The 66,000-nt window shown below is 36.0% G+C and overlaps 2 protein-coding genes across 2 annotated transcripts; one reads left to right on the forward strand and one right to left on the reverse strand.

Moving 5' to 3' along the window:
• Positions 1-10,692: 10,692 nt before the first annotated feature.
• Positions 10,693-40,481, reverse strand: Adk2 (Adenosine kinase 2). The gene is made up of 11 exons (XM_089242160.1): positions 40,067-40,481; positions 39,004-39,078; positions 37,731-37,784; positions 35,147-35,225; positions 29,683-29,858; positions 22,241-22,346; positions 21,965-22,135; positions 20,037-20,072; positions 18,900-19,014; positions 18,598-18,684; positions 10,693-11,273 (listed from the first exon to the last, which is right to left on the reverse strand). Exons 1-11 carry the CDS (start codon positions 40,084-40,086, stop codon positions 11,149-11,151), a joined length of 1,044 nt encoding a protein of 347 aa, XP_089098286.1. The 5' UTR covers positions 40,087-40,481; the 3' UTR covers positions 10,693-11,148.
• A 575-nt stretch (positions 40,482-41,056) lies between these two features.
• On the forward strand, positions 41,057-58,253 carry LOC149087867 (pre-mRNA-splicing factor RBM22). Its single transcript, XM_089242168.1, has 8 exons — positions 41,057-41,381; positions 44,383-44,599; positions 45,923-46,023; positions 53,617-53,789; positions 54,588-54,788; positions 56,071-56,312; positions 56,887-57,018; positions 57,995-58,253. Exons 1-8 carry the CDS (start codon positions 41,328-41,330, stop codon positions 58,201-58,203), a joined length of 1,329 nt encoding a protein of 442 aa, XP_089098294.1. The 5' UTR covers positions 41,057-41,327; the 3' UTR covers positions 58,204-58,253.
• The last annotated feature ends 7,747 nt before the right edge of the window (positions 58,254-66,000 follow it).

A 66,000-nucleotide genomic window follows, 5' to 3' on the forward strand; every position in this document is an offset into this window, starting at 1 on the left:
GGATCATGCCCAGAGGTCTCATGTTCATACGTGACCCTCACCTTATATTTTGTATAGAACAATAAATTTTGAAAATAGGTAGGAAATATATAGGATGTTTATTTCCAGCTAATTATGGGACTACCATAGCCTCACTTTGCCTAGGGTGCCCATGATATTGAGACGGCCCTGACTAAAACTCGGACTAGCGGGAAGCTCAAATTCTAGGCCAGTGGTCTGGAGGCTAATCATATTTGCAAAATTTTCGTTCAGTAGTTATACATTCACTAAAAAAATCAATGCAATACGAATAAAAGATCTTGCTTTTAGATGAGAGTTGAAGACTCTGGGTAAAACAGGGGAGCCACGAGAAAAAAATATGGTTCAAAGGGAGCCACGGGCAAAAAAAGGTTAAGAAACACTGATCTGGACCATAGGCGGAGATAGACTTGGAAGTCTGAGGGGGGGGGGGGCACGGTCATTATTGTTGGGGGAGGCAAGATGATGATGATGTTGATTCATCTATACATATATGCATTAGATCAGTCGACTTCACCTTTGATGCTGGGGGGGGGGGGCGTATCTCCGCCCATGATCTGGACATGTGATACGGACTGCTTGACATGTGATCTGGGATTTGCGCCGCGGGCTGCTGTTACTACTACTACTACGTCGACACATGCACGTCGTCCATATTCCTCTGCGGAACTTCTAACGAATTGGTACATGTTGCAATGTGCGTGTCCGAGGTTGTCAAGCTTGTTTCCGTGTAATGCTTGTTATAGTGCTGCCATCTGCTACCTATTTTTCGACGTATGAGTGAAGTGTCATGATTGAAGATTTGCCGTCCACAGTTGGAGCAATGCGCCGCGGGCTGCTTAATGATCTGGAACTGTGTCATAATTGAAATGAGAGTGAGCCGCGGCGGGCCGACAAAGTGATCTCGAACAGAGCTCCAGGTTACTCAACTGACCTTTAATTATACCGAGGGCCACTGAAAAGATCTGGAAATGTACCGCGTTTCACTTAATTCAAGTAAGAATGCGCCACGGGTCACTTCAGGGATCTCGAATAGTGCCTCAGGTCACTTGAGTGACTAGCGGCACATTTCTAGAGCACTTAAGCGGCCCGCGGCCAATTTACAGAACCGCGGAAAGTTCAACATTCAAGGATCGGACACATCTCGAAGAGACATCGAAGTGTTTCTGAAGGACTGGTGCATCCAGAAATTTTAAACGGTGCTTTAGAAAAGCGGCGCAGCTTCAGAGCACTTTAGTGACCCGCGGCACATCCACAGATCCCATAAGTAATCTGCATCCCAGTTCCAGATCATTCAAGTTACCCGCAACACATTTACATATCTCATTAAAAGGACCTGTGGCACAGTTCCAGATCACTTAAAAGACCTGTGGCACAGCTCCAGATCACTTAAAAGACCTGTGGCACAGCTCCAAATCACTTAAAAGACCTGTGGGACAGCTCCAAATCACTCCGGTCCGTGACACAATATCGCATTTTATTTTTCGAGCAATGCCCTAGCACATAAATGCTTAACCCAAGGGCGTAGAGAGGGAGGGGGGGACTTGGGGGTCTGCCCCCCCCCGAAATGTGAGAAAATGACCGAAAAAAGGGAAAAAGATGGCCAAATCTATTGTTCTGTCACTTTGGTCTCTCCCCCCCCCCCCAGAAATGAAAGTGGTTCCCCCACCCCCGAACGAAATTTCTGGCTACGTCCCTGGCTTAAAAACCCGTGGGCCAAAGGTGGACTTCAAAGTCATCTGATGTGGCCCGTGACCTCAAATCCAGTTTTGTAAAAATGAATTGAGTTGAACAATTCCAGATCATTCAAAAGGAACACGAAATTCAGAGAAAGCCAAGGAAGGGTTACGAAATTCAGGCAAAAGTAAGGAATGGGAAGAGCCAAAGCCTCCTAGATACTACTCTCTAGGAGGCTTTGGCAAAGCCCGTCTTTTATATGAAGGGAGGTCCTCTGCTATTTGAATGGGGCAAAAATTCATAAAAAGACAAAGAATGTGAGGGAGGCGTAAATTTAGAAGGGCAGAAATTTAGAAAATGCAAGGAATGGGGGCAAGAAATGTATAACAGGCAGAAACTATGAAAAATGAAATGGAGGAAAGTACGAAAAATGCCTGCAATGGGTCAGACATTGAAAAAATGATAGGCGGTGGAGGGGAGAAATGCAAAAGCGACAGAAACGCTGAAAAACACAAATAAGTGGGCGTACTGTCATAATTTTTCCACCAGGGCACTTGAATATACGTGAAATACTATTATATCGAAACAACCCGGGGGCATATTGATTAGGTGTCACCTAGATCGTAGAAGTAGACCATAGTTTCGCAAACTTTTTGTTTTCCATCACCCTCCTTCCTCAGAGAAAGTTTTTCTCTCATCGCCCCCCCCCCCAACTCAAGCGTACCCATAGGATACTATGTTACACCCGTTGCTTTTATCGTCCCGCTGCCCGCTGGATCTTTCCATCGCCCACCAGGGGACAATATTGCCCACTTTTGGAAACACTAAAGTAGACCAAAGTTTCTCAAGCTTTTGGTTATATATATATCTCGCTCCCTTCTTCAGAATTTTTTTTTTCTTATCGCCCCCAACTCAAACCAACTCACAGGACCGGAAAAATAACCGAAATAAAAACGATTTGCAGGGTTAGTATCACTAGGTCACGGGATTTTTTTTTTAAGACAGGAAAGAAACCAACCGATAGGTGGCGATGGTACGAGCGACTTCGGTGAAAATATGCAAATGAGACGGTTATCAGAACTTGCGCTCCTAATCCACAACTACTTCACTGTTGTAGACCGAGTATGTGGACCTGCTGCACTCTGCCATTGCTGGATTTGTGACTCACCTGCACATAGGCGGAGATACATGGGGGAGCGAGCGTCAAAGGTGGAGTCGACAGATGTAATGTATATGCGTATATACGAATTGACATCATCATCGTGCCCCCTAGACTTCCAAGTCTATCTCCGCCTTTGCGCCTGCAATGTGTTATACCCTGTGGTGGTGGTCATGTGAAACATATACTGCTGTAACAAACGATTGAAGGCATTCTGTTCGTTATTTGCGTACCTTTTCTTTGACTTGTGTAGGTCAGGGCCGAGTTTGTGTTTTTCGAATTTATTATTTTTCCCGTGACCTAGTGACGCTAACCCTGCAAACCGTTCTTTTTTAAGATCTGTTATTTTTCCAGTTTTTATCCATTTTTGAAGTTTCTACGGACTTTCTGTCCAACCTGTATTATATTGTACCAGTAACGTCTAACCGTCACCCTTGACAATTACATCCTCCCGTGAGGTAATACTGCCATTTTGGGAAACACTGGTGTAGACAGACAAAAAAAAAAAAAAATCACCAAGATCCGATCCCTTACCCCCTTTCCCTGTCCAATTGGCGGCCCTATGTGGAAGTGAATACATAATGGGCCCTTAAAAAACATTGAATATGCTTCTGCGAATACGAATAAGTTTCCTAAGTATAAGGTCTGGAAACTAATTACTGTAGAAAAAGTATTACTTTTTTTGTTTTTCGGAGTCGACAGCCGACTGTCGCACCAACTTCCTTCCTCCATTTGATGCAAAACAACGATTACCCAATATCTCTGACACACTAAGAGCTGAATTTTTTATATTTTAATGTCGTTGTAAGAGATTTGCAATGGAATGAATAACAGCATCTAGAGAATATTGGGAAATACAAATTCAAAAAACTAATTAAAACTGATAAAAGCTATTAAGATTCTTATTTTTACTCTGCTTTTGGTGTCGCGTTTATTGCATAAGAATATCAATATATATATTGGGGGGGGGGGGGCCTTAAATTATTTTCTATCTACTGACTGTATCGGTGCCAGAGGTGCAGACACGAAGAAAACGTTGGGGGGGAGGGGGAGACTGAAGGTTGTCAGTTGTTCTGTACTAACCAGACTGAAGGTTGCCAGTCGTTCTGTACTAACCAAACTGAAGCCTGTATGAAGGAGGAGGGGGTGCGTTGCATTGTATGAGTATATTCGATAATTGGGGGGGGGGGGCTGGCTCAGTTCACTTTACAAAAGCCCCCTTTCACATTTTCACATGTGCAAATATTGCGGTAGCATTGGGAGCTCTAGCACCCACTTGACGGTTTTTTTTTCCGGCGTCGGTTTTTTTTCTCAGCCACCTCGTTGTGCATTTTGCCTGTTGTGGCGTTGTATTTTTATAGTATGGTATAGAACTGAGCACACCCAGGCTCTGTCGCTTTTGCGATATAAGCTCATTGATCGTGAGATCGTGGGCGTGCCGGAAAAAAACTCAAACCGGCAAGCCGGCCGGGAAAGCATACCCGGTTCGGACCAACATCCCGCCACCCCCCCCCCCCCAAGCAGCACAACCACACCCCACACCCAAACCCCCAATCCCAGGGCACATCACCGCTCGACAAAGCACCGCGGGGACGACCCCCCCCCTCAGCTCCGACACCCGCGACAAGGCCCCGCCGGCGTGGTCCACAGCGCCCCAACACGCCCCGCGAAGGGAGACCCCCGACCACCAATTTGTATTTGTAATTAAAGAAATGGAGAGCAGTCATTGGTGAAAGCTCTTGAAGCGGGGTTTTAAACTTGCTTTTTCTATTTCCCATGTAAACGGGGCTAAAATTGATTCGGGGACTGAACAGGTACCGATCATGCGCGGATTCAGAGGCGAAGGGGTTTTGATCGCTCTTGATAGGAATCGAATGATGTCAGAAAATTTCGGCTGCCCCGGCTTTATTCGCAGTTGAAGATACATGCCTACGCTCCATTCATAGCTGAAGATGTCTGCCTCGGCTTCATTCGCTGGTGAGGATGCCTGCTTTCGCTTCTCATTCGAATCTGAAGTTGTCCGACTCTGCTCCGTTTATGCGTGCAAATGCAAATAATAGAGAAAGCTATATTCTTGTTCTTTGGTTCTGGAGGGGGAAGACACAAAGTCTCCTATATGTACTACAGTCGAATCCCGTTTTAACGAATACCGATATAGCGAAAATCTCGTTTTAACGAACACGTTTCTAATCCCCCTGATAAGTTTACATAGGAACAATGCAAAAAAAAACTGGAATTCTTTTATAACAAAATTTCACTATAACGAAGTGATTTCTCCGGTCTCTTGGAGTTCGTTATAACGGGATTCGACTGTAGTAGTACTCCTAGATGTACTGTAGTATCTAGTAGGCTTTGGAAAGCGCTATCATCTGCACAAAATTGGGAAAACGTCTTCTTCTTGCAAAAAAGACGTGGCATTTTACAGAGGATTTTGTTATTTCCATCGTGCCAGTTATAATGCGGATCAGCGAAATTTATAAAAATCACTAAAAGGGGTTAACATGAGGCTGAGGCCCACTTACGGCTTCCGGGCCGTGGATATGACCTGATAAACTACACGTATGTGTATCAAATAACAATTATTTTTGCATTTTATTTACAAATGCTAAAATCCTACAACTTAATTGAAAACTAAAATAATTTTCATTAAAAAAGCACTTAATTTTTCTATTATAAAATTTTTAACAATTTTGAACAATAAATCAACCAAAAAAAAATCTAAAAATTTTAATTGTGTTCTATTGCAAATAAAATAAAAATATATTAACGGGATCCCCTCTTAAAAGATAACGTATAAATTACCTGAATAGCACGCCCTACCTTGTCGGAAACAATGCTTAACCCTTTAAGCAGCTACAATCCCTAAACTCCCTTCAAAAATGCCAATTTTTAACCCCCTTCACTTACAAACGATTGGCAAGAAATTCGGATGCTCCATGCCTGACGAATTGGCTATAAATGTGGTAACCTTGTCCTAACCTAACCACACGTTAGAAAAATAAAAGAAGGGGAAAAAGTAGAAGGGGAAAAAAAGAAAAAAAAATGAAAGTATAAAATAGTATAATAGATAAGTTGATAAGAATGTAGCTAAAAAGTAGATTACTCTTTTCACCCTCACCCTACCCCTACTCTCTTTCACTCTTACGAGACAAATAACATCATGCGTGTAAAATAAAAACCGCTATCGGGAATACAATTAACCTAGAGGAAAAAAAGAACTATATGGTTGCAACAAAACTTCGCGATAATGAGAAGAGAGGAAAGAAAACAGGGATGACATGTTTGAATTCTTTCCACTGGCGTATGGACGCAATAGTACGTCGTTGATCGTAAAGTGGTTAAAGAAGTAGGCTTTCTTTCAATTTTCATCTGGTGCAAAGTAAGGGGTAAAGGGTTCCACTGACAAATCAACTTCACAAAATGTCCGGACTCGTAAATGCTAAAATAAGAGGCCTTTAAGAAGGCGAGATATCTCGTCAATGCCACTTAAAGGGTTACAACAATAATAACCGCATGAAAATCTCGATGAATCACAGGGTTCAACACTGAAGGTGAAAGAAACAGCGATATGAAGGGCTTTCACGAATCCGATTTAATCCGAGAGTTAAAACAAGATTTTTCGTAATAAGAAAACGTTCTTGTAAAAAGATAAAGATTTTACTGGAAAGAGATCGCAATAAAACCCTCTATTTTAAAAGGGGGAAAAAATATATATCGTCAAAAAAACATAATAATAATTGCGGTGGCAGCACGTGTGTGCAGTGACCTCAAACCGAAAAAAAAAAAAAAAAAACTCGTATTACATGACCATGACAACTCTCTCTTCACACAAAACATCGATGTAACATACACCATGGGCCCTCCTAAGTATTTGCGACGTTTAGTCGATATACACCTACTCGATCTTTTTGTTTTTTTTGCACAAAAAAAAGACGAAGAAAACGATATACCTCAAGATTCATAATTTATTTCATTTTCTTTTTTTTTGCTCAGCGTGACATCACGAAAAGAAGAGGTAAAAATATCCACTGAAAAAAAAAAACCGTTAAACACAGAGAGAGAGTGGAAAAGGAAAAAACTTTCGCCATTGAATTATATACAAAGCGACTTCTACCATCACAAAAACAAAGTGAGCATGGAAGGGAGGAGGACTATTCACGCAATACTAAAAAAAAAAAACTAGAGAAACAGTGGCAAAGAGTGTTGAAATCAATTCTCGTGACATGCGCAATCTACAACCCCCCCCCCCCCCCTAACTAATAATATTATTACATCCACCACTGATGATGATGATGCAGTGTGGGGAAGGTTGTCCGTCGTTTCTGGATTGGACGAACGCGACGCTGTGATGATCACAAACCAAAGAACCGGTGGTACGAGTAGTCATTTTTTTGTTCATATCTGTCTCTTCTCATTTATTAGCAGCTCCTCCATATACGACCAGTTCTTTTCAGCTCCGAACAATTGTTTGAGGTTCCAAAAGAGAAAGAAAGAGAATAAATATATTTTTTTTTTTACCTGTTTGTCATTTAATTAAACGAGCGTTATCATGGGAGAAGAATTACGAAAAAGTGATGAAAGAAATCGATTTGGAGTCTCGGGGTGGTTCGATTGCACATATTAACGTTTGAGCGTATTTTTTGGAACAAGACGTTTTTACAGCAGTGGAGTAATGAATGCCATGTTTCATTGGCATTTCGAGCTTTGAATCTGCTACAAGGACAACCAAATTGAAAGTCATCAGCGCGTTGATGGAGTTTGTATATCCAGATAACTAGATGGAAAGCCAATGTGACGTTGCACCCATTGAACTTTGCGAGTAGGCAACCAGATTGAAAGCCAGTGGTGCTTTGAGCTTCAAATTTGTGCATAGATAATCAGATCGAAAGTCTGATTACATGCAGTGGCGTCGGAGCCGGGGGTGCTCGAGCACCCACGGTAATTTGTGGCTCGGGTCTGAGCACCCCCAGAATTGATTGAGAAATCGTAATTTCCAATATAAAGCTCAAGACGAGCATCCACAGGTTCGAAACATTTCTGACGCCCCTGCTGGCATGTTGAGCTTTGAATTTGTACCTTTGATGCCGGGATTAAGCTATAAAAGTTTGATAAAAGATCTTTCACAAAACTTGAAGAAAACAAGCCAATAAGCCAATTGGTTACATTCGCCGAATGTAACCGATGCTATTATTGGTTGAATTTTTAAATATAAAGTAATTAATGAATGGAACGCAATCCTCCCCTCCTTCGTAGATTCGAGTACCTTAATCTATACGAAGACTGGGCACTTTCAACTCCACCCCCGCCCCACACCTTCAATGTTTTCTTCAGGTTGGCGCCTCTGGCTGGCGGTTCATTTAAATATCACTCACAAACACAATTCCAGATGACTTAAATGGCCTGCATCATATTTAAATATCACTTGAGTGACCTGCGACACAGTTCCAGAGCACTTATGTGGCCCGCGGTGGAGTTTCACATCTCTAGTTACCCGCGGCACATTTCCGGGTCACTTCAAGTGACCCGCAGCACATATACACATCACTTTAGTGACCTGCGGGCGGTTCTTGGGTGCTTGAGCGACCCGCGGCAGAATGTAAAGATTGTATATGTGCCATGTGTTACTTGAGTGAACGCGGCACATTGAATAGCCGGACATATCCCACTTCACATCTTGGGGAGATATCGAAGTGTTCTCGACGGAAGAGTGTATCCGGAAATTTCAGATTGTCAGGAAGCTCAAGTACACTGGAACCGCGGCACAGTTCCAGCGTACTTGAGTGACCAAGAGTCGAGTCCCCAGGTTATTATTCTCTCAATAATTAATGAATATTCAATGCCATGTGATCCTCCCCTCCTGTATTACAGGTTCCAGTCCAGCATATACGCAACGACTCACAACTTTCAGCTCAAACCCCCCCCCCCCCTTTTTTTTTCATTTCGGATTCTCTGGCTGGCGGAACATTTACAAATCACTCAAGTGATCCTCAGCATATCTACAGATCACTTAAGTGATTTGCGGCATAGTTCCAGATGACGTAAGTGGCTCGCGGCACACTTGAAGATCCCTTGAGTGACCAGCGACACAGTTCCAGAGCACTCAAGTGGCCCGTGGTGCAGTTTCGCATCAATGGTACTGGCGGAGCATTGCCAGATCATTTACGTGACCCATGCACAATTCTTAAGCGGTCCCCGGCACATATATGGGTAACTTGGGTGCCTCACACCCACATTTACAGATCACTTAAGTTAAAAGCATCATTATTCTAAATCAGTGACCCGCGACGTGTTTTCACATCAATGAAGTGGCCCAGACTCCCCTAAAGGTTGAACACCCTTGATGTAAAGCATTTTTTTTCCAAAAAATTCATGTTGATAATGATCAGTCCAGCACCCAGGTACTAGACTACCCCACTCCCGACTGCCATTCCTTAGAGATGCGGTCCTGATGTATCCTCAACCTGGGACAACGCAATCCTTGGCGATTATGAGAGGGTCCACAAATGGAAATCCAGTGGAAAGGAAGCTATGAAAGTAAGATACCGTGGCCACAGAACTGTGGGGGGGGGGGGGGGTGTAAAATTGGCGGGAAATGTGACTTTGTCAGCAGAAAAATAGAACCCAGGCCCATCTTGAGTAACCATGAGCAGCACATCCGGGGTGCATGATCCGAGGAAGGGTGACTCATGTTCGCGAAGGTGGGGGGATTTCTATGCATCATCCATGTACATGGGAGATTCGGCACTATGCCTTTCGAGAGCTTTTACTTTCAGCTCAATAACGGGCTCAGAACCAGGGCTGCAATTAAGAGAGGGTTGGGGGTATGGTGCTCCTAAGCGTAGAGTTTGACCTTCTTCCATTAAAAATTACGGGGGAAGGTCAAAATGGATCTGACCACCAACCACTTTGTTTCTAGTTGCGGCCTTGCACGAAACAATAATTTTCCAAAGGGCCCATAACATTGAAACAGCCTTGCATAAAATTCCTACAAGAGGGGAAGTTCTCTGAATTTGTAGCTCAGGGGCTAGTCTATCTTGGTACTTATCAAATTTTTGATCGCTATAAATTTACTCAAAAACCAATTAGTAGAAAGGATCTTGTACCCCTAAGTGAGACGGGGCCCAAGAGAAGAAAATATGGTATGTACAGTCATACACCCAGAACAGAGGCGTATGCACGAGGAGGGGTTAAAACTAGGCGTGCTGGTGCCCTCACACTCCCCTATAAGCCAACTGAAAAAATTATTTTTTGAAAAATATTTTCATAAAAAAATTAAAATTTCAAAAGAAAATACCTTTTATATCTGCTATTTTAAGTAATTTCCGCTAATTTAAATGCTTTTTGTAGGTTGGTACCTCAAAAATTTTCTGGAAAAGATTCTTTGTGCCTCCCCCCCCCCCCCAAATGTTGATCTTGCATATGCCCCTCATCGTTGGGTGAGTTCCGACTTTCCCCAATCGCAGGGCTTATAAAAATCTGTTTCTAATTTAATGTTCTTGATCTTGGATCGTTAAATTTTAAAATTTCCCACTGGGCTATAACCTGCTTAACCCTCATCCCTGTGAATACACGACACTGAAAAAAGCTAGGATGAAACTGATTGTTGAAAAATGAAAATCAGTCACTCACTACAAATACAAAGATGGTACAAGCAAACCCGTCAGAGAATCAGGAAGTAATGAAAGGGGAAAAAACCAGAGAATATATTCGTAAATCATCAATAAGTTATTTTAAAAATTTCACCAATTAATGACCAGATACTGATTAAAGAAAAATAAAGAAATGATATAGTACTCATGACTCAAAGAAACAAATTAATAGAATCAGCTAACTGTAAATATAGTTGTGGCTCTTTATTTTACTAATTCCAACATGTGCATAACATAAAATAGATATTCGCTACAATATAAACAAGCTCATGTGCAAATCATGTCTTCAAATATTTAAGCAAAATCGTAACAGTATGAAAGAAGACTTGTACTTTTGGTTATTAAAACAAAATGTAATATAAATCAGGTAGAACAATTCACACATACACAACATATTAAACGAAGCAATATAGGATAGCTTATTAAAAATGTAAAAAAATATTAGTCAACAAAACTGAGTAAATTCTGTAAAACTAGAGTATGTGGTTTCCGCTGGAATACATGAATGAAAAGAATGTATTTAGACTGGTTCTAACACACAAAATAAAAAGAAAAGAATGAAAAACTTTGGACTACGTATATTAATCATTCATGTAAAATACATGAACTTCATTGGCAAGTCTTTGTAATTTCACTGTTGTGCTATCATGCAAAATTAGGCTTTTCGGGAAAAGTACAGCCTGAGCGCTTGATAACTTCTGTTGCAGCGTATATGCCACATTTTATGCATTCTCCGAGAGCTTTCCCTTGGATGTACATTGCCATGAATCCTAATGTAGAAAATACGAAAGAGCGAGTTTTAGAAATCACATTTAGATAAAATACACAGTTGACTAAATTATACCCAGAAAAATAATTTTGTGCAGTTTGGGCCATAGCAAGTTTACCTGGAAAAGAAACACAAGATGCTGGAATGTAGTTAAATTTATCTGTTAGGTGATTAGGTCACTGATAGGTGCCTTAGTTGAAATGGGATTCACCTGAACAGGTGGGGGTGTCTAGGAGATTTTGTGATAGGCTTACGTCAGGTTTTTTACTCCCAGACCAGGTAGATGGGAATGTGGGTGACTTAATGGATAATAATCAGTAGTGTTACAGGGGGGCTAAGTGGGCTATAGCCCAGGGCCGAAAATACTTAGGGGCAGCGAATTTTGAAGTATAGAAAGAGGGGGGAGAAAAAAGCATTTTTTTAAATTCATGTTTTGCAAACGTGTGGAAGTGCCATGTGTCATATCTATTGTAAATAATATATAATTAACCATATTGTTTATTTTTTGTTTTTCTCACACAGACTGCCGTTGAAGTAAAAAATATATAATTGTCTAACCTTCCTATTTACAGTGTGCGGCCTTCCCAAATAGTATTGTTACAAGTAGGAGTGGGAGATTGAGTAGGCGTGCAACAAAGCAAAGCAGCACTCATTTAAGATTACTGAAGGTGTTGGAAAAAAGACAAGAGTTCAGATGACATCCCCCTAAAGAAGGGGGCAGGGGTTATCTTCTTCAAGAGCTATCTATGGAGGGTGTTGGCACAGTGGTCAGGATGAAAAAAAAAGGTGTTCTTTCCTGACTGCAGGCTTCTGCACCCGTCCCAGCTGACCACAAAGAACATTTGAATAGCTCGATTTCCGCTCTCTTTGAAGGTAAAAAAACAGAACATTCCAATGATTTTAACAACACCCTCCATATGAGAAAGAAGCTTCTGCAACAAAGATGCTTTTATTGAAACATGAATGACGTAGCCGAAATTCCTGACTTTGCACATTTACATTCCACAAGATTGACTTTAATATCTGTCACCATTTTCTTGCTATTGCCATTTTGAAAACCATAAGGCGATTGTGGGACACTCTGTACATTCAAGTATAATGCAAACATTTAAATCACAAGAGTACACAAACCACTGGCAGGCCCCATCTAGAATTTCAATTTGTAAACAAAACAATTTTGAAAAAGTATTTCACCATTTCAAAATACACTTTAGGATGCACGGTGGTTAAACATAATATGTATAGATAGTACGTAATGCATTTATTGATTTTGTTGCTAGACTATAACCAAGTATGCAGAAAGTATTTCGGCACCATTGATTGGTGCCGAGACACTTTCATATTTGAATGTATGCGCCATACATTTGAATTAAATTTATCAGTGTTTTTCATTGATGTGTAGACGCATGCGGCTGGAGGTTGAACATCCCTTCCCTGTTATATGGAAATCATTATGGATCGGAATAGGATGCAAATACAGGACAGAAAGTAAAATTTAGGGGCAACTATATACAGTACCACATTTTGTCTTTTGGTTATGATTTATTAGTAATGGCATGGGAAGGGGGTGGAAGGGGGAGCGGTAAAAAGTTAAACTGAAATGGGAGGGGGCGGCAAAAATGTAAATACAGCCTTGATGATAATAATAATAATAAAGTAGATGGGGAATTACCCAATTCTCACTTGGATAGCTTCTCAATTGACACTTAATCACAAGGAAAATTAAAATGAGTGTTAATAAATCCCAGGAGCCTTAGGTAATAAGAAATTTTTTTAGAAACTATGGATAGCTGTGGAGGGCCTAGGCACTGCAGCCATTACAGAACCTTGGGCAAACGATGAGAATGAATAATTATTACATATCTCAGGATATACTTTTTTTTCTAAAATAGATCTGGCGAGAAAGGAGGTGAGATCTTTATTTGAGTGAACTCATGTTTGTAGGCTTGAGAGTGTGACATAAAGAGTATGGCTACTGAAACAACAGGGGTTGAGCTTGAAAATGAAAAGCGTCATAAGCTTATGGCAAGAGTTTGTTATAATCCACCGAATAAGGATCCGAACTACATCTCCAAACTTCATGAGGAAATTTTCTACATGTGTAAGCATAAGAGGGTTGTCATTTTAGGAGATTTCAATTACCCAGGTATCGATTGGGAGAACCTATTGACTAGAGATCAATATGAGAGATTTTCTTAAGTTGGTGCTCGAATCAGAAGGTATCAGAAGTTAGTAGGGCTACTTCTATTTTGGATTTGATTATCACTAGTTACAAGGATCTTGTTGAAAATGTTTCAGTTGGAGACAACTTTTCTTCTTATGATTACCAGGTTTTTAGCTTTTTGCAGTTTCTTTGCAGATAAACCGAACAACAAAAGAATGGTTCCTTGTTTTCAAAGAACTAACTTTAAACTTTTGAGGAGAAGGTTAGGGTTGATTATCAAAAACAGGTTGGTATCAGCGGGTGTAATAAGAATTTAAAGAAAAAAAATGTTTTGTACGATGTCATGCTCTTTGTTCGTAAACAGTGGGTTTGCTCATTGCACCCCCCCCCCCCCCGGGTAGTATCTATTATAAAAAGGCTGTTGAAGAAAGCAATAAGGGAAGGTAAAAAGGAAGATGAATCTCTCTCTCAAGGTTGGCAGATAACACTGGCTCCGAGTTTGCTTCTCGGTTCTCGGATAATGATGTAACTAAGGCTTTGGGAAATGGCTAAAACATTGATAGATATTATTTAATCTTGATTTCCAGCAGGCATTCGATTGGGTGCAACATGGTAACTCTCCTCATTGGCGAGAGGCTTAAGTTTTCTGAACATTGTTCAGCAGTTGTTGAAAAAGGACACAGAATGCTCTGTTTTATTTTCAAAAAGGTCTCTTTGCGTTCTCCCAAAGTGATTCTTTCACTTTTTTTGGGGCTTAGTTGTCCTAGATTGGAGTATGCTGTTTTGGAGACCATACTTACAGAGGGACATTGACTTGGTCAAGGGAGTGCAGACAAGAGGCACACGGGGCTCAAGCTGTAAAGAGAGACTCAATTCCTTCAAAACGTTTACATTGGAAGAGTGCAGGTGTTAGGGAGGCTATGATCCAAGTGTTTAAAATTTCCAATGGGATAGATAAAATTGGCTATGAGTTACTAATACATTGTCAATCAACTGAATCGACTGGTAAGGGACAATTCTAGGTTCTAGGGAGTTGTCTGTGTTACACTGAGTTTTTCTGTCATAGAGTTGTGAACAAATGGAATAGCTTACCTCTGCGGGTGGTGAATTCTAACATGATTGACATATTAAAAAAGAAATATTGCGATAAATTGAAAAGTTATCCATACTTAGATGAGACACCCATAATTTTTTATGGGCAGTATATATATTTACCACAATTATTGATTTTTCATCGCTCTTATTGGGTTGCTGTATTTTTGATATAGTTCAAATATATATTCAACATCTTTATTATTATTGACTTTTTTTTCAGCCACCTCATTGGGCATTTTGTCTGTAATGGCCTTTGTATTTGTATTTAAGTCCAAGAAAGCTACAATTCATTCAATAACTGCTGGGAAGCGTGCGATGGAAGATCTATGCACAGAGCGATGATGTTGGGTCTAAGTAATATATGGTTTAAGTCTAGAGAATTGGTTGACTAGAGAACTTTGAAGACTTCGTCAAATTCATTTTACAATATTCATGACTACATAGCATGTCATATTAGAGTTCTTAAAGATCCCATGCTCCGCAGGGAATGCATTCAATGTGCATGATCTGCAATTAATTCATAATCATAACAGTTGAAAGTGGCTTCCAGAAGTATCTGTGAAGCTAAAAAATGCTGTGACAACATTTTTCAGACAATACTTCTAGAACAAACAAGACTTTAGTAGCCATTATGTAATGTAAAATTCACAGTTTTCGGGTTTTTAGACCAAAGTGATGGGAAAGGTTTTACTTTTCGACATTTTGTTTGCACAGGTGGCAAACATTCTACAGAAAGCCTTATGTAACAATGGGAAAGAGGATAATATTTATGTATTCTCCCTGCTTCAGTTACACTGCTTTGCCAGGAGAAGGCCCAATGAAACTAGAACCAATGACAGGAAAAGCGTTTTTCCTATCTCACATGAATCATGGATAGAATCAGAGAAAAATCTGACATCAAGACCAGATTTAAGTCAACCAAGCTAAGTGAGTATGTCAGGTCAAAGATCAGCATGGCGTCTGAAAACAGCTGGAGTATATTATATTTTGTGTAGTTGTAGAGAAATGTATATAGACACTACAAAAATATTGATATCGGCCAGATCCGTCTAGACAAAATTGTAGACTGAGCCAGGTTGGAAAGTCAGCTGTAGCTGAGCATGTCCTGACCAATAATCACAATATTCTATTTACAAACATCCAAAAGTTATCCAGCAACATAGATTATTATCCATGCATTTCTAGAGAAGCAAGAGATTCTTAAGCACAAGAACTGCTTCAATAAGAAGGAAGGAAGATCAAGTGCTTGGTTGTTAATCTTGAAGATGATGAAAGTGACACCCATGAATTTTTCAGAGACCTTGGTAACAACTTCAGCCAATGGAGAAAGTCTTGCTCAACTGACAAATTCCAGAGAAGCTGTGCAACTCAAGCACGGAGAAGATGTAATAGCCTTTTCCGTTAGGTGAGAATTGCTTGAGAATGTTTGGCCGTGCGAAGGAGATATCGAAAGGTAAAACTTTCTATCCTATCAGCCTAAAAACTATGAATTTCACAATGGCATTTCTATCATCAGCTTATATTTTTTCAGCAGTAGTTAGTCTTCTCGCTCAGATATGACCCAAGACACAACAGCATAGGCGGAGATAGACTTGGAAGTCTGGGGGGGGGGGGTTCATTATTGCTGGGGAGGGGGGCACGATGATGTCAATACATATATACTTTAGATCAGTCGACTCCACCTTTGGCACTGGGGGGGGGGGGGCAATATCCCCCCCCCCCCATGCACAACAGAAACTATAAACTGCATGAAGCATAGAATGTGACTCATCTAAGAAGGCAAACTACCTTGCACAAATTGAGGTCATTTATACAACAGCAATTTTGTCATCATGCCAGGATTCCCAGAAAAATCTGCTTAATCATTTCCCTGACCAAAACGCAAAAGTTTCCCTGACTAGAGCTCTGGAAGAAATATAATTCAAAATATTAACCGTCCAAATTTCAAATTTTTGGCTCTTCAAGTTTGTTTTTCCAACTTTTATCGAATACAGTCTGTTACAACAAATACAGCTTATAATGAGAATCTAGCTGCAACGAGTGATTTGCAAATGATTGTCAATCAGTGATGAATCATTTCCTATAATGACAAAAGAAATTTACAAAAATGGTAGTATTTCCTTCCCTCTCTTCAAGAATCGAACACGATGACATATTCATGTGGCACATGCTTCACATTAGAATTACTGTGAGATACTTTGAACGAAATGAATGGTTGAGGCAAAGAAGTCAGTGTTTTAAGACATTCCTCCTGTTTTTGGGCTTCCCCACTATGTACATAGGTTAAAATGTAATGATTTTATTAGAACTTATTTTATTGGACTTTAATGTGATTTTACTTCCCTTTTGTCTCATTCAGTGACTAAGACCGCTGGACCAGAACTAACAGTTAAAAGTCGTTTCCAAATATAAGCAAATACGGGCTCAGAATGTGGGGGAATCACAGAAAGTATGTATAGTAAGGGGAGAACAAATGTCCACTTCTGCCTATGGCAATTTCACAATTTTCCACTGAGGGGTTGGACAATTGCCCCCATTTTAATGCAGATAAAGTAGCAATTTTCTACAATTTTATAACCTGACAGAGCAACAAAAACATATTAAAATCACTAATAACAAGGAGTCAATGAAAATTACAATTTTGCTAATGATTTGAAATAGACTTTTAGAGTATTTTCTTATTTCCCTGACTTTTGCCAATTTTTTACATTTCCCAGACCATTTTTCATTTCACTGATTTTCTCTGACTTTCCAGGTTGTTATGAATCCTGCATGCAAACAGTGAGACTTTCCCTGCTGTAGAGTGTCACACACAACAGGGGTTTAGTATTCTGACATTCTACACAATATTTTGTTACCACCCTGGTTCATTTAGACAATAAATAGTTCAAATTCAGAGTATCTGTTATCCTTGTACATCTAAGCCGAGGTTCACCTCTCACATCGTCAACACTTGATGCTCAACTGTCTTGATTTCAGTGTTCTTCACAGTGTTTAATTTGCCAACGGCCATACCATGCTGAAAACACCAGTTCTCACAAAGTTAAGCAGGCTAGCTTAATGGGTATATTTCAGTGGTTATTACTTTCGAGGTTGACCACCTCTGAACACCCCTTGCTGTTAGCATCACTTTTTTGAGACTGGGTGGCAGGCCATGATGTGGTTAGGTGGTGTTCAGTTGCATTTGTGTAATTGCAGTACACTTAAACAAGCAAGCACAAGCCAACATACAGTTCATAAAACTGCCCAGTGATCTGACACACTGATGATTCACAGAAAATTGCCCAATTTTTAAAATATGATGAATAGCTTGCTTAATCTGTGACAGTAGAAAGTAATAGCTCTTACAGAAAGCTTACATCCCACCTTATCCCCGTAACCAGCCAGCTCACATCTCTTGCCTTATTTCAGATCAGCAATCTGTGTCAAAAATAGGAGGCAGGCCAAATAACTTGATTCAAATGTTCATAATACGGTCGATGTTCATTATAACGACCCCAAGTGATAGCGACCATTACATTCGAACAATTGGTATGATAAGTTTACCGGTTTTGAAATGTTTTCATCAAATGACTATCATATATGTTTTACTTTTGATATAGGGACCCCTACCAATACAACAACTGTTTTTTTACGGGATGAAGGGGGGATTGTTATATCCAGCCTCAACCATGCAAAAAAATCTGTGGTGTTTGGTAAGAACATGACATTTCCAAAAAATAGATTTTTTTTATCTAAAAGGAAGTCTTGCTAATTTATAACTAATAGGATGTAAAATAAATGCACAAATATGTGTGTACAGCTACACAACATGCTGATGTATATTTTTATTTGTATTTGTGTGTATGCTTTATTTTTGATTTTTCAATGAATGATGACAATGAAAATGCTTGTATCTCAAAACTCTGATTTTGGAGTTATCATGTTCTGACCAAAAACCACAGAAATATAAACATATATAGGTATATTTCAGATATATTCACAAAAAAGAATAAAATCTCATCAAAAGTTAGTTACAATCCATAGGTAAAAACTAATTAATTGTATTAAACAGTGAACTTTTTACCTCCAGCGAAAGCATCACCAGCACTATTTGTATCAACTATCTCTTCCGGTCGGACGTGTACAGCAGGGAACTCCTTTATTTCTCCATCTGAAAAATCCCCATCAAATTAGCTTGTTCTTGTACATTTCATGCTCATCAGTTGAATTTGAAAAGTTAGGATATTTTGAGCAAATATTTTTCACCCATAACAGAATGAGAATTGATATATTTTGCAAAAAACAAATACTCTATGTCAAAAGCTGATTAAATGTAATTCCAGAATTCCACCAAATGGGAAAATGACAAAAAAACCCTTTAAATACCTTGAGCAACTACAATTGATGCACTTTCCCTAGTGATCATGACAATTCTTGTGCGAGACTTGTTTTCTTTTGGCAATTCACAAATCTTCAATGCTATTTCATTTATGACTTCTGTCTGAAAATAAGAGTGGAAAAGTAAAATAAACAGACGGAATTTACTAATTATCATAAATAAATCAAAACTGCTCTATATATATAAAGGCAAAGTCATAAAAGTAGAGAAGAAAATCTGAGCGATTATTTCCAAAATTCATTCAAGTTTGAATTCTACGCAACTGTTATAAATTGCTATCATAATATTTTCAATCCTTTCCGACCTGAATATTTTGGACAACTGAAAACAATTTTTATTATCAATTTATTTCATCTTTAGGTTTCACAAAACATGAATGTAAAGCATTTTTTTGAAAAATTCATTTCATTGACAAAATTCTGAAACAATTCTAATTGACAACATTTGATATTTTGGAGGCAAATATCCAATTAATGCAATTTTAAATTCAAAAATATAATTTATGTGTGTCTGTAAGGTTCAGGAGATATAAAAGTAGAAGCCTCAGGAGAAACTGAGATCACGTTTACATAGTGAAGTTGAGCTCAAACAACCGATTGTGATGGAACAGTAAATTGCTGCAATCTATCACTAAAGAATGAAACTGTAATATTGCACCCTCTCCCCCCAGGAAGCACGAATGTGCGAATTTCCAAAACACATAGGACATAACGTTTCAATGTTTACTCTACTCATGTTACTCTATGAGTGTAATTTCTCTAAAACGGATAGTAAGATGTTTTAATAAAGGTTAAACATTACGTTGCTGACAAAACGTAACGAAATAAGGGATCCATCCAGCTGATAAACCTGAAAAATGAAAATTTGCACATTCATGCTTCTGGCATGAGCAAGGCCGGTTCTGGACATTTTTAAAGTGTAAGGGAATGATATTTTGGTGAGATAAAAAAAAAAAAAAAAAAAATCACCCCTCCCATTCAGTTGGAGCCCTAAAAAATCTGCTCCTTTCAGTTGGCACCTTTTGTGGCTGCATAGTTTGAAGGATTCAAAATCCAGCCCTGGGCATGAGGGAGGACGATATGTAATGGCTACTGGACAATATGTAAAAAAGAAACAAGACATACCTCCCATTTTTTGACCTGTGCAAATGCAATTGCCTCCTATAAAAGAAACGTGTAATGAGATATTTTAGTACACACACAAACATTTTATTATGCACGGAACAAAATACACAATGACTAATCACAATATGTGAATAACCTTGGCTTTTTAAACAACCGCATGTGTGCACAGTATAATATATTTATATTATGCTGTGGAAATTTAATAAAACAACGTTTGTGTATTCATTTTGTAAATAACATTTTCATGCTCATTTACATGCACATAAATGCGAGACAAATAGAAAATAAACATACTGTACAATAATAAAATCCAGTACTTTCGACTACAGCACGGTTATCAGGAATGTCTACGTGCTCCTTGGTAAATTTATTAGCTGCTGATAAATTGGCACATAATGACCTACAAAACCATTTTGAATTATTTTTATAATACATTTTTTTATACTGTGCTCATGCGAAGGATTGTTTAAAAGCCAAGAGATTATCCGCATATTGATTATTGATGTACAGTGGCCATTATACACATATAGAGAATGACTTTAATTTAAACTTAACCCTGACCTACTTTTAAATTTGGAAAAAAAAAAAAGCAAACAACATGGCTGGTCTGCTATTATCGTCTGTTACTGAAAATTTAGTTCTGCAGTAGGCTGTGAAAGATTTGAAACTTGATTCTTCGATCAAGATTTTACTGAGCAGAGCAATATATATATTAAAGAATTGTACTCAACCTGCAGAACCAGATGCACCTAGGTTCCTATCACATTTATGACTTCAAATCCTCAAAAAAAAATCTGACTGCAAAACATGATAACAATTGGATTTTTTTTTCTACCTCTAAACATGCAAAAATAAAATGTGCAAAACAAAGACTCTATATACATACAGTTTGATGGATCTTTCCCTCTCCGATAAATTCAGAAGTTTCGCAAATTTCAGATTACGGGCACGTTTCAAGAGTTATATAAACAGTTTATGATATATTTTTATATAATGGTACTAATCAACTTCAAAACAGATCAATATTCATATACAATAGACTCTCATTAATTCTGCACATATTAGACCAGGGTGTGCTGGATTAAAGAAATTGCCAGGTTACTGGAAGTTAATTGAAAAAGCACATTTAAGTAATATAAACTTCTGTGCACAGATATGCATTGACACATTTGCCTCTTCCATGCTTGAAGAAAACCTGCCAAAAACAGCAAATTAATGGACAAGACGGACTAGCGCACCGCTGTATTACTGAGCCTACTGCATTCTGAACCAGGGTCGTAACTAGGATTTTTGCCCCCCCCCCCAACTTTAAAATATAATTTTGTAATGGTGTTCTTTGTTCCACCTAAAATTTGCCGCCTGGGGCAATTCCCCCATCTAGTTATACCCCTGCTCCGAACAATTAATTAACTGCATAATCTATCATATCAAAAGGACACGTTTCTTAGTCAAATCACTGTTTGTCCGCCAATTATTAATATATATATATAATTGATTTTCTGTCTGTATGCTCTTTATACAAATCTACAATTTTAGACCGATCATCACAAAATTTTGCATATATACCAAAAAGGCATGGCTTGAACCATAGGCCAGGTACTTTAAGGGTTTTTCAGAGCTGAGCAAGTGTCCAAAATAGGCAAAAAACTGTTGGGGCATCAATGGTTTGAGGGTCTCAACAATCACTTTTGCAATGTTTATTTTGGTCACCGTAGTTCCCGTACAGTGCATTTCAGACATGCTTACACCTTTACAATGGTTTATAACTTCTTAATTGCTCCCAGTATAAGGAGAAAACCCAGGCAGCAAATGGTATTTTTGCTAGTATGATATACTTACATGCCCCTTTGATTCATTTTAACAAAGTTTAACAACATTGTAAATGATTTAAAAAAAAGTAATATTTATAATGAAAACTCAAATCACACCTGCTCATTGCCTATGAGAATGTCTACATAAGGAATAGCTTTCATAAGTGGTTCTGTGAAAAGCTGGCTGATATAGACTGCACTCAAATTCATGCAGAAGGGTTTATTGTGCTTGGCAGCATGTTTGGCAACATCCATCAATGATTCTGGACTTACAATAAGGAAAAAACCCTGGAAAATTTATTAAAACAATGTTTATGTATCGATTTTGTAAATATTTTTATGCACATCATTTACATGCACACGAAATGCGAGATAAATAAAAAATAGACATACTGTAAAATAATAAAATCCAGCACTTTCTACTACAGCACGGTTATCAGGAATGTTTATGTGCTCCTTGGTAAATTTATTGGCTGCTGATAAATTGGCACATAATGACCTGCAAAACCATTTTGAATTAATATATTTCTCATACATGTATCTTTCTCTGTAAAAATTCTGAAATATTCTTGAATAATCTTTATGCATAAGCATAACATTTATAAGCTTTAACTTATAATAATATCCATTATACTAAGGAATTGCAAACAAAAAGGCTGAATGAAAAGTTTGAGAATCTTCAATATTTACATTGCCACACTTTTTAAAAATTATTACACATTCAAAGGTAAACAAATATGAACTAATGAAATTCCACCATACATTATTGGTTGATTCAAAACTTGAAAGTAAAATATTATATAATGTTCAATGAAAAGACAGTGGCATTCAGAGCAGGGTTGGCATGGTATTTATTGTTGATGGTTTTCATCAGTATTTACCATGGTTTTTATCATCATGGTAAAAACATGTTTCTCTCACCTTCAGAGAAAAAAAAATCACTGTCTCTTTGCCATTTTTAATCATTTGATCATTTTTGTCGCACCACGGTCATTTTCTGCACACGGTGCTAATTAGACCGGGACCTACAATTTATTGCTGAATCTGAACGGCAGGCTTCTTTTTTTTATACTCATCGAGAGGATGGGGGAGTCCCTGCGGTAGCAATTTTTTCTGCGGTCATGTCTGCGTCTTTGTTGTACCCCTGTGTCAGGAAAGTTTTCTGACAAGGATGAACCGGGTATCGAACTCGCGACACCTCTAAACATCCTTTGGTACTTTAGGTGAGTATCTTATCGACCTGGGCTACCGCACCCCTTGCCATTTTTAATAAATTTATCTACTCATTTGTTTTTTCCTGAACAAAATTCATAAGTTTCAGCAACTGTTGTGTAAATACCAAAAGCAGAAATTATATCCTTACTAGCATGCCTACTGAATTGCCTATGTATGCTCATTTCATCATATTATAAATTCTCTTGGCATAAAGATTATATTATCATATACTGATATGGATAGAAATAGAAACAGGTATAGGCTATAAATTTTAGTCAAAATATTTGTTTATAAATAGCAGGGTTGGTAAAAAAACCGGTTTTTTTGAAAAAAACCAAAAAACCGGGTTTTTTTGGTTTAAACCAGGTTTTTTTGGTTTAAACCGGTTTTTTATTTTAAATAGTATTAACATTAAAAACAATGAAATTTCTGAAAAATCATTCAAACTTCCAATAATTAACAAAAATAAAATGTTTATTAATGTAATTAACACTATTCCCATGCTAAATAATCAATAAATATTTATTAAATTTTAACAAAAACCAACTTTTGCCATTTAATTATTTTTTGCTTAACTCAATGGATTACTGTGTGTTTGAAAATTCTTTTAATGCTATTATTAATCATATAATATATAAAGGTTTTTCTCCAGTTACTTTCAGTATACTTAATTACGAAGCTATTTTGCAAAAAGTAATAAAAATTTAGTGAATATAATGCATTTAATGAAGCATAAATAATGCAGATTAATTAACAATGATTTACGATATACAGGATGATTATAACTAAGGTTCTGATTTCAAAACACTGTAAAAAAAGAGCGATTGTCAGAATGACTTGAAAATTGACATGAATATTCCTGAAAAAATTCAATTTTATTTGATAAAGGGGAAAAAATACTTAAAAATGTAAAATTAATGACATCATCCAACATGTGGGAAATTTGCTCGCAGAATGGAAACGATAGCCAGTCATGGCAAAATTATAACTTAATTATAGCATTGCACGAGTCCATAATTCACGGAAACATCACAAAAAATGAAGTAATTGAACAAATAACTACAACTTACTCAAAAAATGTTAAATACACTCATTGCCATAAAAATTTGCGCACCCAGAAGAAGTCGTTGAAATGAAACGAAATTTTACACACGTAAGTACTACGTTGATATAAGTAAGTGATTAGAAAATCCAAGAAAAAGGATCATTTATTGCAGAAAAAAGTACAGATGAACAGAAGTTTTAGTACTCTGTTGGACCCCCTCTAGCGCAAATGCACGATGCGATACGAGCGGGCATTGAGGCATACAAGTTCCTCATGATGTCCTGAGACATCTCGTTCCACAGTTGCTGTAAATGCGCCTCTAGTTCGACCAACCTCGTAGGGTGTCCAACTTGCCGTCCCAAATGATCCCAGATGTGCTCGATTGGTGACAAATCTAGGGATAGAACAGGCCAGGGAAGGGTGGTAATGTGGCGGAGGCAGTCTTGTGACATCCTTGCTGTGTGTGGCCTAGCATTGTCTTGTTGAAAAATGGCTCCTGGGAGCCCTGCCATGAGTGGCAACACATGTGACTGAAGGATGTTATGGACAACATTAAAAGACCAGTCGTCCTGGGTGGGTGACATGACCGCTGGGCTGTCATTGTGCCATGGATCAATATTAGGGGTGACCGTGTATCGTAAGCAATGGCACCCCATACCATGACACCAGCTGTGGGAGCGGTGTGTCGCTGTAAAGCAAAGGCAGGATTGAAGCGTTCACCACGGGGCCTCCACACACGAACGCGATTGTCGTCACTGCTCAAGTTGAATCTCGATTCGTCGCTGAAGACGACCTGGTTCCATTCCGTTGCAGTCCAATCCCATCGTGCTCGACACCACTCCAAACGGAGGCGTTGGTGGGTGGGTGTCATTGGCAGCACACACAATGGGCGTCACGATACCAGATGTCCTTCAGCCAGGCGCCTTGTGATGGTTCGGGAAGACAAAGGGGCCCGTAGTGAAGCTGTTGCCTGTGTCTGGATAGCGGCCAATGAGGCAGTTGGCTTTACGCATGTGTTTCGGATGATGTGACGGTATTCTCGACGACTGGTCTGTCGAGGGCGTCCTGAACCTGGTCGCCGTGTAAATGACGTCTCTTCTGTCCACTGGTCCCAACACCTCCTCACAGTAAAATCAGAACGGCCTAGTTGACGAGCTACTCGCCGAGCTGACCACCCAGCTTCCATCATCCCGATGATTCTTCCCCTATCAAACTCTGACAACTGCTCATATGGTCTTCGACGGCGGTGTAACGGCATCTCTACCTCAGCATTTCCTTTGCAAACGATTAAATACACTCCAGCAAGCTCTGCTTACCTGTTTTATACTCCAAGGAGAATGAAGTTCAATGCCCTCTAGTGGCATTACACAATCACGCTGCATTTCTAATCATTTGCATATCTGCCCGACATGTACCTTCAGGCCAACTTTCGTTTCGATCCCACAATTATTTCTTGGTGAGCAAATTTTTATGGCAATGAGTGTATGTTGTCCACCGCGTGTTCCGGCTATGAGGCTGAAAGCACAAAAATTCTTGTTCAACAGTAGAATCGGAGTATGCCATGGTCATAATGTGAATGTGCTTGCAATTCAGCTTTATTAAACCAAACGCGCCCCCTTTTCCCCGTTGCTAAAGATAGAGCATCGGAATGTAGCCAAAGGTTAGAAAATGTTGTAAGAATGAGAAATTTTGGCTTTTATATATAACTTTAAATGACTAAGATACTTCATATGAAAAATATATATATATTCTGGCCACTTTTATGAGACTTTTTGAAACAAACCACTCATAAAATCTTATGTCATTTAAAGATATACTGTCAGAATGTACCCCAAGGATATAAAATGAGGTAAAAATGAAACATTTTGGCTAATAATGAACAAATATGATATTTTTCAGGGAAAAAAAATGATGTTTAGGCCACTTTTATCTGATTTTTTGAAAAAAACCAAAGTGGTTTTTTTAAAAAAACCAGTTGGTTAAAACCAAGGTTTAAACCATGGTTTAAACCAACGTGGTTTAAACCAAACAACCCAAATAGTCTTTTAAAAAGTAATCTTTTGAGTTTTTAGTGGTAATAAAAAATTAGGAAAGAACTGCCTCTTTATCCTAAATTAATAGCCTCTCTACCTCTTTACCAAAAATAATATGTGTTGCACAAAATATTATATTGCACAAAATACAAGGTTTTATTTAAAATGAATTTATATATACAAAAAGATGAACAACTAAAATATGCATTCTTAATGATTAACAAGATTTGTTTTTATTAATAAACAGTTAATTTTTTTTAAATGGTTTAAATAGAAAAAAATCATGATTTTTTCATACCCTGATTTATTCCATAGGCTCATTATTTATATAACTCATTTATTTGCAAAGTAATTTAATATTTCAGATCTGAATAATTCAAATTTTTACGCTGCATAACTTTTTGAAAAACATTCATATTTTATTACATGACATTTACTAACATAACATGTGCTTCTTAATGGTGGTAAAATATAACTCATGGGGCTGCATGGAAGGACGTTGCGTCCCTCGGGGCCCAATATGGTTATATATGTGTTTATGTCACAATTGCAGTGTCAATTGTGTAAGAATTTACTACTTCCAGGGGTAAGCTATTCCATTTATTGACAAGCCTATTAGAAAAAACTCTCTGCAACACCACAATCTGAAATTGATCCTTACCAATCGGTACTGATGTACCCGTGTCAAAGTAGTCGATTGAAAGCGTATTAATAATCCATGGTTAGTCCTATCCATCCCATAGAAAATTTTGAACACTTCGTTCATATCCCCTCCCTGACACCTGCGTTCCTCCAATGTAAACATATTCAAAAATTAATACTCTTCATAACTCATAACCGTGTGCCAATAAGGGCATGCGTAGCTCTTCCATACACCCCCCAACCAAGTCCATGTCCCTCTGTAGGTATGGGTCTAAATCAGTCTATCTAAATATGGTCTATCATAAATATAAGTGTAACAAATCTGTTTTAAAGTGCAAAGTATTCAAACTATAGTTCTATGTAGGAAGTGCAAAGTATTCAAACTACAGGGTGAATCTGTTCTGTTCTGCCAAATGAAACGGGGTGATAAACGAGCCCAAGTGGATCATGAAACACCCCACACAATGTCGTATCTCGAACTGTTTGAGTTATGGTGGATAATCAATTATCGGAAAAAAATGTGTCAAGTCTGAAAAAACCAGAATTTGCGAAATTTCTGAAAGACCTATACACAAACTAAGCACACGTTTAGAATGACCAAAAAAAAAAAAAAAAAAAAAAAAAAAAAAAAAAAAAAAAAAAAAAAAAAAACAGTTGAGCATCACCAGTTCCACAAACACCCTTCTAGCTATAATAGGCCAGATTTGCCAAAAAAACTTGTCCATTCCACCAGCTTACCGAAAGAGCTTACAATAAACAATATCATTTTTCTGGTTCAGGAGAAATTTTGTCTTTTGTTTGCAATACGTCAATGAAATCAACATTTGTTAAAGTAGATAGTCAATGAAAATTTGGAATTGGCAATGACACCTCTTTTTTGATGAACTTCCCTAATTATGAATTCTGATTATATTTATAAAAGGTGACACCAATTTCATCAAAATATCTGGTTTTGATGGTGAGCTGCAAGCACTGAAAGATTGGCATTTTTTCCCCTTCATTTTCACTTATACAGTAAAATCTCCCAACAACGGTCACTAATGGGACCCTGAAAATGTAGCTGCTATTGGAAGTTGACTATTATTTGGAGGGGTACTTTTATTTCTAGGGGAAAAAAAACTAAAATTTATGATTGCGATGTACATACATAGCATGTGAAATGACAATCCATTGAGTAAGCAATTGCGATAGTTATAGAATTGATTATATTAAAATATATGATTATATTTTGATAATATTATAATTGATTAATTAATCTACAGCACTATTATGACATTCTAAAATAAAGCAGGCGATGCAATGACCTAATGGGTGGTAGAAGCTACAGGTTTAGTATAGGATCCTATGGGGTTGGCTTGAGTTGGGGGTGATGAGAACAAAAAGTTTGGGAACTATGAACTAGACCTTTCCAGGGCATTCCTGAGTGTCCAATCCAATACATTAAAAAGTCTCGCTGTAGAGAGCAACAGGCCTACAACAGTATAATCATTCATTACACTTCACTCACTATGAGTTGAGAGAAAACTCATAGTTAAAAAAAATTGCAGATGGCAGCACTACACACAAGCAAAGCATTACACAGAAATGAACTTCATAGAAGGTTCATTATATGTACACACACATTCCAACATGTACCAATTCGTTAGAAGTTCCGCAAAAAAATATGGACAAGGTGCATGTCTGGTTTAGTAATAGTATTGCAATCCAATAGCTGAAGACATAAATGCTGACATACATTCTTGTTAAAAAAAAAAGATTGACACACATGCCTTTCAAAAAATTAATACCCTTTACATTTCTATTCCTGTTTGCGAGTAAATCTCTTTTGGACGGAACTGTCCTTTGCACTAGGAAGTGCTGTGAACTTGCATATCCCTCTAGTAATTAAGAGTGCTGACAATAGGTCTCTTCTGCTGTCCCCTATATTATATGTTCAAGATTTTTTTCCCTACACTGCCTTCAATATGACCATCTGTCAGACCAGACACAACCCAGGCTCTGCCCCTCCCGGGATATAAGCCTTTTACCCGTGTGGGTTGGATCATGCTAGGGAGAATATGCCCATCTAACATTTGTACCCAAAAGGAAAGAAAGCATATATAATCTCCCCCATAAAGTTCAGGGAGTGAGAAAACTTCCTTTAAAATCAATCTGAAAATTATTTTTCTCATAGCGATATGCATATTTCTTTTCCCAACTCCATGTCCAAAGTGGGCTTTATTCAGAGGTTTCTTGTAATGTTAAGTCTATGGGATGCGTTCCGTTCCAACAAAATGTGGCCGTTGTTCAGAGGTGTCCATTAGAGGAGTTTTACTGTACATCTTTATTCTTGTTCCGTTGCACCGACACATATCAAGGGGATACTGTAGTTGAAAACTGAACATATTTTTATTTTACATCTTCCTTCAAATTCACTTAAAAAAAATTGTGAAATTGTATATCTTAGCCTTGGTCAGGTTTCTATTTATTATTTTTTTTTATGGTGCTTTTTGTTGTTTTATGGAAGGAACTTTGACAAAATTTTTGACAGTTTCCTAGAATAAATTAAACAATTTACTATAGAAACCTACAGAAAATCACATTTTGGCCGACAAATGTAATTCTGGAATGATTTATCATCTTTGGCTGAAGTATCACAGAGTTAGGAACAACTGAAAGAGATTCCTATTATTTTTAAGTTTTTTCATACTGAAAATTTGCTTCGATATACAAGTAACTTACAGAAATCAATTTAATTTGTAACTTGACCCACCACTGTAATTTGGAAGAAAATTTTACTTTAATCATTAATTCAAATGAAACTCCAACTTTTTTCACATATGCCTTCTTTTTAAGCATAAACAAAAATTTTAAAACTGAATAGGGGAAAACATTTTAACATGAACTTATATATTACATACCTATCTGTTCCATTATTAGTTAGAACCACCGCACATGTTCCTGCAGGATATGTATCATGATATTGGAAAAATGTGTTGACACCAGCTTCAGTTGCTTTCTGCTCCAAAATGTCACCAAATTTATCTTTCCCTATACAACCCATGAAAGCAGCGACCTTGGGCTTTTGTAAAATCCACTGAAAAAAAAATCAACAAAAATGTCACTGAGTGCAGGTATGAAAAAATTTCAAAAATATCAGATCATAAAAATTTAGTTAAAATGTAATTAGTTACTTGAAAAGACAGCACATTTTCATGGTTAAAACCAGTGGTTCTTAACAAGGGATGCAGGAAAATAAAAATTTTTGGGAATTGATTTAAACCTTCTCAAGTTGGCGGAGAATGGGCTGTGACGTGTTACAAATATAATGGCCTCTCTGGGCCAGTTGCTATTTACGGTCTTGATCCGAGGAATGTCTTGATCCCTTGTGGGTAGATCAGCCTCTGTGTCATCCCACATAGCTTGCTAATCGAGGAGCATCTCCCTCCTAAGTCTAAAATCCAACTTTTCGATTCTTAAAAAAAAATGTGAATCACATCAACATTTTAGCACGTTTTAGTTTTCGCTCATAGAAATGTACTATGTGAAGTCTGAATATCCCCAGTTTGAAAGAACTTGGAAGACACATTTACCTCTGACATGCACTTTTAAGATGTTTTTGCAAAAGTTTTTTTTCCCCAATTTCCTCATTGATATAATGTACCCGTATTTTTCCTTTAATAAATTAATCTTGCAATAATTTTTTAAGTTTAGAATTTTTATAACAAGTAATTAATGGATAATTAATGTGATTAATTGCAAGAAACTAAATTTTCTAACAAATATACAGCACTTTTTTGCATGGCGGTTGCAGGATGGAAAAGGGGTCAAGAACCCCTATAGTTAATAAACTAGTCTCTCTCAAAGTATGTGTCACAGTTCCTAGCGGCATTGCCAAGCTTTAATAGGGCTGTCGCGGCGAGCCAGGGATATTGACTTGTATGCCTATTTATGGTTTAAAAAGATTCTTCTATCTGAAAAAATATATAGTAAACTTTACTGAGAAGTCGCACATGAACCATGAATTGGGCAAGGAAGCCACAGCTGACAGAAGTTTGAGAGCCTCTGGCTTAAAAACATTATGTAGATAATTTAACCATGAGAGAAAAAGTGGATTTACCATTCAAAATTTAGTAAAAGCCTGTTTAGCATTTCATTTGTGGTGGAAAAGGTGGCTTTTGTTAGAAAACACTCATATTTCTTGCAAAAATGGCTATAACTTCCTTTTTAACAAATAATAATAAATTTAATATAATATAATAATATAACTTTTAATAATAATTGAGGGAGACTGAATCATTATTTGCAACTTAGCAATACTGTGTTTTAGCATTTCGTTTTATGTAAAGATTGACCAGCCACAAGAAACACGTCTTTGATTTGAACACAAAACTCTGTTGCAAAAAAAGATGTAATGTAATGAACTCATTCATCAATGCAGTTTAGTGCTTTTCAAACTTATAGGACTTTGGAGCTCTAAAGATGACATGGAACTTTTAGGCATTTGAATAGTGTGTGAATGTTTGTAGAAAACCCTAATGTATAAACGGTGCTAGTACAGAAAACTACGTGATTTCAAATAACAATTCATGTACAGATAAATATGGCCAGAAATGTGGAGTCATTATTTCACAAATGTTATTGGTTGTTGATCTCATTATCACTATTTTTAAAAAGGTATGAAATTTTTCTCTATTTTTTATCCCAAACATTAAATTTTTTTTCACTTTTGACAGAAGTAAGTGTTCATATTGGTATTCAGAATGATTTTTATAATGAAGATTAGCTATTAACACATGAATATGAAATTTCAAATGTATAGTAATTTAAAACCAAGAACATGAAAAAAATCAAAACATGCATGTCTGTTTAATACTAAATGGTTTATAATAGTTTGGGCGATGTTCTCAAAATCTAAGTTTTGCATAACGATATAAATAAATTACTTCATATACAGTCAAATCTCGATAAGTCGAATGTGCACCGCTGTGGTGGTCGCGATGTAGTGGTTATAGCGACGGACTCGCAATGCGAGGTCCCAGGTTCAAACCCCACTATTGCCAGTGGTGATCGGCTGAAGTTAGTTTTGTGGTTCCCACCATCGGGGTGTGAATGTGAGCCAATCTCCCATTTGAAAAGTCTTGCCACAGAGAGCAACAGATCTACAAATGGTACAAAACTAATTCAATCATTACACTTCACTACTGAAATATAGATGGCAGCACTGAAAAATCAAACATAACACTAAATACATGCTCAGACTGTTAGGTATACACACTTACACTTTCGGCACAACTTACTAAATAATAAATTGCAGATACTGGGGATAGACCGGAGTTCTGCTTGGTTGAAAAAAAACGTCAAATGTGCAACGGCTGACAAAAAAACTTAAGAGTTAGTTCGACTTATCGAAATTCTGATTTTAGAGTGGAAAAAGGAAAGACTCATGAAAATAACAGTGATATTTGCAAATGTTGTTAGTAAAACATGTCAAACTATTAAGATGAAAAAATTCACAAAGAATATGAAGACATTCATTGCATAAATTTTTTTAATGCAATGCCATTCATAATAAGAATTATTGAATGAGAATATTTAGAAATAAACTAGACATACATTTTGTATTATGGAAATGGAGGCACACATGATACTCATATAAATGAAATAAAATAGAAATAAACGGCATACAAGATTTCCTGTCAAAAATTTCAGTGTTTATCACTTTTTTTTCTCTTTCTTTTGAGAAAGTTGTTCGCTTTTAACAACCAGACAAATGAATTTGCTAAATTCTGGTTGCTAAATGCTAAATTCCATCACTAAATGCTACTTTTAAATTTGTCTCATTCCTGAAAACTTTGATTTGAAGGAAGAAAACTTCAAGTTAAAAAAACTATTTTGACACTAAAATATGGAAACAGTTCTGGGGTTTGAGTCAAAACTTCGACTTAAGACATCAGATTTATTGGAGTTCCGACTTATTGCAAATAGACCATATTTTGTGTGTTCACATTTATAAAACAAAAACCTGTCTGGAACGTAAAATAATTTCAATTCAATATATGGCGCCCTTCCTCTCTTGATGTTCTGTTTTATACAGGTTTTCACTGTATACAACATAAAACAAGTATAGAATAATATTTTTTTGTTTGTCTACATCACCTATCATAAGCCAACCTGTGATCTTGGCAGATAGAGTTTTGAAAGCAGTTCAAATAAATCTCCTGCAATTTGAAATTAATACATTAAAAGCATGAAAATTGTAGTTAGTTTTTTACGTGATATCTAGGGACAATTTTCACCCGATTCATTAACCAACAGTGAAAATTGCAAGGTTGCTGACAGCATTGCTGTTCACTAGCATTAGCTACCATAATTTCCTGCCTATGAATCTGTGGCAGGGAATAATCTGCAGATGTGAATTTTGCTTAATTGAGTGAAAATGTCATATTATCTGCCACATCAGCATATAATCCACACATTCCTATTTTTGTTCATCTAATTCACCAATTATTTTAAAAGAATGAAGTTGTTGATCATGTTTTTGAAAGAGAGAAATATTGATTTTCCTACTTGCTTCTATGTCATCTATTGATAGTTTAATCTATTGATAGCCCTGAAAGTTTAATTTTTTAGATAATCCAAGGCTTTGAAAAATTTCAAACTTCCTTTAAGAGACCCTATTCTCTTCATTTTTTCACTCCAACAACCTGACTTCTATATTTTTTCCTAGGAACACATTATGTAATACATATGTATTGTACAGTCATTTCAGTTTGAAATGGACTAGGCCTATGATGGGTAATAAAATAATATCACACACCCTTTGAATAATTATAGACCATTTTAACCTAGGAGGTCGCAGAGAGAGGAGCAAGTTTGACCATTTTTTTCGTAACGGTGGACAATGGCATTGTCCTCAATTGCTTAAATAAAATCATTGGAAAGGCAGTTGAGAACTATGACTGGCCAGCTAACTCACTAATCCAAGCCTAAGCAGACAACCTAATAATCATGGCTACGATCGAGGGTACTGGAAAACTGGCAGAAGCAGCACTACAACAACTGGCTGAACAAACTAAACCTGGAAATATCAGCACATAGAACAAGTTTTTTGCGGATATCGAATAAAAGACAGCCAACAATATGGATGGAGCGGGGTCTCCATCAAATGCACCAAGGTTTTCCAAAATCTCGGATGCCAAATCGACAAGGAACTAAAGTGGGAAGTCCATACATATAAAAGCATAGAAAGACATGATAGCAACTGCGATACAGGGTGCAAGACGAATGGCCAGCCCACAATGGGAGATCCTGCAGTCCATGCGTCACTTGCTCTATCTGATGGTGGCAGAATGGATTATGGTGTATGGAGCATCCGTATGGTATGATTATCCCAAGGTGGCCGTCAGCAACAAGCTGGACTCCATCCAACAGTCACCTCCTCCATATATCTGGCACATACAGCACTACACTCACGAATGCCATTCAAGAATAAAAACACAATAAAAGTAGGTAAGTACTGTGCTCTTTTTCTCTTGCGTGTCTTTCTTTCTAAAGTAAAACCAATATTTTTTTTTGTTTTGTGGATAATTTGAGTTTTTCGATAATCCGAGATGACCTCTGCCCCATCCACCTCAGATTATGAGATTGAGGCTCTACTGTATTTTTAGAAATTAAATTTCAAAAATGTGCGTATTCCAAAGACTCGGGGGGAAAAAGCTGCAGATAATGTATAGTGGTACAATTGATGCTCGTTGAAATGACCCCCCCCCCCCCCATCTTTCTGTTGAAAAATGTTATATTGAACGGTCGTTATAACAAAATAAAAACATAGGATATTCATTATATACAAACATTTGAGACTGGTTGTTATAATGGTAAAATAGTGGCTACAAACCAGGGTTGTTATAATGATTACCGGTGACGTATATCAGGGGTGGCCAATAGCTGGTCCGAGAGGTGATTTTGTGTGGCCCATGACAAGGTAAAAGTACCGTGAAAAAATTAAATTTACAATCATTATTTGAACTATCAGTTCCAACAGCAGATTTCTTGATTAATAAACTGCTTACAAACTTATTTCTAGTGACGAAATTAATTTAATAACTAATTAATTCAATTAATAATGGGATGCGGCTCGCGATGCTATAGCTGACCATTATGTTGGCCTGCAAACAGAAGGAAGTTCGCCACCCCTGGTGTATATAATCCACATTGAGAAATTCTGATTTTTTAATTGTATAATCCACAGATTATACACAGGAAAATAATGTAATCTTCCATTTCCTTTCACAAAAATTTAAAATGTGTATCATAGAAATGCAAAAATATAAATAAAGGAAGAAAAAAAATATATCCCCACATGCAAAAATCTTTTTTACATACCTGTGCTACCCTCATTGTGTTCAAACAAGCTCCACCTGCTGTGTATTCAACATCATATTTTTCTACCATTTCTGAATACCTGCCAATGAAAAAATATTAACATCAATATCTGCCATGCTACTGAAAAGTCATTTACACATTAAGAATTTTTGGTGCTGCTTGGCTACCAGCGTGTGAATGACCATCCCCCTTCAAATTAGTGCAAATTTAGAATGATTTTGATGACAGCCTGCCATTCCCAATCAAGTTTAAGCAGTAGCATTTTCTTTAAACCGTCAAAACACTTCCACAAAAGGCTTAGATTGTTTTTTCATTACCAATTGGCACTCATCCCGATAACTAATCAATAATAAATTTTTAGCTATTTTTTAAATCTTACGTACCATTATGGAAGCTTGAAGATATAAATCCCCTCCTAGACATCAAAATATTAATGTCTAGAAGGGAATGCCCCGATAATGTTTCTCATTACAGTCATTTCACTCTGTAAATGTTTAAATTCCTTTCTTGATAATATAAGTCTATCATTACACATATGATTATTTATATTTATTGTACATCGTTGTAACTCATTTTTTTTTGTTTTTGGCCTTTCACTACCACCTCATTATCGTAAAACTTTGATTTACAGATCATCAGAATTTACCCATAAAATGTAAGGAAAAGCAAAACATGGGAGAAAATTTCGTAAACAGTAACACTCACAAAATTTTTGTCAGTGATGTTTTGTCATGAGATATAAAATCCTTTATGAATATTTTAATCATGGAAAATAAAAATATTGCCAGAACATTGAGCAGTATTCGAATGTCCATGAATTAAAATATTCCTAAATATTTGTCTATCAGAGCAGATTCACTGAAAAAGATTTTGCAGTGTGATCATTAATTGCCTTAGAAATTCCTCAGAGGAATGTGTACAAGGCACATGTACAGTTAAGTAGTAGTGATCATGAATATAAATCTTTCCAATACACAGAAGCATATTTTCTAATTAAAAAAAAGTTTTTCATCAGAACACAGCAACATTCAATGCAAAAAATATTAATATTCAACAGCTTTAATTAACCCAAAGTTGGGAAATGTTAATATCTACATCAGTTGAATTCTAAGCTGTTCAAATAATTATTTTTAGACACAAATGCTGTGATGTTTTCACCTCATTTGCTTCACTGTTTATTTTACTGTTTTCACCTGCTCAAAGTAAACATAGCTCAGAATATACTCTAAACATTTCCCCCTAATATAGCCAATCAAGATACAGCTGAAAACTAAACTCCAGTCAAATATTCATAACAATATTGTCTTAAGAAAAGATCTGCATGCTTATTTTAAACTAACTTCATTGAAATAAAATCATTATTAACAAGTGAAAAGAGAAAAATCTGAAAGTCATTTCAACTTATTTTCAATGGTTTTTAACAATTTCTTCCATAAGAGGGAAAAAATGTTGTAGTCAAAATAAAGACTTTCAGAAAATAGCGTAGTTAAGTTTGCTAAGATATTCAAGCTTTTGTTAGCATAAGTCTGTTCAGACTTTTTGTAGGGTCCTGTTTTTGAGAAAAATTCCCTTATTTTTATGAAAAGGGTAATTAATTTTTGTGAAAAAATAAGTGATTTTCTGAGAAGCAAAATAATTAGTTAATTTATCACTAAAGAGATGAAATGTTAAATTTATGGTCTCATTAGTTTTTATTTTGTGAAGGGTCCACGAAACAGACCCAAATTTCAGATGGACAGGCCCCTGGTTAATCAAGAACAATATTTTTCAGCTTTTTCATATCTGTGGACTGACAGTAATATGGGAAATATTTTTCAGACTGGCTGACAGCTGCAATGGAAATAAAAATCAGTAAAAAAACCTACATACAACATTTTATTAACCAAATGTAATTTCAATTAGAATGCATCATGTATATACAGACTTGATGGCATATATGGTCAAGATAGATAAAAGCGCAAATAATTTTGCCGGTTTTAGACATCGAATGGAATAAACAGACTGCGTATTGAGACCATATAGGTGCGAATTCCTAGATTTGAAAAATCTGTAGTTTGTCACAAGACAGAATGTTAGGTGTTTGACAAATTTTGGTTTTTGCACCCTAAAAATGATCATAATGGCAACAATTAACATTATATTTGCGTCATTTCGAATATTTAAAAAAACTTTTTTTCCCTGTATAAACTTTTTGGGAACCTTTTGCCCCCTAAAAGTAGGGATTTTTTTTACAATCACTGTCAAAATTCTGAAGATATAAGAATTTTTTGAGAGATAGAGTAGAAATTCGGGAGACCTGTCAGCTGTCTTACAAGGACAACTGTAGTAATGACTACATGATACATGGGAAATATTTTCACAGACAGGTGGGCATTGTTTAAGGAACAATGTAAGAAAAACACTGATCACTGTATAACAGTCATGGTTATAGAATAAAATACTTACAATGAAAGACAATACCTTTAAAGTAAGTGCTAACACGAATAACATTGAGATGATACTGTATAAAGAGTACAATTCATATGCATATCAAAAAAGTACAATTTCAAATTAATAGAAACACAAATTAATCTATTTCACTGACATCGGCATGTGCTGCTCTTCTGCAAGAATGGCATTATTTGGCTTCAAGTCATACCTGTAATAACGAAAGAAAAACTTTGAATGGAATTTGAGTAAATTATACTTTGTAAATACAATAAATGTCTAAAATAATCAGAATAAAAATTTTCATAAAAAGCTTTAACAGATGCAACATAAATGAAATTAATTGACACATACCCTGAATAATGTATCAATTTATCACTTACTACAAGTTATTTATTAGTCATTCAGACAAGAAAAACCATTCCATCCAACGTTCTCACATTTACAATCTTTATTATTAGGGATGGTTATAATAACCCTGTTCTAGTTTGGTGATTTTAAAAGTTTGATGTATGGAATTATCCATTTTTCTCATTCATATCTATGCTTAGTCAATAAAAATTTCCTATTTTGTTACTACGCATGCTTAATTGAAAAGGTTATTTCACTATTGATTTATTATTTTCATTGCTTTTATCCATTTCTTTATTTCACGACTTCATTTTTTTGCCTATGCAAATTTACTGCAATAATTACTTTTTTGCCTAAACAAAATGTTGTCAAAAAGGGACAACGGTGGAAACTATAGGCAGCTATAGCTGTTCTGAAATTTAAATTAAATGTTTCATATCGGAAAATGCAAATGACTTGAACAATATTAACTGGTTATAATTGTTATCACAAAAATGAGAAACTTTACCTGGTTTTCATTTATACAAAAATTTCCACGTTTTTAAGACAAATAAATTGTCTTGTCATAAAATTGTGTCTTGTACATAAATTGATTTATTTGTCTTAAAAACGTGGCAATTTTTGTATAAATGGTTATAATTGATATTGATAATACATGTCTAGTGTTGTTTTTAATACGTAGATTGATTTTAGACATGCACATGTTAGAAACGTGCACAATGTTCTATGATTATGCTCAAGTTAAAGACAGACTATAACTTTAAAAAATTTGTTTTTCTACAGCTGGGCTTGTATCTGTAGAATTCCCCAGCACAAAAACAGGTGTTGGGCTGTGGCTACACAAGATTGATAGTTAAAATCACCTGCACTGTGTGCCAGCTAACCTCAAAACTGGGTTTTGCACTCCGGAATTACGTTGGTGTGGATCCAGCTTTAAGTAATCAAGTATATCAGGTGTACATGCAAATGGTGACAAGAAAATACGATCAGTAAAAAATTATTTTTTGATGTAAAATATATAAATATGAAATCAAAACTAAGTGAATAGAAAAAAATTTTCTCATAACATAACATCATACTTCTCAAGAAAAGCAGCATCTGTGGTAGCTGTAATATCTAACAGTGGGTTTCCCATACCAAGGAGAAGATTTTCTCTGTTAAAAAAAATAACAAAAATGAATGAAAATTGAGTTTTATAATTAGATGACATTCAGTAATATGAATTTTCAAATGAATTCAACTACCAATGAAATTTCATAGAACTGTATTAACATTTATGGGAGCCTATCTCGAAACCCATTTCTCCTAAACTCCTGGATCAGGATTTTCCAGAGGTCCCATTGCAACAATTTGTAACATGAAAATGTAATAAAGAATCTACATGTGCAGGGTCCACACCGAAAGAACTCTGCAGTGCAACGACCAGTTTTGAGGTGTGGCTATACAATCATTAAAATCACCCGCACTGTGCTAGCCACGCCACTAAACCAGTTTTTACCACACCACACCAGAGTTCTGCGGGTGTGAACACGGCTTCAGACCTCTGCATCGAAGCACTCACTTATTCTTCACGTGGTGGGTGTTTATATTTGTTTCGGTTGGTGTAACCACGGGTTGTTTGTCACGTGAGCCAACGGGGCATGTGCCCAGGGCCTACAATTTTTAAGGCCCCAAAGTTGGCTGTCTTTGGCTCCGCATACGCCTGTTTCAAAGACTACATACCAAGGGGGCCCCTAAGAACTCATGCCCAGTGCTCGAGCTTACACGGAACGGGTCCTAGGTTTCGTATTATCTTCCATTAATTAAAAATGAAATTACGGCAAGCATACATTTCGGCGCCCTCGTGATATCGCACGAGTAATCAAAGGAATGCAATTCGGCGCCCCCACCCCCCGAAGTTGTAGCCCTGCTCACTGTCACATTCTTCTCGAGATACCAATTAAAATACAATCGATTTTAATATATATTTAAAAAGAAAACAATTCCAACTAGTCTTGATCACTTCGCTTATTCATGGACGTTATGATATGACCACTAGAAGATAATTGTACAAGTTTTAACGCCGCTAATTTAACACTTAATACATTTCTTTTAATAATTAACTCCTAAGAAAATGTCTACAACTGAAAAATATATTTTTACCTTAAAGATTCCCCGGCCATGCTTATAACTTGTATCTGAGCGAAAATATCTGAAAAGTAAACAAATTTTAAGCCGGATCACGCGTTTCAATCACTTGAAAATGTATTGCCATTCCCGATAGTAAAAAATATATAATACAATAATAGTTATACAGGGCTTTTGGTAAAAAATATTTAAAAAACAAGGTCATTTTCTGTTGTTCTATTGGTGCTGCTATCTAGTACTGAAATAAAAAATGACTATTGTGGGGATGACAGAAGTTTTCGTTCTGTTCGATTCCCTACCGAGTCCTTCATCTGAACCGGATGAATCAAGAGATTTTTAGTTCTTTTCATGAGAAAAAAAAGGAATAAAACACAGTTTTCCCAGAGAACCAGAGAACTGATGAAAATAACGTTTTTCTGCTGTTTGATTCATAATATTGGTGCTGCCATCTAATCTCAGAATCATAAATGACTGAAGCGGTGATAAGAAAAGTTTTCATTCTATTCGGCTCCCTGCTAATAGAGCCATCTAACTGGATGAAACAGAAAGTTCAGTTCTCTTCATGGCTTAAAACAAAAGTACCCCTAGGAAAGCAGACCACAAATGAAAATGACATTTCTCTAATGTTTGATCCATAGTATTGGTGCTGTCATCTGATTTTAGAATTGAAAAAGACTAATGTGGTGATTGCAGAAATGCTCGTTTAGTTCGGTTCCCTATAAAGAGAGTCTTTCAACTGAACTGGATGAAATAAAAAGTTCAGTTCTTTTCATAACAAATGAGGACAGTCCCAAAACAAAGTACTCCCAGAAAAGCAGACGACAAAGGAAAAAAAGCGTTTTTCTTTCGCTTGGTCCACATTATTGGTGCTGTCATCTAGTTGTAGAATCAAAAGTGACTTATGTGGTGATTATAGCAATCCTGCCAATGGAGCAGAAGCTTTCGTTCATTTCAGTTCCTCACAGGCAAAGCGATTTAACTGAGCTGAATAAAACAAAAAGTTCGGTTCTTTTCGTGGCGCATAAGGAGACGCCAAAAACGAAGTACTTCGAGAAAAGCAGACGACAGGTGAAAATTTCATCCCGTTAAATTTTGATCAATCATTCTCTTACTGTATGTCCGACAAAATGAGTATTTTCACCAAAACGATGAATGCAGCTTTCCCAATAAATACGGGATGTATGGGCATCCCATAATGATGAAACTCCGCAAAAAGAGAAGTTCACAACTCGACCTATCTTGAAGTGAACACCGTCAATTAGCGTCACGGCTCAACATGGCGACCTCCAAAGGGTCCAATACTTACAATAGATTGAACTGGGAGGATTCGGTAATTATTATTCTTGGCGGTTTCATTTTTTGTTATATGTGTTATTCATTTTATATCATTTAGAACTCATCGCCAAATTACCAATGGTTTGGCATATTATACGAGTAATTGAAATATTATTTCCCACCTATTCACCTAAGCAAGGTTGGTAATAAATAACATTGCAAAAGGAATGGATTTCGTAAAACCAGTTTGTACAAAAATATATACATATATATAAATTTTTGTATTCAACAGACATTGCTGATAACATATTGGTTATAATATTGATAGTAGGTATCACATTGCTATTGAAAACACAATCAATTGAGCAACTGTAGCAATCACACAACTGTAACAATTGAGTAACAACCACACTAAGGATTTACGTTGAAAAAGTTTGTAATATAATCAAAAATGCCATGTTAATAAAATAAGACATTTGATCAGGCGCAGATCCAGGGCCAAATGGTGTAAGTTCGTCTGATTGCCTTGTATTTTGCGAGGCACAAATCTTCCAAATTATTTGGCTTGTGAGAGGGGCAGTGGTTCCATTACCCTTCCCCGTATTCGCACCTGTGCGAAGGCAGATACCTTCGGCTATAAATGGAGCTAAGGCACATTTTCAGCTGCGAAGGAGTACAATCAGGCATCTCTTCAGATTCAAATAGAGCAAAGGTAGACATCTTCAGTTGCAAATAGAGCAGAAACAGATATCTTCAGCTGCGAATCCGTTCCAGTGTGTATCTGGCATTTTATGTGTGGGTGCATTGGATAATCTCATATTTTATGAGGGGGGGGCCCACAATTTCCCCCCATATTATTCAGCTCTTGGAAACTTTTTCTTTTGCCAATCACTTTCGATGAAAAGCCATCAAGGCCAACAGACTTAAAAAAAATGCCAGCACAGAAAGCATAACGATGAAAAATATTTAATATATTCTATTTTATAGACTATAACGTCAAAAGAATATAAGGTATCCAGACTGTTTTATATGAACAACGGTCCTTCCTGTTGTATAAATAAACTATTCATTGTATATATATAAAAAAAAAAAAACAATCGGGGCATAAAAGTGGTAATGAATCAAAATGCATGGCAATGGATTAATAAATATAAATAAATGATAAAACCTGACCAATATCAATGGCAGAAGAGAATAATCAAATCGCTGGGGGGGGGGGGGGGGGAGACAACAAAAATTCAATGATGTTTGTTTCAAATTTTGGAAAGACTCACTCTAAACACATGAATGAAAAAAAACATGTTTGTTGGAACTAGCAGCACCTGGAATCAGTGATTCTATATAAATGTAGAAAAGTAGGCAATCCAGCACCACTATGTCGGCATTAGCGATTTGTCATCAGAAAAAAGTCGCCAAGGGAAGTGGTAACCAATATCAAAGCTGTTCCTGATTTATATCCCGCTATCAATTAAGTGATATGAGAGATTACTTCATCGAGAAGCTATCCATATTTAGAATAAGACAACCATAAGTATTCTTTATGGGCATTGTATAATTTTTATCACGTGTATATATTGTTTATAATTTTTATTAATTGCATTTTTAATTGGGTTGCTGCATTTTTGAAATATATGACATCCATATTTTTATGGGTATCTTTTTCTCAGCCACCTTTGGCATTTTGCCTGTTGTGGCGTTGTATTTGTATTTATTGAATATGATTAATTATATCCCTTACCTATTTGACAGCGCTCTGGGGTGTGTCATCAGGGCTGCAACTGCGGGGAGCAAGCAGGTCTGATGCCCTTGGTACCGCACAAGAGAGGAAGGGCAAATTTCACACTTTAACCTCAACCTTACAAGGGGCACCAAAATGCATGCCTGATCCAGTTGACCAATCACCTAATTGCAGCCCTGGGTGTTGTGTCACATCCTTTGAGAATCATTGCATTTCATCAAAACGATGAAAACAATGTTCTGAGCCGCATAATAAATTTTCAGGCATTAGTCAGTGAGTAAAATTACCATTATGATGGCTGTTACATTGCTAAATCACAGCTGTTATCAACATATACTGGTGCTATTCGGTGAGTGCTTTGAAAATGATTGAATGAACGTCAGGACTGCTACCAGACCATTGCCGAGATCTTTTTCAGCCCAGCTTTATAGCCGAGTCTGAAACAAAGTGTGTGCATCGTCTGAGTGCGTAGCGAGTGTTGTCTAATTTTTCACTGTTGCCATCTATATTTCAAATTGTGGATAAAGTTTGATGATTGAATATTTATATCGTTGTGAGACTGTTGCTGCCGTTGAGATTCTTTTTTAACAGAGATTTGCTCGCATTCGCACAGCACTGAAAACCAAATTCAGCTACCACCACTGTGGCGCTGGTGGGGTGTGAGTGTTTTGAGCATAAATAACTGCATAAAATGGCAAAAATAAAAGTGAGGATGTAAAGATGCTAATGAATTCTGTTGTTAAAAGTTCAGTCACTGTTTGAATCTCTTGGAACATACATAGTGATAACAATTGGCATTGCTGTAGTTAAGCGAGACTAAGTGAATTGAAATATTGCTGCCTAAGATCTGGGATTTGTCAAGTCCTGACAATTAGTCCCTCTTGATTCATTCATGGATTTAGCTCAAGCTGTAGTATAAATTTTAATGCTTCCCAAGAAAGTGTCATTGTGTCCCCAAAGCAGAATGTTTAGCACTATTCTGTGACGAGCCCTCGGCTGATGAAATTTTCTGCAGTAAAAATCCCCAGTAACATGTAACAGTGTTTTTTTACACTTCCAAAATTGTTCTGCAGTAGCGGTAATTGTTCTGCAACGTACGTCATAGATTTTGGCACATTCTGCTTTGGGGATTGTGTCAAGCATGATCAAATCTCATAATTGCCATTAAATTAATGTAACTTGTTCTTAAGGGCAAGGGAAATTTGTTCATTACCAATTAGCATGTCATGCAGTTTTTTTTATGTTCTACAATTTTATTGTATGTTCTACAAAAAAAAAAAATTTGAAAAATCAGACCATTTGACACCTTCTTTTCTAGGATTTTCCAGTTTTATGCCAGACATGTCTTGGGGACAATCCCTATATACGCATGACAAAAGAGAAGTTTGGGAAAGAATGCAAAATATGTTCAAGGCCATTCACAGTCTTTCGATGGTGTCCTGGAGCGAGAATGCGCTTCAAAAAGACGGAAGTGTGTCAGACTTGCAGCAAACAAAAGAATGTGTGCCAGACTTGCTTACTAGATCTAGAATATGGTAAGCATTTATTCATAATTCAAGTGAAAAAGTGGTGATGGACTAAAGACGCTAACCATTTTTTTTTTGAAGTAGACAAAATATACTCTACCAATACTTTGGCATAAGTAAATGATCACAATTGATTCGAAACAGCCTTTTGCAAGGGATTGGTGACTACATAAATTTCTATCTTTTATGCAGCTGCGATGGCAGAACAGTATGTAAGATAGTCTTTTTCTGCAGTTTTTGAAATGACCTAAAATATATTCCAACAATTTTAATGAATTCATCTTGAGTGCTACTGTTATTCAACTGGTCAGATGGACAAGAGCCTGAAAATTTGGTTAGCCATCTGAACGTGATGAGAACATCATGGGGGGGAGACAAGGTATAAAAATGTCCTTTATATCCAGAGGCTTGCTACAATTTTGACTGTGTATCATTATTCCCCTGCACTAGTCATCATGATATAAAAATTGGGGGACATAATCTTTTTGAATAATGGAGTCTGGTCCATTCCTGGCATGCTAGAAAAAGCAAGGTTCAATCAGATCAGAGAATACATTCAGAAGGCCACTATATTGAATTCTTAATAAATAGGGAAATCGAAATAAAATAATACTTTTTACTGCAGCAAACATGTTTCATCCAAGAACTTGATAATGATAATAAAAATTGAGTATTTACTTTTATCACACTAATCTAATTATTGTTAGCCTATGTTCAAAATATAGATACTGTGTTTTGAATACTCAGAGATTGAGGAAAATATGCGGTAATTTTTGTAGTACAATGTGTTTCGCAGTGCAATTCTTCAATTGTTTGCTCTGCTGCTTCAAATCTTGATAAACACGTGTTCACAAGAAATAAAATTTACGAGAAAGAATATGTTTAATGTATGACATTCAAAATATATCAAGTTTTAAGGTGGCAAAAGCAAACAGAATTGAACTGCCTTCAACATGTAGTTAATTTAAAAAAAAAATCTTAATGCAGTAAAACCCCCTCAGATGTGCGGTCATCCCTCTTTTATGGTCAAAAAATAATGTCCTCTTGTATAGTAAAAGTATGCATTTCAAACCCCTAAAAGAGGTCACCCCTCTTTTACAGGCAAATTTTTCTGTCCCACTGGTGTCCACAAGAGAGAGGTTTTACTCTATGAAAAAGAACAAATGAGCTTCAAATCAACCAAGTCAATTGATTCTTTGAGAATGTGTGACTCGAATTAGTGAGAAATGCAGAAAATATGATAGGCCCTATATGAAAATATTTATCTTCATCTCTAAGAATCTTGAATGGTTCTTTTCCCTAAACTCATCTGCATATGTTTTTGGCTTGCAGGTTTGCCTGTTCAAGTGCGTGATTATGCTTTAAATCTGAAAGATGATGTCCCGAAATCTGAAGTAAATAGGGAGTATTATTCCCAGAATCTTGAAAGAGAGGTAAGTTGATATTTATGGTGCAAAAAATTGTATTAAAAAATCAATTAAATAAATTTTTCAACAATGCACTTCTGTGCATTCTGTAATGCCAATCTTGTGATAATTCTACACACCTATTTCACATTCATATTTAACACAAAAACACCTAAGTCCCTTTTCAATGACTTTTAAACTGTCACATTCAATGACTTTTACTAAGATACAGTCAAACTCGCTTATAACAAACACTGATATTACGAATTTCCACATGTAACAAATACTTTCCATGTCCTGTGAATTTTGTGTTCCTTATCTATGCTACTTTGATTGCTTATCATGAGGCCAGATTATATGCACTAAAAAGGTGGCACTACAATGCTCTAAAATTATGCAAATATGCACATGAAAATAAAACCCCCAGAATATGCAGTAAATACCTTAAAACATTAAAAATTCCAAAATATGCACAAAAAATGAGAAAATAGGTACCATGCATAAAAAATTCACAGTGCATAAAAAAAAAGCAGATCCATTTTTACAATGCATCTTTTCTATTTCCTAGTGCATATGTATTCATTCACAGAAAAAAAATTCACCACGTATGTATACACCGCATATGCAAATAACTTTTACATGTTTTTATTCTGACATTCTCAATTTTCAGTTTGTTGTAGCTGCTCAGTAATGAAAATACCTCCTTTTCCGCCTAGCCAGATCATGGACCACTGCTCTGTCTCTATAAAGAGATTTTATCAGGTAGTCGAAGACCTGGGCCATGCTGGAAACTGTGCATGTATGTGTTGTAGACTTGATATGAAGTCTGTTTCTGTGTAATGATTGTCCTGTGCGGTGCTGCCATGTGCCGTCAATTTTTCTAACTATGAGGGAAGTGTATTGCTCGAATAATTGTATCATTGTAGGCGTCTTGTTCTCTGTGGCAAGACTTTTAATGGGGAGTTCGGCTCACATTTGCACCTCAAAATCGGGAACTATAGAAAACCAACTTTTCAGCCAACCAACTCTGTGGTAATGTAACAAAAGTACCAGTAAAAAAGAATTCTGACACTATTTTCTAAAAAAAAAAATTAACGTTTTGACCAGGGTTAGGGTTTTGGACAGGACACGCGGGATAAACTGTCCAAAACCTCCAAGTTTCAAATTAAAAAAAAATACTAGCAGAAAATAAAACAAAATCAAAAATATTTCAAAAAGGTGTCTTTTTTTTTTTCCCTAAGTAAATTGTTTCACCAAATTGATGGTTTTAAGTTGGAAATCTGATAGTAAATTAACATCACGTATATAACTGTTTAAATAAACACTGTTTTTAATTTTTTAGTTTGTTATAAATGTTATTTCTCTTTCACATCTTATTTTTTATGTATGATTATGAAGCAGGTACTGTATTTAGGACAGTGATTGTCCAAAACCCTGCCGAATCTCTCGACACAATTTTCTTTAAAAAATACATAATATTGGAGGTACCAAATACGCATAGTCACAGTTATAATCATTGCATTATTCTGAAACTCAACATAAATATTATTTTTTATTAGATAGCAATATAATGATGTGAATATATATCAATGGTGTAGTGTTTATTTGATGCAAATTGTTCTATTTTGACTTTTCAAACTTTTTTCTTTACATTTTCAAGTGAACTTTCTATTTTACATTCTCAATTTTCAAAAACTAATTATAAATAAAGGAAAATATCTGAAGAAAATGAGAACATTATGTAGCACCTACACGACTAACAGAACACAATTTCACAAACACTGATTACGCCTACATGATGATAAAAGACTTCAAGACCTAAAATTTTTGTTAAATTTAAATTGTTGCTCTTATGAGGCTGGAAGCTAATATTCCACCAAATAAATTCAAGGTATATTCACAATTCTATCACATGGGGGACAACAGCAATAAGAAAAACACTGGAAGAAGACATCAAAAGACTGTCTTTAACACATTGTTTTTTTATTTTCATGTCCCCCAGTTATGCATCAATTGAAAGAATATTTTCAAATTTTGTTGTCTTAGAAATCATTTTGGCACAGATAGGGCAGCTAAATTAGTTATGTGTTATCAAATGTTAAAAGGCGCAGCTGCACTTGATTATTAGTGTTCGATTATTTCGTAAATTTAATTCTGTAGTCATATCTAATTTATTGCTTTTTTCTCATTTTCGTGGGGCAAATTTCTATCCTATTCTTGTATCTTTCATGTGTTTCTATAAATCTTATATTTAACCTCAAAACGGTTTAGTTTTCAATTGTTTGATAACCTGATGTCAGTCATGCAACCTTTTACATATACTGTTTTGAATTTCAAAATTTTATTATATTTAATGTAATTAATAATATAATTTATATAATATAAAGTTTAATATTTGATTATAGAAGTTACCTCTTTATCAAATTGCAAAGTTTTCACTTATAGTTAGTTATAGATAGGAGGTTTTGGACAGTACGGTAAAAACCATGGTATTTACCGTACTGTCCAAAACCTTGCCAATCCTGGTTTTGACATATCTCCAGGAATAGCCTTTCAATAAAACAATTAATATTCGTAAAATACTTTAAAAATATCTATTAATTCACTAAATCCTACCTTCAGGAAAAAAACCTGATATGAAAATATTATGAAAAATATTTATTTTATAAATTATTAAAAAATACAGTAAGCTCAAATAAACCTTCAAAAATATGCACTTATTCTAAAAATTCTTTGATTTTAGCATTTATATGCATTAATGATAAAAAAGGCCAAAATATGTAAATGCATATAATCTGTGCTCTACTTATAATGAACACAGATTTCAGCAAAGTATGCCTATAAGAATTTTCAAATGTGAAATTGTCACAAATTTCTTTGTAATCTTATCTGAATCTTCTTATCTGTAAAATTACTATTCCGCAACTGATGATGTCTTATTTCTTTACTAAGAAGACATTCTAGTAGGACTGTTTTCGGTACTTTAAAATCCTATTTAGCTTCTTTCTTTTCTACTTTTCTCTGTTAAATCTTATTTGGTTTGCAGAATGCCTTATTATAGGAAGAAAGGAAAGAAGTGAGGCTATTTATTCCCAAGAATCTAACCTCCAAACCAGGGTTTAAGCTAGATAAAAAATTCCTTCATCATAAAATTCAAAATGCTGTAAGCTTTAGCAAAATGCAAAAATGGTAGTGATTGATGGATGAATGTCTACTCGTTTCGTACCTTCCGTACGTACCTCCTTTTGCAAAATAGGCTTCTACTTTCACATTCTAAGATTTTCTTTCACATTTTGCGAAATGCGACCATAGCTTCAACCCTGCTCCAAACTACTTTTTTAGTGCACATTTGCCATTTTCAAGCTAGATTTGGACATTAGTTGTAATGGGTTCATTGTGTGCAAATTAATTTTGAGAATGTCCAGGTGCAAAATGCTACTCATTGCTTTAAAAATTGTAACTCAGCAGTAAGTGGAAAAAGGTAGGGAATAAAAAAATTCAGGATTATTCAAAGTTTGTAACTCTCTTCAACTGGTTTAAAAGAAAGGAGACAAAAAAAATTTTCTATGTCCGTGCTCTTACTATACAACAAAAGCATGCTTATTTGGCAAAAATGATTAACGTTCAAAGCCTGCAAAAAATATTAAGGAAAAAGAAAAGAATCAATGTGATTGATGCATATTTTTGTTGATGCATTCAATTACACGAGATTTTAATTAAATGTTTATTAAGATACGTTATTTTATCTATTCATTTTAAGATTGTTCAGGTGATTGAAAAATGCATATCTTGCATGTAAAATGTTTTATTTTGCTTAAACACATTTTCAAGTTGGTACGGATATAATAAAGTTTGCGTATAACAAAGACTTTCTCTGCTTTACGAATTACAGATAACTGGATACCAAGCGAAGGTAATTGGAAAGAAAAGTCACATTGCTCTGTGGGGAATCAAAGCACCAACCTCACACTTTCCTGGCGCTTGTTCTACCATTAAACTACAGAGGATAGACATTTTCTTTCCTAAGAACACTGTGTTCCTTAGGGCTGAACGGGACTGTGCAATAGACAGCCTCCTAACTCAGCATCAGCTCGTAACAAAGCAATCTTCACTTGGTATTTATCGTTTCGTTCTATGTCGCCATCTGGAGGCTAATTTCATTATGAGCTGCTGTTGAGTTAAACGGCTGTCTATTGTTCAGTCCTGTTCAGCTCAAAAGAACACAGTGTTCTTAGGAAAGAAAATGTCTGTCCTCTGTAGTTTAATGGTAGAACACATGCCCGGAAAGTAAGAGGTTGGTGGTTTGATTCCCCACAAGGAATGTGACTTTTCTTTCCAATTACCTTCGTATCCAGTCATCTGTACTTCATGCAATTGGCGGAGAGGTTCATAGTTTTGTTTCTCTCTACTTTTTCCAACTTTGTTATAAGTGGGTCTACTGTATTTGGTAAAGGTCATTACATTTGATTTTCATACTTCAATATGAAAATATATTATAGTCATAAAAGATTGGTATTTCAAAAATGATTAATAATTTAATACAATGTTCAGGAAATCTAATTGGATACATAAAATCATTTATTATAGAAGAATATTGACGATGTGATGAGAACAAATAACAATATACAAAACACCAACATATGTTTCGGCACTTGTGTGTGCCATTATCAAGATGGAAAATCAAACACGGTCTGTTCCAAGCAAAAAGCGTGGTCAGAATGAGAGGGCATCTGTGGTGGTCAGTTGTTTCCTTCACCTCAATATTTTTATTCTCAGTTTTGATGTCATAGTTGTTGCCCCCTGCTGTTAGTGACGCCATATACCCAGCTTGGCCCTTTCGAATATTATTCAAATGTTTTTTCAAAATGAAAATATGGTAGTGCAATGGAATAAAGGGCGTTGATTTTGTGTCAGTTACTAATTGTTCATAAAAAGCTGTAAGTACTCTCAAAGAAGTCTAATATAGGGTTCCCAGGAACCTGGAAAATCAGGAAGAATCAGAAAACGGTCAGGGAAAATCTGAAGGGGGAAAAAATCAAAGGATAAATCTACATTCAAGTGGTTTATCCTCATTTTTTTCCATGGAAAATTGCTTTTCATATTCCCTACTGAGTGAAATGTCATCAGTTGAAAGGTAGGATTTTACATACTGGAAAATGTTGGCCAAGGTCACTGAATCTGCTGTCTGAGTAAATAGATAAAAGGATCTAAAGAGGAGAGACCCTCCCTTTTCATTGTTGAAAACAAAGCCAATACCAGCTACTTTTCTATGAAAAAACATTTTATCCTCTTGCTTTTTTTTCCTGCCTATGCAATGGGTAGAGAACATTTATATTATATGTTGAAGCAATGATTTGAATTCAATTATTTCTTTGTGAAATTTCAAAGGAAACTGGTATTGTGTGCAAGATCGTGTATACAATTTGATTTTGGAAGGGATGGTAGTGGCAAAATATTTACAAATAAATCAATCAAAATCAAATATCAAATCAACTGTCTTTTCCGATAATTTCAGCTTAATTTGGGTTTTAGTTAAATCTCCATAATTCTAATTAAAATGTAATAAGAATGCCTTTCCTATCTTTTCTCCATCCTCATCTGTCACCGAACATCCAATCGAAAAATTCAATGTCTACAAAATACAGCTCACAGAACTCGTCATTTTTTGTCAAGTTGAGTTTTAAAGGGCAATAACCTTTTTTTTTCCATTGGTAGTTCGGTTTCAGAAAAGGATCCTTCTATTGGGTCATATATGTAGATATATATATTAGTATTAAAATTAACACCATTGGTCAATTCCACCCCCATGATCTACGAAGACTTGGCCATGCATTTGGAAGGAAAAGTTTTTCCTGTGGGTTGTTTGTAAAAATGAAAAGGGAAAGTAAAAGGGGGGGTATTACGCAGTCTTTAAAGGTGCCCTTTAAGTGGCTATGAAATAAGGAGCGTTGAATAATGGAGAAAATAGAAGTATTGTGCATGTTTTGCGTATTGTGCGTGTACTTTTACACAGCTAAAGGCTGCTTTACTTTTCCCTCTTTATTATTACTATTATTATACTGGATAGAAACTCCCGCTTTGAATGATTGTGACAGCTTGTGACATTATAGCAAGAGGGAAACAACTCTGACCACTACAGACGCTCTGTCATTCTGACCAAGTGTTTTGTTGGGATAGAACATGTTTGTTTTTCCACCTTGATAATGACACCCATGAGTGCTGAAACATGTCTGTATTTTGCAAATTGTTATTTGTCCTGATCACATTATCAATATTCTTCTATAGTTTTGGGCAAAGTGATTCTTTTTAATTTATCTTTTATTATACCTAGAGACCAAAGCTGCTCTTAGGGGTGTGCGACAGCTGCAGCCGCATAGGGCCCCCTCACTTACAGTAATGATAAATTTTCATCAATTCTGAAATTCTAAAATTTCATTAATTGTGAAAGTACTTCTTTCATTTATTCAGAATTTTAATCAATTCCAGAAGCATTTCTTTCATTTATTCTGAATTTTCGTGTGTGTTGGGATTATCTCTGTTAATAGTTTTTCTCATTTTTGATTCATTGATTCGGAATATACATTAGTTCCCAAAGAATTTCTTTCATTAGGTCCAATTTTAATCAGTTCTGAAATTATTTCTTACATCAATTTAAAAAACTTTTCTGTAAGAAATTTTCATTAAAATTTTTTGTTAATTCAAATTTGTGTCTATATTTTTTTTGTATTGGAGTTTTTCTACATTGTATATTTTGTTATAATGTATGATTTTTTTTTTTAATGTGCCAATTCTTCCTTTAACAAAGAATATATGAAATTGGGGCTAAGGAGAGTTTCCAAAGTTATTAAGATGCCTCTGGCCCCTGCTATTATTTTTGCGCATTTGGTAAGAGTGGTCCTGCTAGAGACAGGAAATGAGAGAGAGGGTTATCCTTGAAAGGGAGTGAAATGTTAGTAAAAGCATCACCCACAACTACGATAGATGGGGGTTGTGTCTGAAAGGGATAATTATTAGTTTTTTATTGTTATTGGATTTCTGTATTTTTGATAGTTTATATATATTTGGCATCCATATTTTTTATGGGCATCTTTTTTCAGCCATTTCAGTAAGTATTTTGTCTGTTGTGGCCCCTTTCTATTTGTATTTCTAACACAAAAATGTTGCTGTAAAATGTCTATCAAAGCATTTTGAAAGTTTTAACAAATAAGAATGTTTTGGTACTTACCTTACATTCCTTGACTTAATATGTGATATGTTTGTCTTAAGACTCAGGTGTTGACATTGAAGAAGCTGTTATATATTCCCCCCATGCTTCTAATTTTTTCTATTGGTACTTCCAATAGTATCATCTACATAATATCACTAAAAAAATGAAAAATTAATTATGATTTCACATATGTTTAACTTTCACATTGTGTGGACATGGAAAATGCAACATAACAAAGTTACGCTCCCATCATTTTTCTTTTAAAAATTTCCTATGCTTAATGCAGTTTTGTTTTTTTTTCGCTTTTCTAAAACTTTTTTTTAGGAGAATGTAGATTCTTTTGAGCATTTCTCTTAATATATTATTGATCTACCTGTATGTCTAACTGTATAGAAATCAATTTTTTCATTTAGATTCAGAATGTGGAGAGTAATCAACCATATGGAGCAATCGCTAAAGCTCAAGGACCAAGTGATCTTCTGATGAAGCTTGCTCGAACTACTCCATACTACAAGCGGAATCGTCCTCACATTTGCAGTTTTTGGGTAAAAGGAGAATGTAAGCGGGGAGAAGAGTGTCCTTATAGGTATATGCATATTTTACTTTTATTTTATTACAGATTTCTAAATATCAGTATATGACTTTTGGTCCTCGCATGTTAATACTTTTTTCAATAAGGGGCTAAGAGAAACATCTCAAGTGGAAAAGATGATAAAGGGCATGTGGTTTACCCATGCCTCATACCTCTAACCATAATATAATGGGGTATATTAATTTTTTTTATTAATTCAATAAAATGACGGGACATGCTTTATCTGATTTCTTGGTGTATATTAAGATTTTACCATATACCAAAAATGTACAGGACATGAATGGCCGGACACTGCCATCAAAGTAATCCTTTGCAGAGATCTTTTCCAGTCCAGTGTTTGTGACAAAGCCTAGAAAAACTAAAAATGCACAGAAACCAAGGATTATTATTATTTTTTTGGCAGTATAACTGTCATCAGTGTGTGCAAGAAAGTCACTTTAGTCTTTTTCTCTTGGGTCCCTAGAACTACAAGGTTGCAGAAAAACCAGAAAAGTGTCCTGTACAATACATAAATTGAATTTTTATACATCATTTTCTAGTTTACTGTGGGAGGTCTATCTTTTGTTCACTATCTTTTACCACTTTCAAAAACATTGTTTTCATTCAAAGATTTGAATTAAGAGGCATTTATTTGTGTCTAAAAACAAGCACAAAAGGAGTGCTTTTTTGTTATTTTTTATTATGTGTATTATATTTTGTATAATAGATAAAAATATTTCCTCATTTTTTCTCATTCTATAAATTTAGGATATTTGTTTTCTATCCGATTTTAACATGTTTTTTTTTAAACAGACATGAGAAACCTACTGATCCAGATGATCCACTGGCTGATCAGAACATCAAGGATAGATACTATGGTGCAAATGACCCAGTTGCAGATAAACTCTTGAGACGAGCTGCCACAATGCCGAAACTTGAACCCCCAGAGGATAAAACGATAACAACTCTATATATAGGAAATTTAGGAGAAAGGCTTACAGAAAAAGAACTGAGGTATATGAAATTGTAAACTAAGGTTATTATACGTTATGAGGGTGAATGAATATGCAGCTGACTCTCATCTTTCTAGAACATTATAAAAAAATTCAATAGTTTGCTCTATGTGGAGTCCAAGTGATTATAATATATAATTTATACATAGTTTTTTATATAATATGAAAATTATATTAAAATGCATGATTTAATATGATTTTTGTACATAGTTTAATGGTTTGCTCTACATGGAGTTTCAAGTAATTACAAATTACAATACATAATTTAAACTTCAATCAATATTTACATGGGTAAAATGACTACTAATTGTTATAAAAAGCTTTTATAGCAGGGGATACACAATTTTTTTCGTTTAAGGACTAGATGTAAAAGTTTGCTACTGCTTGTGGGCCATAAACATTTGTGCTTTTCATGTTGTGTGGTTTGATATTTTTATTGTGTAAACACCTTTCATGAGCTATGATCCAGGTTTTGCATCCGCTGCTCTAACAAACTAAATCCCATAGCTGCCAAGTCTCCCGGATTTCTACTCCATCTCTCAAAAAATTCTTATATCTTCCAAATTTTGACCTTGATTTTATAAAATCTCTAGTTTCTGGGTAAAACAATTATTCCCAAAGAACTTACCTGGAAAAAAAGACCATTGCTTTTGTTTCTTATCGCCGAAATGACATCATAAGTGTGATGTAAATTGTCTTCATTGCATCAAATCCCCAAAAATAAAAATCATTTTCTGGATAAAATGACAAAATTTCCCAAACAGCCAGCATCAATTTGGCCTTTTGACATCAGAAACTGACAAAATGTCTTGTATGTGCTTTGACCATGTGTCCCGATTCTGGGCCTGATGGTCATTTTTTCGTTTGCAAGATTTGATTTTTGAGAGCAGTAATAACAGGTAATTTAACATACTGATCGGCAATGATTAGCAACTTAGTACTAATCGGCGATAGCTTGCAGGAAGCCATGTTTTTGCAAAGGGAAAAAATCTCCATGATATTACTTTTGCGAATGAAAAATTCCATTACCGTTTTTCACAAATCCCTTTTGTATTTTTGTACAGAATTTAGATCCATATGAAATTCTCTGAAATTGTTTCTCAGTTATCTGTGAATGAACAAATATTTTGAGCGTCTCCACAGAGAAAACAGACAAGCTAGAGTATTTTAGAACATACTTCTTTTTTTATTTATTCATTATTTATTTATCTAAATTACAGTTTGTGTTTTGTAGTTGAATGTTTTTTTTTTTTATTATATATTCCATTTGCTTTGATTTTCAGGGATCACTTCTATCAATATGGAGAGATTAGATCAGTGACAATGTTGACAAAGCAGCAATGTGCATTCATCCAGTTTACTAACAGATCATCGGCTGAGGCAGCAGCAGAAAAAGCTTTCAATAAACTTATTTTGGGAGGACGGAGGCTAACCATTAAATGGGGTCGAGCTCAGGCCAAAATTATCACTGCATCTTCAAAAGAAGCTGAAAAGAAACTCAAACCTGTTCCGGGTCTTCCTGATGGTGAGTATTATTAAATATATTGTTCATTGGATAAGGTAGGTGTGCTGATGTGCATACAGTAAGTTTTATGTACTGCCAGAACTCGGTATAGCATCAACTCTGGGGACTGAATAAGCATTATTTCATAAGCGAGATGACCTGAACCGTGTAAAATTATCACTTTTTTTAACAAAGTCAGAATGGGAGGGAATCCTGGAAAATATGGGTCATATAGTCAATTACGAGTAAGTCCAATTTGCTAATTAAGTAAAAAAAAAAAGAAAATATCAAGTAGTATAAAAAACCAAAACAAATGAAACAAGGTTTGTAACAGAAGATATAAGGTATGGCAATACAGCGTGTGTGTTATCTTTGAGCCATTAGCTGGGCTTTCGTACAATATGAAGAGGATGATGCATTATTATGTTTTATGAGAAAAGCAACAAAATGATCACTCATGAGTATCTAATCACTGTTGATATGTGAAGGCACCTTTAAACTCATATCAACTTTAAAAACTATATTTATTTGTATGAAGAAAATAAGTATGTGAATAGATGAGATGTTACTTTTAACAACGATATTTTTGTTACAGCATTGCCACCACCTCCAGAGGAATTGGCTAATAATTACTTCAACTTGCCACCAACTCCCCCAATGATGCCACCATTGCCACCTCCATTACCACCATTCCATATGGGTATGCTCCATGCTCCACCACCAATAGGTGAGATTTAATTTCGTTTTCTCAGTGTTTTTTTTTCCCTGCAACCTTATCATTGTAATTATACCAAGAAATCATTGTACTCCTGGAACACCCGTGTATGTGTGGAAAATTTATCACCAGAAAATTCACCAGCAACAATTCACCAAGAGAAAAATTCACTTACATGACAATTCATCGACGAAGTGACATAGTGAGTGAGTGAATGAGCAAGTGCATGAGTAAGTGAGCAATTGATCAAGTGATTCAAGGACCAACTGAGCGAGAGGCCATATGAGTGAGCCACTGACCATATGAGTGGGTAAGCGGGCAAAATATCAAATAAGTGATTATATGGGTGATCCACTCATTTTCTCATCAGCTCACTCAGTGAGTGCGCAAATGAGCGAGTAAGTGAGTGAGCCGATGTGAGGAAATGAGTAGATCACCCATATGGTCACTTATTTGATATTTTGCCCACTTACCCACTCATATGGTCAGTGGCTCACTCATATAGCCTCTCGCTCAGTTGGTAACACACTCACTCAATCACAGATACAGTTACTCACTTACCTGATCACTTAGACTGTCACTTACTCATTTGATTATTCATATGGTCACTCACGTTGTCACTCATGCAGTTACTCACTTGCCCACTGACTTGGTCACTCTTAAAGTTACTAACTCTTTCAATTGCTAGCTCATTTGGTCACTCACTCACACATATATTCATTCATTTTCTGCTCAGTCACTGGTCAGGAACTGTTTGTGAATTTTCCCAGCCATGATTTTTCCATTGGTGAATTGTTTGTCAGTGAATTTTTCTATTGTGAATTGCAGCGAGGGTGAAGTGCTGTCGGTGCATTTTTGGTAAATCATATATGTGTGTGTTTTTTGTGATTTTAACTGTGAAAAGTTGTTGCCTTGTAACAGAACAATTTATAAATATTTTCTGTTGCCTTCATGAATAATATGTATTGATATATATTTGTTCCGATAGGCATGAGGTTTCCACCTCCCCCCATGTTTTTGCCCCCTGGCCATATGCCTCCTCCGCCACCAGGACCACCGCCTCCTACAGCGATAAGACCGCCTGGATCATTTCCTCCTCCACCACCGTTACCATCTGAATCCAAAGGCAACGAGGTCCATTATCCCTCGCAAGATCCTCAACGTATGGGATCTACTGGAACAATTGCTAAAGCATGATTACTATTATAATATTTTTATAGCCATTGAAATAAATGTGTATATATGTAGACATTGTTTCTGTGTTTTTGATAATTCTTTAATGTGTGTGAAAGATTCTATCATACCTTTTGGCATTGAGTGGTTATATTTCGTGGTCGTAATGACAGACTTGCATCGCGAGGACCCCAGGTTTGAACCCCACTGCTGCCACAGTGGTGGTCGGCTGAGGTTGGTTTTCTGTGGTTCCCAACTTCAAGGTGCGAATGCGAGCCTATCTATGTTAAAAAGTCTCACCACAGAGAGCAACAGGCCTACAATGGTACAAATATTGTCATTGCACTTCTGAAATACAGATGGCAGCACTAAAAATCTGGCACAACACTAGATACATTACAATACCTAGACTGTTAGATACTGACTCACACTTCTGGCACAACTCACTTGGAAGTGAATTGCCCATGGCGATAGACCAGAGTTGTGCTCACAGTTCGACAAAGTATTTTTCTGTGCACACAATTAAAAGAGAAAAAAAGTTTTTTGAAGTATTTTTTTTCTTTATACTTTCATAGCACGATTCAGTCATGATTTAGGTTTTTTTATTTATTCTCATATTATAACTTAACCACAGTATAACTCTGTATACAAAAATATATTTCATGAAATATGTATCTGGCTTTCCTTGTTTTATTAAATGGCAACATAACTGTGTTTCACTATGTATGGGGACAGGAAGAAATATATAACCACAATTGGTGCCATTGCAACCAAGATTGGCTTTTCAAGACTCTTTTACTAGACTAGAAACATAATCAGATTGTGTGTGTGTGAGTTCAAATACCAGGGTTAGGTACAAAAACCAGGCAAAAATAGGAAAAACAGCAAATTTTAAAAAAAAAATATTGAAAATGACATTACATTTGTAGATGTTGTGTAATTATCAATCATAAGAACTAAAATTTTTATGGGTAGTTACCACTATTTATTTTCTTCCATATTTTTATCAATATTTGAAGCACTCAGCAGAATAGTGGTCTATGTTACATTTTTGCGAATTCTGTTTTTGTAACTGAATAACATATAGTTACATGTTCCTCAGGTCAGTTTTTGCAGAAACCAACATATATCATTGCTATATCATTTTAAACAGCTGCAATCGTGAGTTCTATAATTGGAACAACAGTCTATGTCACCATTGTGTCTCGGTTAAGCTGGATTTTCCTAGGAGATGGTTTTCTGTGTCATGCAGCATGTTTTCTGCAGCATAAGGGTTTTTGGTTAAATAAACGTGAGTTAATCCCCACTATCACGTTTCATGAATAAAACCTGGCTTTACCTTGCCAGATGGAATAACGGTCTATGCTACTTTGAGGCTCAAAAAATTTCTTTTTTCAACAATAACTTTCATTGCATTTCCTCTGAAGTTTGAAAAATGCCATAGACCGCTGTTTGGCTGGACGCTTCATTTATTGAAGAGCTGTATCAATTGAAGGAGCTTTTCATGTGAATGGTGTGTACCTCAATCAAAACTGTTTGAGCATGTTTTTAACACAACTGAAACACACTAAAATTTTGTTAATTATGGCACATTTTGCATAACCAAATCATGATTTTCACAGTGACTTTCTCGTTATAATAGAGAAAGACTGAAATTTTACTGTTTGATATTTTTTTGGATTAACTCTAAGCGGTACAGCAATAATCATTAATCCATTCCCTCTCCCCATAAAATGTTTTTTTTCCCATAAAGTTTCCTTCTGAGAATTAAAGCAGGTGCAAAATAAGGATATTGGGATTGAAGGGTTCGCCTTTAAAAAATATCTAGGCTTGTCAGTGCTAAAATGAAAAGTTTTTAACTCTTTACTGGCCGCAGATGACTTTACAAGTGAACGGCCAAAATAGCTAGAAATAGGGGGTATGGGCATATATTATACAGGGTGTTTAAAAAAGAATCACCTGGTTTGAAATGCGTATATTAAGAAAAATATTCAACATAGACACAAAATTAATTTTATATTACATGGCTAATCAAAGTTTCTTTACAAACCAAATTGAAGGTACTATATATGTCTACCTTGGGATGCACGGCATGTCTATACAGTAGTCAAATTCCTCCTAAACTTTTGCAAACATGTTTGCATCCACTGCGAGTGGATTTCTGTGGACTACGTGCGAAACTCTGTCAGATGCACTCTACATTTTCGTCTGACATGCGGGGGATTTCCCTTTACACAGACAACCTGTATCAGCACAAACAGTTGTTACAGACTCACTTCGTGAAGCTTAGAAACACAAAATGATTTCTGTTGTGCAGTTGCCATCTTGACAAACACTGAAGTGACGGCTGAAGGAAGAGCATTAGCGCTACCAGTCGGCAACTGCGTGAAACTCGAGATATTTCCCTACCTATACAATTATTCTATCAAAACAGATTAAAAGCCGAATAGTTATGATTTTTTTAAATCGGGCGATTCTTTTTGAAACACGCTGTATGAGGTTATCATGAAAGGGCAGAGCAATTATTTACATCTATTGTCATGGGCGGGAATGAGAAAAACAAGATGTTCCCATCAATTGGATTTCAAAAGCTTCATCATGAAGCTGTGTTTGTAATAATACAATATACAGTTGAACTTGGTTAATTCAAAGCTCAAGCGAAAAAAAAATTGAATTATCTAATTCTTTGTTACAAAATAACAGTACTTTCACAAAAAATCTAACTCGCAATAATCATAAACATGTATTAAATGCTATCATTTGCTATGCCTGTATAAAATGTAAATGATCACAAAAACTATTTTATTTGTAAATTTAATTTTTCTTTTTGGTGTTCTTAAACACTGTAAATTAAGTTGATGTGATTTTCGAGCTTCAACAGCATTTTTTTTCTAACGTGTGTGTGTGTAGCAGAAGCTAGTGTTTGAGTAAGGATCTCTGTTGCTTTTTATATTTGTTTTGGTCTTCCTCATGAACATTCTCATGGGGATTCCACTTTACTAATGTCCACCACAGCTGTTTTTTTTTCCTTGAGCTAAACCAGAAGTATTAACCTTGTTTGGACATGGTGAAAATCGAATTATCCCAATATTTGAATTAACCAAAGTTCTAATTGAGCCAAGTTTGCCTGTACATAGAAAGAAACTGAATGCTAAAGGAGGCTGGGAGTTAGGTGAACAGTAAAAGTCTGGACGAGTCTATTTCAGAAAACAAAAATAGGTTATTTTTCTCAACTTCCTAATGTCTTTCAAGAGTGACGGGGTGGTAAGATAGTCTGCCATCTTAAGATTGTTGTTCCATTCAGGAAGGGATGTAGATAACACAAGATATTTTTTAACGAGCTTGAGGTCACCACCGAGCGATATAGCGCCTTCATTTCCAACTCCTTACCAGCAGTAAATTTCAGTGCAGCGATATGGCAGTAGTTGTGTGAAGTAGTATCCTTCACAGAATGGTAAAACAGGTGAAATATCTCAATGTCGCTTAACAGGAATATACAAATTCAATGTCCATGTTCTTCCCCCACCAATCATTCATTCTATTTGCTGCATCTGATTGGACAGTCCCGTTACTATTCTGACGAAACTATAGCTCCCTCTGCTAGTATTTGACATAGAAAAAACTTCCCTGCATTCTGAAGCAATTTAGAGTCCAATCAAACAGTATAACATAATTTTCTTGTTCATAACAGTTTTTTATTATTAAAAATTTAAATGTAAAAATGACAACATCACATATATTTACCAACATTCAGATTAAAACATGAATATACTACTTCTCGGGCAATCAAAAACTTATCCGCAAGCAAAACTTACATCGTTTAATATACCAGTTTCTTCCACATATGTTAAACCCTAATTTTACAATCACTTTCCTGTCCCACAAATTGGAACATCTAAAAATTTACAATAACCAGAAGCATTAAGAAAATTAATTACATAATTTTCTTAAATCATTTATGACATGATCAAACAGAAAATTGTAATCATTTATGCAAGTGCCACAACTAGATACTTGGACAGATGAGACAATAAAGCATTTTAACACCCTCATGTATTGCTGAAAGGAGTGGTTGAAGAGTGTATTTGGTGCCTCTTTTAGTCCGGGACACCCCCAGTTCCCCCCCCCCCCTCCTCCCACTTGCAGCCATGATCATACATTAAGTTCTTTTTTTAATAAACTCATTAAAATGAACACACTCTGTGTACACATCTTCATGGATGGAGTCTTTTTCATGATGTTCATAATACATCTGAGGTTTACACTTTATTTGGATACTTTTTCTAATAGGAAGTAATCCTCTAGGATCAACAGTTCGCCAGTAAAATGTGACCTACAAACCTTTTCTTACTACCCAGCATACTGCTTGGAAAACATGTCTAACACTTTATTGGGCCGTCTTTAAGAACAAAACATGTATTCGTCATAGGCATTAATTTTAGGAGAATAAGCAATAATCTTAACACTGTGACAACATTTGCATCAATGTTTCACCAAGATTCTTAGCAGATTGAGGAAAAGTCTGCGTTTATTTTTTTTTATGCGTGGGCTCACCGGGAGAGGGTGTGCGTCAGGGTTTAAGCTGGATAAAAAATTCTTTTCGCAAAAAAGCAAAAATGGGGGAAAATGCTACAATGCTAATGTAATCATTGATGGTTGGATGTCTACTCGTTCCGTACCTCCTGTACGTGTTTTTGTGAAAGTGGCTATTACTTTTTTTGCATTCGACGATTTTCTTTTGCATTTTGCGAAAAATGCGACCGTAGCTTAAACCCTGGTGTGTGTGTGCTCCAATGATCTTGCAAGGTAATTTAATTACCTTACAATTGATGTTTGCATCAAACTTGTAGAGGGACTTGTTCAGCATGGGAACCCATGATGCTATTGAAAATAGCCTTGGTGCCATGGGCTTTTGATCTTTTGATCAGAGGTGTATTTGCAGGGGGGGGGGGCAAGGTGGCATATTTCAGCAATTGGCGATCAAGAACATTAAGTTGCAATGAAGGGGGGGGGGGCAAGTTTGTGACCCCTGCATGCAGCAATGCCATAAATCCTTGCCTCTGCTATCTATAAGATTTAGGAGGAAACAAACATGGTGAATATAATTCAAGTGTCCAAATGGTGACATGCTTTATCTTTTAGCCAATTTTTCACAATTTGACGCAAATATAAATTAGCATCGTCATCCAGGAACATATAATCAAAAGAGAAAAATGTGGTCATTAACTGTGCTAAAATACTCAAAAGCATGGTTCCCACAAGAGTGAAGCTTCAGCTAGGAACGATTTTTAGCATTTTTTGTTTTTCATACAATAAATTCACTATGGGGAGGCCTGTAAAAAGTCTGGCCTAGGGGTTCTGCTGTATGATGTGGGGGCCCCATGCTAAGCAGACTTCATTTCATTGCTTACCAGAGCAATGGAAACAAGTCCAGATCACAACATTTCCTCCTGAGGTTTGCACAGTTAGTTCAGTAAAATATCACTTTTTTCATCTGGTCTCAACAGTGTAGATGCACAAGGGAACCAACCACTCCTTCCATTTTTTAAGATTTCATTATTGGTGATGAAGGCAACAATCAGAAATTTGCATATGTAGATTATAGGCAGGAAATTACTCTATATATTTCGTCTGTAGTTGAAAAATTCTCAGTGGACAGCAGTGATTATTGCTATCAACTTAGGATGCCTGCTGCAGCTGAAATGCTTGTTTTCTCAATTTCGAATACAACACAAAAGAACCATCAAAACACTTATGCGTAGCAATAAAAAATTATCTTTTCCACTTAGTACACAAAATAAATATGAAAGTGAACGTTATAATAGCAAATATGACGTGAAAAAGTACAATGTAATTACAGAGTGCAATACTGTTTGACACACTAAATTTTTTTTCATTGGCAGAGTGTAACGATCAATAGAATTTAATTGCATAGACATTTGTTTGTGCACACACCTACAAGTCATTGTTTTTATATTCGTTAATCAAACAAAATTGTTTCATACTTTTTGATGCATAATTACTGCAATATTGAAACAAAACAAAAAAGAGAAATTTTCAATATTTTATACCACAAAAAATTAATATAAGTTAACGCCAAAGTTGGCCAGTTTGCAAATTGGACAATTTCATTATAAATTGACCCGGCCAATATCAGAATTTCGGGCTTTGGCCAGCCAATTCACCAGGTAGAGATCCCTGTCCAAAAAGAAAAGGCATGTTTTGGAGTCATCGTCAAGTTGACATATTTTTTTATGACAATTATGGCCATTTATAATCATGGTTAGCTATGGCAGCCATAACGATCAAAGGATCCAGAATGTTGATACTGACAGAAAAAATTATACAACTATTACGTTTTTTTTGGCTCTCAAATTTTTTTTCCCTTCTCTCGTCACATGGAGCTAATCCAATGCAGACATGATATATAGCCATGCAAATAAGTGATGAAAAAAAATTGATGTGGCACCCACCAGACCATCTTACATCAAACTTGCCAAGGATCTCCAGCCACTACGAATTGGCCTTGATTGCCTGAAGTACTTATTGTGACACAAATGTATGACAACTATTCGACCAGATGTTAAGACATCAAGCATTTACTTTCAACTTTTGCAATGCCTACAAAACTTGCAAAACCTATATTAAGGCATAGTTTAGTTAGGAAACATTATTGCAACAAGAAAAAAGGCCATTCAGCAATGATGACCATACAATTATTTCCAACATAATTAGTGTCAAATGTGAGCAGCAAAAAATTGGGTAGCTTCTTTTATTACTTTAAAGTGGGTTGTCTACTGGAAGCAGTGATGGTAATCTCTCAGAACTCTAAACTCTTTGGACACTATTAACTATAAGCGTTGATGAAAATTCAAAGTTTTGCGAAAAACTGGCATCTACCATTTTTTTCTATCCCAAACAGCAATAATTGAATAAGGTTTCATACTGAGGCATTTGTCAGTTAATTGGAATAATACAATTCTAACAATACCAAGCAAAAGACGTTCTGCACTGATTCACTCAAACACAACCACATAAATGTTAAAATTGTTCTAAGAATGGTAGCAGTTTAAACATTTGTGATCCTTACTGGATGCTGATTTTAAGAATTTCCTCACTGGCCACTATAATTTCACAAAACTCGAACTTTCTAGGAGGTTCGTTCAAAAAAGTATCTGACCATAATTTTTTGTGCATAAACCAATGAAGCTAGGGTGGCGTGGTTTGGTGCACATACGTAAGCAATTATAGTGCATATATTTGAATTTTTTTTCTGTCTGCGGAAGCTGCCAGTCACAGGCAGACCACCAATAAATAAGAACGTGTAAGTGCTATTACATTTTCGTTTTTGACAAAATGACAGGAAAAAAATCTAACAATGCTACTACACTGATTATATAAGGAGTGGTACAACCGCTTCAAAGATGGCCGAACATCAATGGATGCATGATCTAGTAAGTCCTCAACAACCAAAAATAAGTTGACAAATAAGTTGTGACTAACAAAGTGATGACTCCGGTGATGAAGAATCACTGAATCATGACCACAGAACTTGCAGACGAGGCAAGCATTAGCATTGGATCTGATCATTCCCTTTTGACTGAAGATTTGATCTTCAAGAGATGCAATGTCAAAGTCATGCTAACTGTCTTCTTATGACTCCAGTGGCATGGTACATCACAAGTACGCACCACACGGCACATCATTTAATACCAAGAGGTTCTGCGCCACGATTGGCAGTGCATCACGATTAATGCAATAGTGTTGTTCTAGTCTTTCTGGCCATTTTGTCGAAAACAAAAATGTGACTGCACTCATTTA

Source organism: Pholcus phalangioides, unplaced genomic scaffold (assembly GCF_987345545.1).
Source record: "Pholcus phalangioides strain wild (caught in Gottingen) unplaced genomic scaffold, Ppha-v1.0 ptg000003l_1, whole genome shotgun sequence".
NCBI classification, from domain to species: Eukaryota; Metazoa; Arthropoda; class Arachnida; order Araneae; family Pholcidae; genus Pholcus; species Pholcus phalangioides.

Excerpts from the sequence above, each read along its gene's own strand:
- Adk2 (XM_089242160.1), bottom strand. The coding sequence starts at position 40,086 with ATGGCCGGGGAATCTTTAAG. Across the intron at positions 22,136-22,240 it reads CTGGATTTTATTATTTTACA|GGTTTTTTCCTTATTGTAAG; the intron begins GTATGTCTATTT and ends TAAATTTTCCAG. Across the intron at positions 20,073-21,964 it reads TTCTCATAGGCAATGAGCAG|GAGGCAATTGCATTTGCACA; the intron begins GTGTGATTTGAG and ends TTTCTTTTATAG.
- LOC149087867 (XM_089242168.1), top strand. The coding sequence starts at position 41,328 with ATGGCGACCTCCAAAGGGTCCAATACTTACAATAGATTGAACTGGGAG. Across the intron at positions 56,313-56,886 it reads TGTTCCGGGTCTTCCTGATG|CATTGCCACCACCTCCAGAG; the intron begins GTGAGTATTATT and ends TTTTTGTTACAG. Across the intron at positions 57,019-57,994 it reads CCATGCTCCACCACCAATAG|GCATGAGGTTTCCACCTCCC; the intron begins GTGAGATTTAAT and ends TTGTTCCGATAG.